The 71,795-nt window shown below is 40.8% G+C and overlaps 3 protein-coding genes across 9 annotated transcripts in view; 1 reads left to right on the top strand and 2 right to left on the bottom strand.

The window, feature by feature from the left end:
* LOC146692168 (brain-enriched guanylate kinase-associated protein) overlaps positions 1-27,981 on the bottom strand; it is a 39,464-nt gene extending 11,483 nt beyond the window's left edge. The window contains exons 1-5 of one of the 4 annotated variants that reach the window (XM_085432161.1): positions 24,326-24,422; positions 24,083-24,120; positions 9,917-10,114; positions 5,394-5,555; positions 1,441-1,507 (exon numbers count right to left, since the gene is read on the bottom strand). In XM_085432161.1, coding sequence (XP_085288287.1) covers positions 1,441-1,507; positions 5,394-5,555; positions 9,917-10,014 — 327 coding nt within the window. In that variant the 5' untranslated portion in view covers positions 10,015-10,114; positions 24,083-24,120; positions 24,326-24,422. Of the gene's footprint in view, positions 1-1,440; positions 1,508-5,393; positions 5,556-9,916; positions 10,115-23,638; positions 23,806-24,082; positions 24,121-24,325; positions 24,423-27,102 lie in introns of those variants that run through there. The other 3 variants (XM_085432159.1, XM_085432160.1, XM_085432162.1) reach the window with 3 other exon arrangements.
* A 15,114-nt stretch (positions 27,982-43,095) lies between these two features.
* Positions 43,096-50,172, bottom strand: nt5c1bb (5'-nucleotidase, cytosolic IB b). Its single transcript, XM_085432158.1, has 6 exons — positions 49,918-50,172; positions 49,616-49,783; positions 46,434-46,563; positions 46,189-46,311; positions 45,644-45,828; positions 43,096-44,360 (listed from the first exon to the last, which is right to left on the bottom strand). The coding sequence occupies exons 1-6, from the start codon at positions 50,029-50,031 to the stop codon at positions 43,995-43,997; spliced, it is 1,086 nt and encodes a 361-aa protein (XP_085288284.1). The 5' UTR covers positions 50,032-50,172; the 3' UTR covers positions 43,096-43,994.
* A 1,605-nt stretch (positions 50,173-51,777) lies between these two features.
* syt14b (synaptotagmin XIVb) lies at positions 51,778-70,838 on the top strand. Of its 4 annotated transcripts, XM_085432157.1 has the most exons (9): positions 51,778-51,830; positions 55,350-55,397; positions 60,629-60,775; positions 63,186-63,323; positions 65,746-66,005; positions 66,330-66,767; positions 67,203-67,383; positions 67,770-67,826; positions 69,636-70,838. In XM_085432157.1, the coding sequence occupies exons 1-9, from the start codon at positions 51,818-51,820 to the stop codon at positions 69,950-69,952; spliced, it is 1,599 nt and encodes a 532-aa protein (XP_085288283.1). In that variant the 5' UTR covers positions 51,778-51,817; the 3' UTR covers positions 69,953-70,838. The 4 variants fall into 4 exon arrangements, 3 of the variants coding, with proteins under 3 accessions (XP_085288283.1, XP_085288280.1, XP_085288281.1); XR_014915149.1 differs by lacking the exons at positions 51,778-51,830; positions 55,350-55,397; positions 60,629-60,775 and adding an exon at positions 60,827-62,970 and having other exon boundaries at positions 69,636-70,066; positions 70,174-70,838; XM_085432154.1 differs by lacking the exons at positions 51,778-51,830; positions 55,350-55,397; positions 60,629-60,775 and adding an exon at positions 60,827-62,970.
* Positions 70,839-71,795: the final 957 nt, after the last annotated feature.

Below are 71,795 nucleotides of genomic sequence, written 5' to 3'. Positions count from 1 at the left end.
TCTTTCTAATTTTCTTTTGAGATCTAGGTCGTCAGTACTGTTTATATTGGCAACTGTATATGTATATTTCACCTGACTCTTTTGGGTTTTGGTGCCCGTTGGAAGTGCTTTCTGTTCTGAGTGTTGCTGTTTTAATTCCCTTTTACTTTATCTTGTTTAGTTTTACTTTTCATGGTTGCCCTCTTGATTGTCTTCAGCTGTCTTTAGTTCCCCTTCTATTTCCACCTCACATGTATATATTCCCAGAGTGTTCCTTTGTCCTTTGTTGTGTTGTCCATGTAACTCAGTAGCTTTTCTTTGTGTTTCTGGATATTTTCATTTGGACTTTTTAGATTAAATGCTTGCTTTGGTTTCTACTTCTCTCCTGCGTCCTATTTTTGGGCTGTCACACCTAATCCATATTGCTTACAGCTGAATATGACAGCAGCCTATTACATACGTATTTCTTAGCTACTGTTGATGAATGGGAAACTTTAATGTCAGTAAACTGAGCTTCCATATAGTTAAATAATTTTTTATTGCATTTTTTTAAAAGCAAAGTTTCTGTTAGCTTCATCACCTGTCAGTAAAATGTATTTTGGCCAAGAGCTTTGGGTTTGTGGAAGCTGTAATTAAAATGCCTGAGCGTACAGTAGTTCCGCCTCTTTGAAAAGTTTAACAGACTCAAACTATATCACAGTGTTTATCAGTCTTGTAATTACGTTCTCTGTAGTTGTGCAGGGCCAAGGGGTCAGATGGGTTTGCGGCACCTCAGGAGTAAACAAGCTTTACTATTACAGAGAGACTTACTCAGCACCTTTCTCACCCTTGTGGAGGGTGTACGTGAAATGAATCAATAACAGCTGATGAGAACACTTCAAAAAAAAAAGAAAAAAAGAGGCTACCAGCCTTTATTTTAAAAATCACCAATTTTCTTTACACAAAAAGCTGGGTGACCTTCAGCTCTTTATTACCTGTACTTGGTATCTCACATTGTCATCAAAATGATGGCGACAGCAATGATTATTATCTTGTGCTGTAACAAACCCATTCGACGAGCATTTTCAGCTGTCTATTCAACAGCGAAGACACCTGATGGTCATACAGTGTTCTCCGGCAGACTAGTTAATTGTATCTTTCCACCAGCAAAAAAAAAGCAATGTCTGACAAATGAAGTGAGGTGCAGAGCACTGAGGAACAATGGGTTTGCTATCACTCTGCTGTTGGAAGGAGGACAGCCAATTGTAATAAGCCATAATTAACGTCAGTGGTACCAACAGAAGGGCATTCATATTCAAACAAGCTCACCAAGTGCTCTGTATCATCTCTAAACCTCAAGGCTTTCCTACTTGCTTCTTTTCTGTCTACAAATACTGCAAATAGTTGACCGCAAACCTGAGAGCTTATTGTACAGCATGTACACAGGGTTTAAAACACACAGACACCTGTTAAGATACTCACATTTCTGTGGATCTTCTCCTCCAGATCCTGGTTGATCCTCTGCAGTGCTGAGTAGCTACTTTGTATTCTAAGTGACACAATAAACAACAGCGCTCACTTGCAGGTAATAGATTGAACATAAATAGTAGCAGCCGAAGACTTCTGCAACTGGAAATAAGCAGATTGGCAGGCTCAGCAGTGCACTGCACAATTCAAAGCTGAATAACACGTCATATGTCTCGTAATAGAGGGATTTTTCCCCCCACAAGGCATGGTAACATATATGGAAAGATTTTGGGCACCAGTAATAAATATTGAGCCGCAGCTCCACTATGGCTGACAGAGGACCCCAGCCTGAGGATGTCAACGTAATTAAAATGAAGGGGAAAAGGTGACGTTTTGATTATATTTTATAATTACACCTCTCGGGGTTTCTAAAAAGTACCTCAAATATAAAAATGCAACTCCTTTTTTCATTTTAATACTAGTAAATGCAAGGTTTATGTCATGAAACGAATTATTATTATCTTTGTTTTAAATCTGTCTAATCACCACCAAAGCAGATACTGTGATTAGTTTTGGGAATTGGTTTTGAGTCAGCGCCATAATTGCTTTTTGTTGTTTTTGTTTTTTACTGAGTGACATCAGCACCGTCACCGATCTGATGGTTCTTGGTGGAAATCTAAAAGGACAGATGTACCGAGATGAGGTGCTCTAACCTGTACACTGCACAGAGTATCAGTAGTATATCCAGACACTTCGTTGGCCAGCATTTAGTCCCAGTATGGCTCCTGTTGAGGATGCCTGAGACATGCCGTGTTGACGTGATCATCAGAAACAGCTACAACCAATGACCACTGCACAACGGCAGCCTTCACCCATCCAGGAATTGGACAGCAATTCCTCAACAGCAGACTCAGACACTTGTGTGGCCTTTCACAGAGGAAACCATGCACTCTATCTTGTATATGCACATTCTAAAGTGTCAGACTATAAAATCTATGAAATCTATTTAAAACACAAACTGGTATTTGTTTTTGATACCACAAGTAAAAACTTGTGTAAACAGCAGGTGAAGATAACAGAAAAAATTACTTTCCAGGAGGTAATTTAAAATGATACAGTATTGTGAGTTACCCAGATAAGAAACACTGCACTGCAGCACTGCATAATTTGCTGATCTCTCAAACACTTGTGGTACAATTGACTTGTGCAATTAAATTCTTAGATCTTAATTGAAGGATGATCTCTAATATAATGACTTAAAGACTCCCTCAATACGTGCTTTACGATATTGAAAAGAGATTAATAATAGCTTCAGCCCGCTTTGGTTCTCACATAAAATCTAGAACGCTCGTGGTAGACATATAATCTTTATTATTTCACTATGTTTGAGCCTCCAGGTATTTTCTGCTAACATCACATTGGTATACCTTCTGTAGTGGATCATAAGGGGTTTCAGAAAATCACCTCATATGTCTACTCCTTAAACAGTGATGCAGTATTAAACATTTTTCCTTAGGCACATGAATGAAGTGCTATATTTAGAGCAGTCAAGATGAGACGAATCCTGCACATGCTTTAGATAAAACAAAAGCAGAATTCAGATTGTTTTTTAGTAGTTTTAGACAAGTGTAAAGAGGAATTTTGTCAATCTTTGTATTCAATCATTTTCAGCTTTTTACGTTAAAAGCCTTTTGTAGCTATTTCTGGAAATATCCTCACTTTCTTAGATTTTTGAGAAATTTATAGCACCATCTATACAGGTCATCTTGCCTGGAAGTCTTTCTGTCTCGTAGCCTCGTATTAGTACCCTCCCACTTCTCTTTCTCGTGATCTGCACTGTGTGCAGTCACTGGTCTTGGCCGGGTCCACACCAAACAATCCGGACCCCGTCTGATCCAAACAAATTTATTTTGGTCTCTTTTGACCAAAGAATGTGCTGCCAATATTCATCAGGCTTCTTTTCATGTTCTTTGGCAACGTATATTATTATCCTGGCGCCAAGTTGGAAACGGCGAAGCGCAAGTGGCACCATTTTCTGAGGGTGGCCACTGCACCTTCTGTTATTCATAGGGTGGCTCTTCCAATTACTCCTAACACCTGGTACAGCTGTGTTTCAGCATAGAAGTCTGATGCTGAACATAGGCTCATCCACCCATCCATATTTTTGTATAAGCAATCACCCTGAAGTGGAATTTTAAAGTAATATTGTAGACTTCTGACATGTAGTTTGATTGTTCATCATCATGTACAGTAAATGTCAAACCTCCAAGCAAAACACATTTGAGCTGAGCAGTACTTAAAGGCACACTGCAGTGTGCCATTCTTGGGCCCTGACTATTTCAATATGACTAATCTTCAAAAGTAACATTGTTTTGTGTAGCACTGTGTTACAGCACCAATGATGCGGCGTTAAATGCATCTGTCAAATGCTGACATAAGCTCAAAATGTTTAAGAACCCAAATTTCTCTTCTTGAAAGAGAAATAAAACTGAATTTGGAAAGGAAGCAGTGAGTTTGGTGACACTTTTCTGGAAAGGGTTTAATAATCTGCTGCCAGCGTCTAATTTGATCTCTTTATTTTGTTATTTTGTTATTTCCCTTTAGGTGACAGAATAACCATGCTCTGCTTAAAACTGATATATTATTTGTTTAGCATTCAGTTTATCATTGTGTCCGTGTCCTGTATTATGCTTTATATCAGGGGTGTCAAACATAAGGCCCGGGGGCCAGAATCGACCCGCCAAAGACAACAATCCAGCTCACTACATGTCTTTGGAAAATGTGGATGAGTGCATAGATTTTGGACTTCTAACTGTATTTTCACATTTTACAAGTTGTCCTACTGATAAAGACTTCCCCCACAGCAATTCACATACAACAGTGTAATAAAGTAATAATTACACAATTGAACAACAGAAAAAAATCCCAGTTTTTTTACTACCTACTAGTCAGTTTCAATTTCAGTTTTTTACAATGTTTCCACAATAAAAAGAATAAATTAAAAAACAGGGAATTTTCTGGGAATTAATAACAACTTTCCTCTTTATTACTACAGGACAGTCTAGACCATGAGCATCCAGAGCTTCTTCTGAAATGTAATATTTATCTTTCACAGTTTAAACCCAAAGAGTCATGCTGATAGATTTCTTTAAATAAATAGAGCAGCATTTATTATCATGTAGTATAACTAAGATGTGTTATAGAAATTATGCTTCTTTTTCTTGTATTGAGATTTTACAGGGATTAAACAGATTACAGTTCAACTTTCCTACACTGACAAAAAAGGGAGGCCAGCTTAAGATCAAAGTGGGCCACCGATGTAAAATGAGTTTGACATCCTTGATTTATACAGACTTATAAACAGTATTTGATTGAAGAATACATTTGTATATTATTATTATCATTCCTATTATTGTTCTGCAGAACAGAAACCTGTGCTAACCCTGTTTTAGTCAGGCCAGTTTAATGTCAACAGGCCTGCTCAATAAATAAAATTAAAAGTTTTATCTCAGACTTCATAAAAAGTCCACTAAAACAACTGCTACGTACTTCTTGTGTTGTTTGGGCTGTAATGGGCTTCTCCTACAGCTCCCTCAGTATATTTTATCTTTCCTCAGTTTTAAGCTTGTGTTCAGTGGACCAGAACTGCAGATACCCATGGGTAAGTGCTGAATGTGGAAAGTCCAGTGCAAGCACTATCCACCACAGAACATTTGTGAAAAAGATGGGATATAAAACATTTGCTGTTGCTGTTTACATTCCTGTGACAGAGCTGTGTTGTTATTGTCTTTTACTCTCTCTGCTCATGTTTGCTCTCACGAGTGGAGAAAAAAAGAGAATCTTAATTTTCTGAAACTGAGAAATGTTGACTGCAAACAGAGTCCACAAACAATTTGTGAAATCTTCTGTGCCACACTGCCACCATCTTCGCCCCCTGGGTGTTGTAAAGTTTATACTGAGGGGCCTACCTGCGCAGCTTATCAGTAAACTTGTCCAACTCCTCCTGTGCTCTGCGCAGCTCCGTCTCCAGGTACTGCCGTGTGGAGTCAAATTCGCTCTGCAGTAGCTCCAGCTTGTGTGTTGTGTAGTTAAGTCTTTTCCGTAAGTCCTCCTTCTGCTCCAGCAATGAGCTACACACACACACACACACACACACACACACACACACACACACACACACACACACACACACACACACACACACACACACACACAGGTTCAGAGCACATGATGGAGGAAACAGGCTCCTAACTTGAGTGCATGCTTATCTAAGTAGTCTACAGATCTTTTTAATGCACCCCTGAATGGCTGTGCAGTTATGATGGGAGCATCATGAGAGGGTGATAAAAGTAGAAAACTTGTTTGCAAAAGTGCATGGTGCGAGCAAAACATGGGATCAAAACACAGATCTCTAATTAAGAATCCAGGCTGGGGTAAGTAAGGATACAGAGCTTTTAAGACTTTAGAGCATTAGTCAATCTTTTTCAGTATCAAAGCTTTGCAGCACATCACAGAAACCTCATCAGAAAGTAATACAGGCCCAATGGAGAAAAAAAGAGGTTTTAATCAGTGATGAAACATGAGACAATGAAATCTAATATGTCATGCGAATAGACCCCGAAGGCTCAGATTTACAAAACGACGATATTCCCCACATGTAATATGGGAAGACAGCACAATGATGAGTATTTTTAGAGTATGTGCATTACCTGAGCTTCAATCTAATAAAAGGGCAAGTGTGAGTGGGAAAGGAGGAAATGTCTGTTGCCTTGATGGATCTGAGTGTGCACGGTGGGGCTTAATGGACCTCATATTGACGGACAGATGGAGGAAGGAGGGTAATGACTCTATCTGAGACGGATAACAGATAGCAGATTGGATGGAGATGTGGTCACGACGTTCTTGTCACTTCCTCTCTTTGTCTCTTTTTCTCACTGTTTAACGAAATCATAGATTCAGGGAGTCGAGGGCTGAGGGACATCGAAAAAAAAGAACAGGGACAGGTTCCTTTGAGGGATTTTGTTTTTTCAGGACACTAAAATGAGGTATCACCCAGTTTAATCTAATTAGCATGCATGATAATCTTTCTGCAATCGATAAGATGAAAAGTAGAACGGGTCAAACCAGACTTCATACAGAACCTCATTGGGTATAAATGAATATTTCTGCTCGATTATTTCTCAGTAGTTTTGTCCAAATGTCTCTTTTAATTTCCCCATTAAAGGCAAATTACAACACAGATGCACCAGATATGTGCAGGAGACATGGACACAGAGGACGACTTTGGTTCAAGTAGCTATGTTTGGTATATCCACACTAAGCTTAGAAAACAAAATTGAGCTGAACTAAAAAAAGGTGACTCATGAGCACTATTATAGGCCACTATAGACCACTATTATTACACCTGTTATTATGGACCACTATTTGTGTACTGAAAAGTGTTTTTTATGGTTAAAGACCATTATTTGTGCATTAGTGTCATTTTTTTTAGAAGCTATCTCATTTCAAAGGGTTGAATGACCATATTGTGTTCCTATCCTCTGACCTAGATAGAAGTGTTACAACAGCTGTTCAGTTTAGGGGAATAAGGATAAGGATGCTAAATAAGAACCCAGACACACAGTACAGGGTGGGCCATTTATATGGATACACCGTAATAAAATGGGAATGGTTGGTGATATTAAAGTCCTGTTTGTGGCACATTAGTATATGTGAGGGGGCAAACTCCTCAAGATGGGTGGTGACCATGGTGGCCATTTAGAAGTCGGCCATCTTGGATACAACTTTTGTTTTTTCAATAGGAAGAGGGCCATGTGACACATCAAATTTATTGGTAATGTCACAAGAAAAACAATGGTGTGCTTGGTTTCAACGTAACTTTATTCTTTCACGAGTTATTTACAAGTTTCTCTTTGTTCACAGCCATTGACATGTCGAAGAGGTTAACACGTGAGGAGCGGATCGAAATTGTGTTGATATCTGGTCAACGCAGTAACCGGGTCATTGCAGCAGATTTCAATGCAAGACACCCTACAAGACCACCCATCTCCCAGGCTACAGTTAGCAAACTGCTTGCTAAGTTTCGTGAAACTGGTTCAGTGTTGGATTTGCCAAAGTGTGGACGCAAGAAAACTGTCACTAATGAAGAATGGTCTGACACTAACCCACATTGGATGGATCCCTCCAAGACTGTTGGACCAACAAAAGTGATGGTTTGGTGTGGTATATGGGGTACAATGATAGTGGGTCCATTCTTCATCAATGGAAACCTCAAGGCCACTGGATATTTGAAATTGCTACATGATGATGTGTTTCCCTCTTTATGCACTGAAGCTGGCACGTTCCCTGAGTTTTTCCAGCAAGATGGTGCACCACCACATTATGGGTGCCAGGTCCGAGCATTCTTAGATGAACAGTTTCCTGGAAAGTGGATTGGTCATCGTGGGCTAGTTGAATGGCCCCCAAGGTCTCCCGATCTGACCCCCTTAGACTTTTATCTTTGGGGTCATCTGAAGGCAATTGTCTATGCTGTGAAGATACGAGATGTGCAGCACCTGAAACTACGGATACTGGACGCCTGTGCTGGCATTTCTCATGCGGTGTTGCTATCAGTGTGGGAAGAGTGGGAGAAGAGGGTTGCACTGACAATCCAACACAATGGGCAGCACATTGAACACATTTTATAACTGGTCAGAAACTTGTAAGTAACTCATGAAAGAATAAAATTACGCTGAAACCAAGCACACCATTGTTTTTGTTGTGACATTACCAATAAGTTTGATGTGTCACATGGCCCTCTTCCTATTGAAAAAACAAAAGTTGTATCCAAGACGGCCGACTTCTAAATGGCCACCATGGTCACCACCCATCTTGAGGAGTTTGCCCCCTCACATATACTAATGTGCCACAAACAGGACTTTAATATCACCAACCATTCCCATTTTATTACGGTGTATCCATATAAATGGCCCATCCTGTACTATAGACCAGTTGGTAACCCCTGGCAACTACAGGTCGCTAGAGAAAAATGTGTAATTCTTAGCCAGCTGTACCAAAAACCTCCTTGCATTTGCTTACAAAAGCTGCTCAAAGTTGCACTTTTTGAAATGTGTTGGTTGGAGCAGTAAGGCGGTGGTTTTATTTTGATGGGGAATGGTGTCTTTTTCTGGTTTGTGTATCATGTTTTTAGCTTCACTACCACTTGCCGAGTATTCGGAGGGTGTTTGCAGACAAGTCAGCATGTTACATGTGGTCAACACAGCAATCACAGCAAGGTTTGTGGAGCAGCGCTCTCTTTGGTGCAGCTTTCATCTGGTCAACACGCACTCAGCAACTGGCTGGAGAATATTAATTTTGCCCTAGTAACCAGAGGTTGCCAGGAGCTCAAGGCCTGTGTCAGTGAAGCATTGGTGGATTAAAACTGAATTCCACCACTGTCCAATGTTACAATAATAAAAGCTGAATACAGTTTACTGTCCTAAAGTCCAGTGTTTTGTCAACCCATCCACCCACCCCATCTTCTCCGCATGTAGACTTTGTGGCTCTATAAATATCACCTCACGTCTACCTTTTCTTGTCTTCTCTGCCACACATAAATGCAGCTAGATCCTTGCACAAACTCACAATGTTTTGTTTTTCTTAAAGAATAACAAAAAGATACATAATGCAGTGCTCATATTCTCTCAGGTTGATTCCTCTGTATTAGATATGGATTGCTTCTATTTTTAAACCAATTAAGTTTTATTTTATGAAAAACTGAGCATCTGAATTTTTCATTTCCACTTTTTTTTTTTTTTAGCAAAGCAACATAATATCTTATCAAATTTAGAACTTATTTTTTCTCATGTTAGGTAAGTTGTGCTTCTGTAAAAGTAGTTTACGTTCTCTTTTTAAGCCTTTTTTTATGCACTCAGATTGAGTATCCTGCCTCAAGCACAGCTCTAGTCTCCATTTACTCGACTGTAAATACAAAAATGCTAAATACTAAATAACTTCTAGCTTCAGTCTAACTTCAGACTGAAAGTGGGATAGTGTTTATGTTTTATGGAACTGTGTCAGTGAGTAGAGAAAACCTGCCCACAGAGTGATTCAATGAATGTCTCAAATGACTGAGTGACATTTGAGTGCCGCATTATCCAAGCAGCCCCCACCTCCTCGCCTCATGCCTCTCTGTGATTGGTTGGAATCATCAGGGGAAAACAGGTGTTTGTTGTTTGGTAGAGGATGAGTTAACGTGAAGTAGCTCCAGGGATGTTAAATCCCCCATTAGTGACCTCCCCGGTGAACAGGAGCTGAGTCAGACATAATGAGTGTTTTCATTCCAGCGAGATGAGATGACGAGGCAGCGTGACTTCTGGGCTTGGAGAGGCGGGATGAGGCTGCTTTAGCACCTCTGGATGGCGAGAGGAGACACCTCGTGGGCGGATGAACGGACAAACAGATAAAAAACGAGGATGGATGGAAAGATGGCGTCTGAGACGTTCACTCTTACCTCTTTTTCGGATGTTTGCCGCCATTTCGGGGGACTTTTAAGGCGGTTTTGCCAATGTATATCTTTTTCATGGTTTGTCTGTGTTCCTTCCCTCTCATGTGTTTAAAGGGCTTGACCACAGGGAGACAGCATTTATGTTAGTTTTCCAAAGGAGACCAGCTAAGTCTGGAATTAGTGAGTGATCTATCTGTGTTGACCCTGCCAAACAAAGCAAACAGACAGGATGGCAACTTTTAGTAAGGACAAGTCAAGCAGGACAAAACTGATGTTAAGATCCATGGACAGATTCTGTTGGTCATATTCATATGAAAGAACCCATATTATTTTTTAAAGGGCCTGTAGTTGTATGTAGGGGATCTGCTACTAAAAATAACAAATAAAATAAATGCTTTTCTCATAATTTTTCTCACATGCTGCACCTCTTCTCACCTTCTGTCTGAAATGCTCTTTAGCTCCAGTCTATTTAAGGCCTCTCCCCCTGAAAACCCGAATTTGCTATGATCCAACTCTCATTCTACATAAAATCCCTTTTGAGCACAGAGCACACATAGCAACGTTTGCAACTTACCCCTCCGGATATTGCATCAAACTGAAAATAATTCACTGGGTCTTCAGATGCCGTGAAGATTCATGCGCTTACTCTTAGTACCCGACACCAGAACATTTGGTGTGCTTTGCTCATGGCTGAGATATTTTGGAGAATATGTGCCAAAACTAGCCACTCTTATACCACTGTTATGTAGATGAGTAACAGAAAGTCTGGAAAAGTCTGGACTACAAATGAGGCATAAGAAGGACTTCAATAGCTTTTCTTTGTGGGTGAGAATTACTCTATTTGGTGTTGACTTTGTCTTTTTAACTGTGCAAACCCCTGTGTAGAAGACTAAATGACATGGAAATCCCATTAAGCATAATGTGGACAGTTTAATGGCAAATATCCCACGAGTTTTGTCCCGTTTCCTTAAATTCAAGGCACTAAATTCAAAGTAAAGACCATTTTTGTCTTACTTCTTCCACTGACGGTGCACAACGTTTCCTGCAAAGAAACAGCGGAAGCGAAAATGAGAAGTAAAACTGTCTGAGACATCAGCTGTAAATGTCAAGCTTTGGACTCAGTCCTTCAGACATAAAGAGCAAGGGATTCCTTTCAGCTTTCTAGCAAAGTTCAGCTACTATATGAGGGGAATCCATTAAAGGAGAGGGAATATATACGCTCACGGTTTGAACACTCATTAACTCAAATATCCAATCAATCACATGGCAGCAGATTATTGTAGTTACGCATGTAGATACAGTCAAGATGACCTGCTGATGTTCAAATTGAGCATCAGAATGAGGACGAAAGGTAATTTAAGGGCCTGAACATGAGATAGTTGTTGTCGTGGCAGGGTTTTCTGAGTCATCAACCCAATATCACAGCAAAGCATGTAATAGACCTGCAGGACCATCCTATGGATGCCACGCTTTGCCTCTCCTAGGTGTGAAATGGAATTAAATTGTAGTACCAGTAGAGGGCGATAGTTTATTTAAAGCCAACAAGTTAAACTGACCAAAGTAGGAATGAAGTACAATCCAGGCTCCTTCTATTCCACGTAATATTAAGCTACGTGGCTGATATGTGTTTACGTGTTTCATTAAAAGTTCGTCCATGACTGTTTTTATGTTGCTTTTAAATACATTATCGCCCTCTGCTGGCACTGAAAGGTACTGCAACTTAAGCATGCCTGTCCATTTCATGCGTAGGAGAAGCAAAGCATGACATTCACGGGATGGACCAGTGGGTTTATTACACACTTTGTCAGTATACTGGGTTAAAGTACTTCAGAAACTGCTGATCTGCTGGGATTTTCCCACAAACCCATCTCTAGGGTTTAAAGAGAAAGCATTTGACAACATCTGTTGACTGTGATACAAAAGCAACAATCACTCATGAAACAAAGGTATGCAGAAGAGCATCTCTAAACAAGCTACTGATCAAACCTTTGCACAGATGTGCTACAGTAGCAGAAGACCATACTGGGTGCCACTCCTGTCAACTAAGAACAGGAAACTGAAGCTACAATTCATACATGCTCATTAAAACTGGACAACAGAACCTTGGAAAAACATTCCCTGGTCTATGAATCTCAATTACTAAAGTGACATTCAGATGGTAGGATCAGATTTTGGCATACAGCATGGATCCATCCCGCCTTGCATGATGGTGTAATGGTGTAGACAATGTTTTCTTGGCACACTTTGGGCCCCTTAGTACCAGTGAAGGAATGTTTCCAGCACCTTGTTAAATCTGTGCCTCAAAGATTTAAGAGCGTCCAACCAATTAATATTAAGATGTACCTAATAAAGCGCCCGGTGAATACATTCTGTGTATATTTTTATTTCTTAAATTAAAGGCTCCCACAAACAGCTTGTCTGCATCTTCTTCTAAAATCTAAGTTCCCCCCACTCAGTTTAGGGAACATTTGGGGAACTGAAAACCTGATTTTGAATGAGAAGTATTCTTTTGTGACCACAAATGCTGTATATTAAAAGAAAAAATGCTAATTGTTTGACATGGAAAAACACGCAAAGAAGCACTAAGCTGCCTAATCACTGACACGCTGTGAGTGTGGTTTGATGAAATTTTGAAAGCACTCTGGAACATAAGCAAACAACCCCCACAACTGCCTTCATACAAAAAATGAAATGTTTGAAACATTTGTCTATATCTTTTTAAAAAAAACATAAATGTTCACAAAACTTTTCTACGTTCTTAAATATTGTGTTTAATGCTGAATTGTTTGCTTGTGGTCAGGAGCCATTAGACAAAATCTGTTGGAGGTTAAAAAAAACTGCTTCTGGGTCCTGGCAGGACATAGACTTGTTTCATGTCACTAGTGGTGGGGGAAAGTCTCCTGTGACAGGCGGATATCAGACTTATCAGTAAAAACAAACATCCCTTGCAGACTCAGTGTCTTCATCTCGTATATGTCCAAACACAAAGAAGAGGAGCTGACACATCCAGGCAGTGTGAATGAAGGAGTTTGACAAGCCTGAAAGACTGAAAGTCTTTTGTATAAATATTTCCTCCATCCCTCCAGTCCTCTGCGTCTTGGTGGCGTCCGCAGCACAGGTGCAGCCTTCAGCACACAGACAAATGGCGCATGTTATTGAATGAGACAGGCTGTCAAAGCTTGATCAAAGCTCCTCTGATCCGAGCAGCGGGCTGACCATCCGGGAAGGAAGCAATGACCGACTGTGGATGGGACTGCAGCGAGTTACAGCTCATGTTTGGGGTGTTGTACCCACTGATATTGTGTACACACACGCACGTATTATGAAATAAAGAAACATGTTGATCTACTAATGCCCAGTTGTTGGGAGGTGACTTCTGCTACTGGCTGAGAAGGCAGGGAGACATGTACTCCTCCAGATGGTGACAGCTCACTACCGCCACTGGAGCCTTCACTCCAGCTGCTCCCCTCTGAGTCATACCAGCTTCGAATATGTGTGTGCGCGCGCGTGTGTGTTTAAGATTTGGCAGGTGCGAGCATGTATTTGAGAGCATTAAAGTGGCAGAAATGTGTGAGTTTATCCATGCAGGTGTACGCTTGATTGTCCGTATGCATATGTACACATTTGTTTGTATCTATAAGTCTAGGTGTGTTCCTGCTTGTGCGTTCGTGTGTGTGTGTGCCTGTGTTTACTCTGCGGCACAAGCTCTGCCTATTCAACCTCCTTCTCCCAGGCTTGAATTAAAGTAACGCTGTCTGCCATAAAAGTGAAAAAGGACAGCTGTTAGCGACACGTCTCAGGCCCCATCAGGCGTCCGCTGTCAAAACGCCAACGCACAACCGTGCACGCAACACCCTCGCTCATTCACTCGCTTGCTTGCTTCTTCGTCTTCCTTGTGCCCATCCTCACACTGCAGCAAAACCTTACAAGGGGCTCGTTCGGATGGCGGTGCCTGCCACCCACTCGTGCCACGCTGACATTCGAGAGCATTGAAAAGAAGAGGAAGAGGGAGGTGGTAAAAGAGGAGGAGGGCATTAAAGTTGTGGAATGAGGGAGATGGAAAAGTAGAGGGGTGTGTGTGTGTTTGTGAGGGGGGGGGGGGGGTTGCTAGCCAGAGTATTTACAATAAAGCCAAAGACATTAAAGAGGAAGCGAGCTTTGCCAAATTACAAAGGAAAAGCAAATAGAGCGGGTGTGAAGTCTCTGCTGAAAAGTCATCATTTCTTTACCTCCTTCCTCTCCTTTTCCTCGCCTCTTCCGTCAATCTCTTTCTTCCTTCCTGGCTTCCTGATTGCATCTACCTTTCAGCAAGATTGGCTCTCAGGAAAAACCCTTATCACAGGCCCAGACCTCAGCATTAGAGCGGGGGAACCCGAGTGGCTGACTCATCCAGCAGCAGGGAAAGAAGGCAGAGATGATGCTCTTTCTGGCCCCTGTGCCTTCGGATTAACAACCTGCAGTAGTCACTCAGTCCAATGGCATGTACAGTATGACTCAACCACCTCACAGACAAAAATCAGCTTTCAAATTAGGGTGCTATTCTGTCAGTCTGTGTGGGTTTATGTCTTAGCTGTTTCTCGGTCCTGCATTGATTAACTCGGGAGCAGACACCTAAGTAGTTTCACAGCAACTACCAACATCATTAGCGGCAGCAGGGGATAATGACCCGCTGAACGGATTTCACGTGCTGCTGATGGCACCCGGCACTGGGGAGTGTGAAATCACGACAACATCCCGAGAGGATTTTAGAATGAGCGGAAGAGGTGATGGAGGCTCGCCGATCCCAAATACAAACAGTTCTGTTCTGCCAAAACTGAAGGAGTGAACACAGAGAACAGAGTCCAACATCAACCACAGAATAAGCTGCAGGCAGACATTTAGACGTAGAAAATGGCACCGCGTTAAAAAGAGGGTTTGATACAGGCACCGGTATAATGATGAAATGCAAAGCTAGAGAACTGGTTTGAATGTTATCTGTTTATTTATCTTCCAAGAGTGTCTCTACCACTTAATACATTAACACTTTCCCTACCAGAGTATTGTTTTCAGCATACCACTCATTTGTGATTCCCTAATTATTCAAGCCTCCTCACGGCATTTTTGTTCAGGGAATATATAAACACATAATACCCTCGCCTGTCACTTCATTATGTATACCTGTTCAGCTGCTTGTTAATGCAAGTATCTTGTCGGCCACTCAATGCATGTATTCATGTAGACATGGCCATTAGAAGATTAGGAATTGTTGTATGATGGTAGGGTCAGAATTAGTTGTAAACACCATGAAAGCATGGATTCATCCTCACTTGTATCAACGGTTTAGGCTGCTGGTGGTGTAATGGTGATTGCGTTTCTCATTTTTGGACCATTCTCAGTAGATCCTAGTAGATCAGCAGCTTCTGAAATACTAAGTCCAGCTGATACGAACAACCATGTCACATTGAAACCCTCTTTCTTCCCCTTTCTGATTCTCTGTTTGAACTTCAGCTTCACCCCATTCCTGCAAACGTAAAAATGCTTTGAGCTGCTGCCATGTGATTGGCTGTTAATGAGCAGTTGAATGGTGTACCTAATGAAATGGTCAGGTAGGTATGTTGGGTTTATGGAGGCTTATTGTGCTTTTGACTGAGTGCATTTGGGCAGTCCCTGGAAGAAATTTGTTTTCCATGTCCGAATCAAAAATTTGATATTTGAATGCCAAAAATTAAAAAAAAAAAAATCAGAAGCCACATCCTTGGCCACGGCCATTTTTCTACTTTGCCATTTTAAAGAGCGTGATCAAATCCACTCCAGAACTGAACTGCTTCTATTCTTGCCCATGCTTCAAGTCTTGATCACGTTTTATTTAATGGCTTTGCAGTTTTTACAGAATCCTGCTGGAAAACAACACAATACATGACACAGATCATTTAAATGACTCTGCAAATACTTCTTTCACCTTGAGGAACTACAGAAATAGCTTTCAAATTTGCAAATAGACTCTGTATATTTTTATATATTTTATTTATTGACTCTATTTAATTTGTAAAATATGTGTATACACACACACACACACACACACACACACACACACACACACACACACGTAGAAAAACATTTAGTATACACATCCAGAATTTTTTATTTTTTAATTTATTTATTATTATTATTATTATTATTATTATTATTATTATTATTTTGCATATACTATTATATATTGTACATATATTTATTAGTTTCAGATTTAGCCATTCGTATATTTTGCCTGTTTATGTTATTGTATTTTGCACAACTCTGTTGCTTGTGAAGCTCGCACACAAGAATTTCACTCGCATGTGCTGTACCAATGTACCTGCACATGTGATGTGACAATAAAAAGTGATTTGATTTAATAAAAAAAACAAAGATAAAATTCAAGCTAGGAGCCTCAGAGTGGCAAAAACAATGACCTATGCGTTCCTAAAAGAACAAACCCGCACACTGAGCGCATTAAAAACATAAAAACATGCTGCTCTACAAAAAAAAAAGAGCTCATCCTTCAGACAAGATACTCATAGTGCCAGCGAAGCCTTCCGAGAGCTGTCCTAGCAAAGACGCTGAGATCACGTCTTTCTCGACCCAGAATACACCCTCTCACAATAACCCCAACTTTTAAACTCTTTCACAAGTTGAAACCAAAGTTTTCCCACTGATTACTTTGTTCCATCTCAGTGGTTCTGAATTACTTTCACAATTTAAATTTTCCCAGAAAGGATGAGAGCAGAAAATAAATAAATAAATAAATAAAAGCATTTCTGTCCACAGTCTTTTCATTTTTATCCATTTATTTATTTATTTTGCTGGTTGGAAAGAGGAAAAAGAAATACAGCTGTGAAAATGCTGTTGTGGTGCAAAAAAACAAGGCCAGTGTTTGCCACGTTTGCAACCACAACCAAAAGCAGACGGGATGGAAAAACACAAGCGGCTTTCAAACGGGTTCAGCTCATTAAAAATAGAACAGACACAAACACACATGGATGCACGTGCACACATGTGTATACACACATACACGCACACACGCATGCACAGCACGCCACCCACCATCGCAGCATGCTGTTTACGAGTGGAGCTCGAATGGACAGGTAGTGATTAGATGCAACAAAGGAACAACCTCTGCATATCTAGCCTGCAGTGTAGTGCTCTGTGTTTCTGTGCGTGTATGTGTGTGTGTGAGTTTCCTCAGCATTTACCTCGTGCACTTATACACAGATGTACTTACTGGTCCATCCATAACTCTCAAGAGGCTGCCTAAAAAGCCTCAACTCAGGGATGCATGAAAGGATCTTTAAAAAAACACAGAGAGGCACTATATTGGGAAGACGCAATATAGCACTAATAACTTTCCAGCATAGCCCCATTAATGTAGCGGCTTGGAAAGAAAACAAGGGTAATCTGTGACCTCCGGCTTGACCGAGGCAAACAAGCTGCAGACATTTGCTTGAAAAGCTTTAATTTATCTGTTTAATTTTCTTCTAAACTCTCACAGGTTGATACTCTTTATTACAAAGGTCCCTGCAGTTTGGCTTTTAAATGCTTTATGGCTTGGTTAAAAAAGAAGGTTTTGAATAACAGTTCAACATTTTAAGAAATGCATTTATTTGATTTGAGAAGATGGGTTCTACAATTGTATCTGTCCAACAGCAATGTAACCTCTTGTGCAGGCATGAGTTTGTGTCAGACTTTTAACAGATTGGGATTTTACATGGCGTCTGCTATTTTCACAGGCATGCTAACTAGAGATTTAGCCCACAGCCACTGAACTGACATCTCATCTGGAGCTGCGTATCTTAAAATCTTGCATGATTCCTACGATTAGTACAAAAACATGTTTTTTATATGTTGCGTTCATTTTATATGATGCCCGGCATGACGGAAAACCCCTACAGGTCTCAGAGTGGTGTCTCGTATTCATGTAGTGTAAAGTACGCTTGCCCTATTTTTATGGAAAGGGTAAAAAACAAAAAAAGGGATTTATAATTTGTTTTGCCTCAGCGTCTTGATGACTTGTGCTCACTGCCGGGTTTTACATCTTACATCTAGTTGTAAGAAAAGTAAGCTTGCACGTATCTCTGTGATGCCAGAAACATCTGACAGAACAAGCCAAAGAGCCCAAAATCACAACCCAGAGGAACCAAAATATCCAGTGCAATGTCCCGATGACTGGTGTCATTTTTAGCCTGGCGATTCATCTTACATGCACCTTTTTTTAGAAATCCTTCAAATTACCCTTGATATTAAGCTTCAGAGCTGCTTGTGTTGTTGGATTTTGTTATAGTAAGAGCAGAAACCTTGTACTTATCTATGTGACACCAGCAACTTCTGTGTGAAGGACCAAAAAGCTCTCCAGAGAGTGATCCGTACAGCAGAACGCTGCTGCAGGATTGCTCTCCCCCCGCTTCAGGACACCTACACCAGGAGATGCCGGACTAGAGCAGCGCAGATACTGAAGGACCCGTCCCATCCTGGCAACAAACTGTTCCAACTTCTGCAATCTGGTAGAAGGTTCCGCATCTTCCGGGCAAGGACAGAGAGACTCAAGAGGAGCTTCTATCCCCAAGCCATCCGTGCCCTAAACACACACACCCGCCCGCTCACATCATCTATAATTGACTGAGACAGGACTCTCTTCCAGACACTCTAAACCAAGGCACAATGTACATTTCAATTCCTTTAACTTTAAATATGTTTATATTGTCTATCCTGTAAAATAGTCAGATGTCTATTCATATTAATGTACAGAATTCACCTGCTAGCTGCTACTACGGCACATTCACCCAGTGTATATACTATATGTATGTATATATATATATATATATATATATATATAATGTTCTTCCTCTACACCCCCCCCCCAATTTTTGCACATGTCGAGGAGCGGGTCAGACTACATTTCACTGTGTGTTATACTTGTATAACTATGCATGTGACAAATAAAGAACCTTGAACCTTGAACCTTGAACCTTCTAAAACACATGTTTGAGAATTTTATCCAAACCACTCTTATGCAGGGGTTATGCAAAGGTTAGCAACCATTTAGTGAATACTGCTGTATTTTTATAGACTGTATACAAAAGACGGATTTCTGGGTCTGAAAATTAACAAGTTTAGCATTATAGTTCTGTGCTAAACACTATTTTAGCTCACTTACCAGCTATATTTTAGCATTACCATTCTTCGTCATTGGCTTTCACAGCGGCTTCTGTTCAGAAAAAAATCTAACTCTCACTTTAAAATTCATTAAAATGGTGTCACTTCCATTGACCACAAACTGACCTACAATGCTGATTACTATGTAAATGTCCAACTCAAGTCAAATTACAAAAAAATTGAGTTATAGCCGCTGTCATATTAGGCAGGCTTCATCACAATGAGGAATAAATCTGGACCAGCACAACCTGACCGCTGGTGCTGAAGAAGGCAAAGGGGAGGAGAAATAATGGGGTTAAGATAATAAGATAGGCTTAATGGCCCCTGGGGGAGCTCTCAGAGCTTCAGGATAGAGAGACCTACAGACAGTGTGGGAGAGAGAGGCTGACTGGTCAGACCACAGAGGACAGTGGAGAGCATCAGTCTGTCAGAGCAACACTGTCCACTTCAGCAGGTCAAAACTAAGTTCTCGCCTCTTCAGAGCAGCCTCTCTCCCACGCCGCTTTCAAACACGTCCTCTCTGTTGCTCTAACATCTCTCTATCTATAATGATCAGCCAAAACTCCCCTTTCAGAACAGCTCAGGGAATCTGAAGGTGCCCTGAGGTCTTCGTAGTTCTCATCATTCTGACTTAGGGGACACTCCATAGAATTGCAACAAAAGTCTGTTAATTTTCCAGCTGTTTCAAGCCACAAATAGTCATTTCTCAGAAGGAGAAAAACAAAGTTATGTAAATATACTGCAAGTTTTATGTATCTGCAATCGATAAACAGCACCCACCACAGTGAGGTCCCAGCCAGAGCTTCATTTTGGCAGCATTTTACACGTGTTTATTGTGGAGAATTCCTCAGACTGCCAACAGGATGGAATTGCACAAAAGTACAGACAGTTCTGTTTATTTTGGAGCTGGATGGGTCAATAATGTTGCTGTTTGGAGGGGGAAGGAGGAACACTATATGGAAAAAAGTGCACATATACAATAAACCTAAAGGAGCTACCTAAGGAGTTTGATAATGATCGTGGTCTACTGCTTTGTGGTTCAACTTTGCATTAACAGTAGATCAACTGAGAGTTGATCATGGAATATGCCACAATGGTGGTGGCATCCTACTACAGTACTACGCTTGAATTCAGTGAGCTCTTTCACAAATTAAACCCATTCATTCACAAATGGCTGTAAAGGCAGACTACGTGACCACATGGTTGATTTTATAAACATGAGACTGAAAACCTGAATTCAACGATTAAAAGATGTTGCTCCTATATGGACAAGAGATTGTATCCATCTCATGCTGATCCAGTTTATGGGTATTAGTAGTAATATTTTTGAACAGCTTGAGGTTTGTCTCATAATTGTGAGTTTAAATGACTCACTCTGAATGCCATTGATGTCTTGCATATAGTAGGCTATATTTTTTGTTATCTACCTTGGGACTAAAAATATAAACTAGCCATTTTGCTAAAATCTGTAATGTTTCTGTCTCATGCAGTATTTTGAGACTAATGTCCATTAACGGGCGACATCTCTATGAAATAAACCAGTTTAAAAGAAACCAGAGTTGCTATGGAAAAGGATGGATTGGTACAAAATGGCCAAAGAAACTGGACTGAGGGACTTCCAAGTGCATCCAAGTTAACAGCTGGCAGAACAAACGGGGAAAGCCCCTGTTTGTCCTCTAGGTAGGCGTTCCTATAGCGATGTAATATTGCGTGAAAACTATGAATACACGTATGAATATGATCACAAGCAGCAGATCTTTTTGTCAATCCTCTGACTCCCACAACCTGCCATCACTGTTCTGGAAATGTTTCAACGCAAACAATCTTGCCCTTGTCGGAGTCACTCTGGTGTCCACCTTGCCCCATTTCGGCACCATTTATCCACCATGTTGACTTTGAAAACTGTTCACTAACCTGCGACAACATCCCAGACGCTGACAGGTGCCTTTGCTATAACATAAACATGGCCGTTTGACTCATTTATAATAGAGCAGCTGCCCAGTGTTCTATATGTATTATTAGCATCAAATAGAAACAATAATAACTGAAACACAGCACAAACAGCGACTACCACACGAACGAGCAGAGAAAAACCTTCCAGTTGGCAAATTTAAGTTCAAATTAAACGGCACTGGAAGACTTCAGGAGAGCCTTTTATTTGTGTTCTTGCCAAGAATTAGATGAGAAAACTGATATCACTCTCATACCACTGGCAGCCAGTCTGGATTAGGAAACAGGCAGCGTGGCTCTGTCGCAAGGAACAAAGTCCACAAAGCAGCACGAATGAAACTCAATAATTGACATGTATCGTGTTCATTTGAGCTGTGGAATAACCAAGCTATAAAAACTACAAGCTGCTTTTGTGCAGATTAAATGAAGAAGACAGGACATGTTAATTAGTGAGCTTCAGAGGAGTAGGAAGATTCGGTTTACCTTCAGATCGAGGCCGAGACATTATCGCGGACTAACTGAGCTTTTTTAAAAGAAAACAAAAAACAAAAGTGCAGAAACATAATGAATACAGATCCCTCCCTTTAGGGCACAAAGGGTCACTGAATGACTTAATGACTAAAAGAAAAAGATCTGTGGTCTTCAAAGTCACCAGAGTTCAAGCCAAGTGAACACCTGGCAGGTCACGTGTTGGATAACTCTCTCCACCACCATCATTAACACATCAAATGAGTGAGTGCCTATTTATAGCTCATATCCCAGTGAGCATTTAAGCTCATATCTGGCCTCTTCATGACACTTTATGTTGTTCTTTCTTTAATCTGTATATATCTAAAAAGATCTACTTAAAAACAGGCTTAAAAAGACCAAGATATAAAGTGCAGGATACATTCTGAAACTTAACAGTATGAAGCACCTTTTAATCGCCTTCTCTTCCTGTATAATGAGGGTTCTTAATGTGCATATATTATTCTGAAATTATATCCAGTCGCAGTGGGTTTGATGGAAGAAAAAAAATGTCATCAATCATCCTAAAAATCTAAAAACTAACCCAGACTTTTGTTTTACTGCCTCTCAAGGACGTCACTTCCATCACCGCTCACCGAGACAGCGGCATAATAATTTTGCTCAATCTTTGGCTGTCAATCATGCTTTTTAAAAAGCGGTATCAATCTTATATTTAAAATAAAACCCTTCACACTGTTATTCATCCGCTAGAGTATTCTGACAACGATTTTTTTTAAACTCCTTGAAACTTTAAATCTGTTTAATCCACCCGAGGTCTCCTCTGCGTTGGAGCTCCAATGTGTCGCTATGCAAAATTTACATCTCCATCTCCAGGGCCCTGACACATGAGCCCGGACAAGAGAGGGACAGGGATTGCGAAAGAGGAAGAGAGAGTGAGCGAGAGAGCAGGAGCAACGGAGTGTGAGAGATTTCAGGACATTTCATCATTTAGACTCGAAGGCATCTCGCAGATATGGTGGGGTGGGGGGGATGAAGAGGTAGGGTCAGACTCTCAGGTGGGTCCTGATTTCTCTTTAACCCCATCACAGCTTGCTTATAGGCTACAGGTGACCTGGTTTCCTATGCAAAAAGCGAGCAGAATAGACACGGGGCTACCCCCCTCTTATTTCGGCACAGCTGCTATAATTCAATTAAAGCTGTGACACAGAGGTGAGGACAATTGATGCCTCCTATTAAAGAAACACCCCGTCAAGATTAATTACCCCTCGTCGACTGGTTAAATGGCTTTTAAACTGTAATCTTCCTGAAATCGTAATAACACCATCGGTAATCTAACACAAAAGGAAAAGCTTGGGATCTGTTTTCATCTGAGCCGGATTAATAATGGTTCATTAGTACTGGTATTAATTAAAACATGTCTACTGTAGGCCAGTGAGGTGCAAAACAGAGAGTGGGAGGTAGAGGGAGGGGGGGTGGCCCCTGCATCTCGTCATGTTTCCGCTGCTGCTCTATTTCTCTGAAATACTTAAATCAGAAAAGTGGGCGAGCACCTGCAATTTTGTAATGAGCTCATTAAAATCCGTCTACACCAGCACGCGCTCACGTTTGTGTTTTTTTGACTGTCATGTTGAAAAACATACAGATCAGAGCTGCTCTTGCTTAAGTATTCGTGGTGGAAAAACAGCGTTATCATGCAGAGTAATTAATCAGTGTTACAGGTGCATTCCGACAGGTGACAGTCCAAAAATCACACAGAAACCAATGTGTAACAGTCGTGAATGGACATTTTGGGAACCTGAAAAGATTCAAGATTATTTCAAATTAAAAAAATAAATTAAAAAAAAACTCCTGATTGATCTGTTTGGAAAAAAGCTTTTACAGTAACGCCATAGTCACTGCAGCGGATTTCCAGCCAAGAGGTTCCCCGCATGGAACCGTGTCAGCCTTCTTCTGCAAAATACACCCTTTTATCTTTGACAAAGTATCAGAGAAGAGGCATCATTCCTAACAGCGCTGCATCAGTAAACAGAGAGCACGGCAAGTGCAGCCACATCACGTACAGATGAGCACATAAACACACATATTCACACGCAACCAAAAGCAGCTTTGTAATCCAAATCAAAGATGCAAACAGTGAAGCAGTACCTTCCGCTCGCGCAGAGCTTCATCCTGAAGACCGAGAGATAAAAATCCTGCTGCCGGAGCCTCGCCGGGGATGGAGAAAACCCCCTCTCTATATGCTATCTGGATTGGTTTACCCAGCTTTCCCTTAAAGCTCGGAGAAAACCCCCAACACATGCACCCACCCCACCACCTCCTCCTCCACCACTAAAACTGTCGCTGCCACTAGCACCACGCCACTCCAGCAGTAGCAGCAGCAGCGGCAGCAGCTGAGCCAGGAGGAAAGACAAGAGGGAGTGAGGGAGAGACTGTGCAAGAGTAGAAAGACAGAGAGAGAGAGACAGGAAGAGTGGGAGGGAAGGAGCTTAAAGGAAGAAGACAGGGAGAACGTGGGGGCGTGATGATGGAGTGCTGAAAGATATGTGCAGAAAAGGAGGGAGAGTGAGAGAGGGAGAGGGTGAAGCTTACCTGATGGTGTCTATGTTGTTCATCACTTCGTCAGGCATCTAAAGGAAATGACAGCATGTTAGTGGAGCGGACCCATCAAACTGGCCCAGAAGCTGCCAAGTGGAGCACCGTTGCAGCACAAACACCCTCCACAAAAAAAAGAAAAGAAAAAGAAAGAACGAGAAAAGAAACATACATATTCAGCAAGCACACTCTGTGTTTCCCTATGTGTTTGTTTATGTCCCCACACTCCCCCCCACTCACATCCGTGCTCCCTCATCTGCTCCTCTTCCCTTTTTCCCTTACTAGTGAGAAATCCCATGCAACGCTCATCAGACTGCGGCCGGATGTGTACATCTGCGCTCACTTGAGGTGAGAAGAGAACAATCGTACCATACCGGGAGTGCGAGGGGAGAGAGTGAGAAAGCGAGGCAAAGGAAAGGGGGAAGAAAGGGAGGGAGGGAGAGTGAAAACCTCCATTGCAGCCAGACTGCAGATACATGGCAAGCCCCCCCATGAGGGATACTGGCAGCGACTCAGTATCTCTGTCGAGGTGCTGAATCAGAGAGAAGGAGCACAGAGGGAAAGAGAGGGAGGAGGATGTGGAGAGAGACATAGAAAGAAGGGGAAACAAGGGGGAGGTGGGGGGGGGGGGGGGTGGAGAGTGGGGAGAACAGGTGGTTCAATCTGTTGAATCTTACATCTCAAGTCCTTGGCTGTTAAGGAGAATAGGTTTTATATGAATCTGCTGCTTTTTTTCCATTTTTCTTTTTTTCAGAAAGCGATGAATTATGCATCGATTTGAGAATATTCCCCCATCTCCGTTCAAATTTAGGCCCGATCGAGGGTGGTATCCACGCTGTTATGTTATCATGTTTCATAATTTGACGAATGCTAGAAAGCAGATTTTACCATCTGCACTTAGGGGAGACGTTCATCCATATTTATCTCCTGTAATTAATGAAGGAAGCAGTCGTTGCGAAGAGATTATTTGAGTCAGATTACCAACAAAACACACCTTAAAGCGGGGGGTGGGGGGAATGCGTGTTCAGTGTGTGTGTGTGTGTGTGTGTGTGTGTGTGTGTGTGTGTGTGCACAGCAGAAGGTCAAGTGCAAAGAATGTTTCATTACAAGTACAAGGACTTGTGTGAGGAGATGAAACTTTGCAGCGACACACAGACACTCACACTGAGATGAACGCCAACAGGCTCACATGCCTGCCTCTCAGCCCCCACACACCACCCACCTTTTTTCAAGCAGTTGCTAAGGTGACGGCAAAGGCTGAATTTTAATCAGACAATAAATTAAGGCAATGTGATCTTCTCCTTTATTATTAAATGGGAGCGACACAGAGTTTGAAGATCTGTCAAGTATGTTTTGTTTTTTGGGGGGTGAGAAATGCTAAAAAAAACAGACCCCAAACCCGGAGATGTAAAACAATAAGCTTGCACGCTTTCTAGTCAGCAAAGCGGTGCACATTTAGCAACTAGGTAACCTCAGCCAAGTGCTTCATCATCCTCATCATCCACCACTGACATGGATGTCATGCTGAGACTGCAAAAATACCCTCGCTGGTTGTAGTAATTGCTGATTGAGCCCTCAGGCTTGTCCTCCCGTGTAATGCACTCTAGTGGTGTAAGCCAGTGGAAACACTGGTTGCTACTCGAGAAGGAAACAGTTGTGCAACAAGGTTCGCTGCTTTCACAGCCATTTTAGCAAGGTTATGTTTCAAACTGAGTAAATGATGGATGTCAAAAAATAAATGCGAGTGGGCTGAGTCAGTAAATGACAGCATTGTTCAGTTCAAATTGTTTGTGTGGAGGAGTTGCTAATGGGTAGAATGCTAATGAGGAGTCCCATAAAAGTCTGCTTATTGGTCAGCATGAAGCAGCGCTCCTGTGCAAACTTACAGACACATCAGTATACCCAGTCTATTGAATCAGCTGAGGATGTCTATGTGGGTCAGCAGGAGAAATCGTACACCCACAGCTCATTCTTGCTCCAAATGATTTACTATTAATTGGAAGCTTTAGCACAGCAGAACTTGCATGGAACACTCATAATGTCATCACCAGGATGACATGCTTTGTCTGCTCTCTGACTACATATTCTAGGTTCAATAATCACCAGTGAGGTGACAACTTTAAAGAGCTTGACTTGGGCGAACCCAAGTCAATTGCAAGCCATATTTTTATAATTAGCAGTAAACTGAATGACTCTGTGTAAGACTCTGAGAGACTCATCGCCCCAAAGCTCGAACTTCTTCTAGACCTAGAGGCGTTTCAGTGGTCATAACTTTAAATGTTTTGCTTTTATCCCAGTGTTCTTTTCAGCAAAATAATAAAAAGCCTGAAAAACAACTGCATATGAGTCAAATCAACACACTGAATAACTAACAGATGGTGGAGAGCAAATCAGAGCTAAAATTAGCGCATAGGTTGGAGGTCAGAAACTCAATTACATTTAAGGTGTCTGTGTGGTGTTTGCAGTTCATTTCTACTGCCCTCAAGTGGGCAAAATGCTGGAATGACTATTATGTTTTGTATCTTTCGTTTTGTCTTATATGTGTATGCAAGTAGGCCTCTATATAACATACAGACTGTAAAATGGGATAAAGGCAGGAATGTCAAGTATATGAATGTTTTTCTGGTTCAGATAGCGATAACAAAGTTCTGTAGTGGGGCTATAAAAGTTTCTTTTTAAATTTTCTCCCTATAACTCTTGCTTTAATAATTTATTGTTTTATTTATTTTTATCGCATTCATTTTATATGCAACTGCTTCTTGGATTATTCAAACAAAACTCCACAGACTGCACTAGACAAAGACATTGTAACTCTGTGACATGCCCATGCTTACTTGAGCTCTTTACGCTCTTAATAATAGAGCAGAAAAATCAGGAATGGCTCACTCAAATCATACAAAGGCTTGATTTACTCAGACGTCTCTTCAAAAACTGAGAGGAACAATTTCCGTTCCAATCACAACATATGTTCAGAGGCCTGGCCTTGATTAAAGACTGGGAAGACTTTCATCACTCACCATGTTGATGCCCCTGGGCAGAGAGATAGATCTGTAGGGGTATCTGGGGAAGTCATAGTGAAACTCAGGAAAGTGACTCTTCATCTTAAATCCTTGACTGAACTCTGGAGGAGGTGGAATCACATATTTCTCATCTATTTGTTCTGGTGTGTCTGCTTTTATCTCCAGGTCATGCAGCTCATCGCCCTTCCTTACAGTGTCGATGTCCGTCTCCAGATACTTTTTTTCTACCAGGTCAGGAGAAGTCCGCTCTTCTGGAGTCTTCTGCTTGGCTAAAGGGCCTTGCTGCTGGGCCATTGAGCAGGGTAGCCTGGGGCTCACCACGTGGATCTCTGCTTGAGGCTGATCAGCATTTGTATTGGTGAAGCCAGAGGGAGATGCTGGTTTTCCAAATGCCTGCAGGCTGTTTGGGTCAAGCACATTAGATGTCACCTCATCCAGGAACTGGGAAAACTTCAGTTTGGCTTCAATCTTTTCCTCCAGTACACACTGTGGTTTGCCGCTTTTAGAGCTGGTGTGTGAAAGTACAGAGCCCCTCCCTTGATGCAGATTTCTGCTGTGGCTGTCTCCTCCCTGCTCTGCCTGTGGATGTCCTCTGCCATGAGGCCTGCTAGAAGGAACTGGTCCAAGCTTTTCAGACTCTCTGTCTCCTCTGAGTCGAGTCTGAAAAGCTTCCTGGCTCTGCTTCTTGATAGACTTGTGCAGGATGCAGGTCACCCCAGAGTTCCAGCTGTGCAGGCTGTCAGTGCCGTCACTGCTACTCCTGCTGCCTCCTGGACTGCTGCTTGGATCGCTGGGGCTAGATGGCTGACTGGGAGAGGACTGGTTAGAAGCAGGGTCTATCAGCTCCTCCAGCCAGACTTGATCACCATTGAACATGGGGGTAGCCGGACTCAAGGGGGCCCATGACTTTGAGAAATGCTGGCCCTTATTTGCTGTGCCTCTCTGAGAGAGGGAGCAGGCTTTGCTGCCTGTCCCATCCATCGGCTTAAGTCCAGTCTACACAGATGTGTCCTCTCTCTAATTGTTTTAAATGGCAGATGATCCATGGTCCAATGGATAGCTCCAATTTTAAAGAGTTCTAACCCAATCCTGTCTCGCTATTGTGTAAGCAACCTCACAGCGATCCAATACATTTCACTCTAGGCTGAACAGATGGCCTCCTTCAGTGCCAGGCGAACTCCCTGCTATCACAGGCAAGGGCATCCATAGTATGAGGCCACAGTCAAATACACTGAGAGTCACAGTTAATCTGCAGAAGCTCCAGGTTTAGGTTTACTGACAGGGAATTTTCATAAAATCCTAGCCAGTGTCGTTACTATTTGAGCAGACAGTGCTGGTCTTAATTAGACTGTCTATTGATAGCAGAGCAGGCAAAGCTTTTTCAGCTTTTTCCAGGTCAGTGGTTGTAGAAGAGAATTGATCCAACTGAGCACATGGCAGCTGACACACACACACACACAGACTAGATGGGCTTGCCGAGTAATTGATTGCTGGGATCTCATTAATATCTCATTAAAAGAATAGTCGTAATCATTAAGAAATTCTAAGAGAAATAATAGTAAGTTGGAATTTGAGTTGTCTGTTACAGAATAATGCCAAAAGTAAAAAAGTGAATTTTAGAAATTGTTTTGCAGTGTGCAATTACACTGCTTTATTCAATCTATTCCTCTCAAATGTCTCTGTGTTATGTGTATATCCCATAGTGTATGTTAGAAGAAGGACCTGCATTCCAAAGTCCTGATTTTAGCTTTATGGCTTTTACCATCAATTAACATTAGCAAAGCATCCATATAACATAGATTCAAATGCCTGCTAGTTACTGGTAACTAACAGGAAATAACATGCAAGACTTTCCATCATCAAAACTGCAGCAGGCTTTTACTAAAGATAAATGAAGAGGAATCTAACTATAATAAAAATGCACCAAAGAACACACGAGAATCGGTTTAGTTAGCTGTTGGCTCCTACAGCTTTACTGCATCTGTATGGGTTCAAATTGTGGTCATAAATATTTTGTACTTGTAAATCAGGATTTGTATGTGTAAAAAGAATTTGTGTGTGCCTAAAAAAGATTTGTATGTGTAAACAGAATTTGTGTGTGCGTAAAAAAGATTTGTGTGTGGCCAAAAAATAAGTGTGAAACTCTGCACTCAAGTTTCAAGTTACAAGTACGAATTTTGACCCTATTTTTCTTCCTTTCATGTGATTGGTCAATGTCATGTCAATCACAAATTTAACTATCCAATCAGAGCACAGATGGGTTTGGCTGTTGGAGGGGTGCTTTATGGAGCTTCAGGTCCTTGAAGGGAATAAATGCCCTTTTACATGCCAGCCCAGCATTTTCCTTCATCACCAGGAAGGAAAACAGTCTGTGGTGGTTCGAGTTTGGTGATTTTTGTTTCCACAGGTTTACGTGCTTAATACAGGGACCTCCAGAGCCTTTTCAACAGCGCTGCGGACCTCGGGAGGGGGGGGCAGTGTTGTGGAAATGACACAGTCTTCACTAGTGGGTAGGGTTGCCAACTCCCTGAAAAATAAATAAGGGACACCTCGTGGCCAGGGCCGGGCAACCCAGTTGTCTTCACCCTTCCCAGTGTGGTAGCTCTTTTTTTGTGTGTGTGAAATTATTTTTTAACCATTTGACTTGAATTTGATTTAAGCAGATGCATATTCTTTGTGATATGACCATATGGGAAACAAATGATCATTTAGCCATTTATTTTTAGCTCAAAATGACAACATTAACACAGTAAAACAGGTCTCTTTCTTAAACAGAAGCCTGTCATGCTTAACTTTTGAGAATATAAGTAAATCTTTCTTTAAAAGAACTCTGTCCTGCTTAACTTAAAATTATATAAATTAATAGAAAGCAATAGAACGAAAAATATTCTTGTAACAGTGCACATTTAGTGCATTTAGTACAATTGGCTTCAGTTGAGGTATTATTTCAGCTTTTCTAATGCTAATCAGCTGCTCCTGTTTGTAAACCCGCTTGTTCCCATGATTACGCATCTTAACTCATCATCATTATTCATCTATGTATTACTTTTATGTATTATTCATCTATTTGTTGTAATCATCCATCCTTGCAGTTGTTTATTACACAAAATAAGTTATATTATCACACTTCTGGCCACATAGCGCTGATATTCACCGCACATGCCCATATTAACCTTAACCAGAGGGTTTAAACAACAAACCAGTGTTTACATACCATATCTGCTTCTGCCGTGGCCTGGTGGACAAAAAATTGGTTAAGGGTTCCCCGAGCTTTCACGCCCCTCATGTTCTTCTTGTGCCCACCACTAGAAGCATGCCTATGGAAAAAGTGCGCCGGCACACAGTGCAGTGCGCTTTATAGGTGTTATCGTGCACTTTCCCAGCCAGGTGTTTTCCTTTTCCCAGTCCTCCCTGTACTTTTGCAGCCTTTTTTCTTTTCTTTCTCTGAGGGGAACAAACATTGCTGCTCTAACGCTGGGCTCACACTGTGCGATTTTTGGCCCATTTTGAGCCGATTTTTGAGTCGTGCGACCGATTTGGTGATCGGCCCGATTTTGGCCTTCATCGTGCATCGTGTAGTATACGTGGGGTAACGAGAAGCGATTAACACCTCACGACCAGCTCCCGATCATCAATCGCTCGTGAGGGTGTCGCCACAGCCGCTCACACGCAAACACGTAAACATCGGTGAAAAAGACGGCGCAGCACGGCTGTGCAGCGTGTGATCTGGACACAAGTGATGGAGGCACTTGTAGAACTTTGGAAAGCTCATCCGAGCCTTTTCGATGTGGCATCACAAAATTATCACGACCACAACAACCGTGAAAATAGTTGGATTTACACTGCTGCTCAATCACAGCTGCCTGATCATGTTTTTCATTAGCAATTTAGCAAAGTTGATGGTGGTGGTGTGTCTGTGTGAGTGAAAGACAGAGAGAGCGAGCGACAGATTTTCTGTTATAACCTTCATGTTATGTTGGCACAGTGTGAGCACTCAGGTCGCATCAGAGCATCGGGCCGTATAGTGTGAGACCCTGCATCGTGACCTGCAAACTTCTAATCCCTGCGAGTCAATCGTGCAGTTTGAGCAAGAGCTGAATAACGTGACTGAAAAAAATCGCAGTGTCTGCCCAGCTTTAGGTTTACTGTCATCCGAGACGTGCACCGCAGTGTCGGCGTTTGTTTCCCTGTTGGCCATGCTTGTTGTTGTGGTCATCTGTTGTCTTCCGGTATTTTCTCCGCAAGCGACCTTTCCTCGACCAATGAGATAATCTGAATTGTCATACTCGAATTGTCATAAGTGTGCTGTCAGCTCATTGGTCACAAAGCAGGAGAGGGGCTGGGAATTATGTTTTCAAACAAAGCGTTAATTCCATTAACATTTATAGACTACTTTTGATTCTCACTGTATTACGGGACAAAGTGCGTCCCTTATTAGCTCAACACGGGACGTGTACTTTTGTTTCTAAATACGGGACGATTCCGTTTTTTAAGGGACGGTTGGCAACCCTACTAGTGGGGATAGTTACAAAGCTTTCTTCGTTATGAATTAGCGATACATGTTTTTATTGAACATTTAAAGAACCAGCAACAAAAACAGAAATTCTTGTAGAGGACATAAAGTCAGTGATAGAAACGGCAAGAAGCAGGTGCATCTAGTACAGGTAGAGCTACTGCAAAAACCCACAGAGCTCAGCTGCCAGCGCGACAAATTCTGGATCTTTGGCTTTTAGTTAGCAGTTAGCATTAGCAGCACATCCTGCGTCCGATGTGAAAGGACCTTTATGCTGCGTACTGGGACTCACAGCCATGGTCCTGGGTCAGCCCTGACTTTGTGTTAAACTAATCCTAAAGTAATAATGGTATTTCTAACCACTGATATACCACAACTTTATCCTTTCAACAACTGTACTGTAAGTTAGGTGACCTAGCTTCTATCGGATAGTTATATAGAGATCCTCCAGCTTCAAACTGTATTACCCTTCAAGGACCTGCAGTTCAAAAAAGCCCCCTCCGACAGCCAAACCCATCTGTTCTCTGATTGGATAGTTAAATTTGTGATTTACATGACATTGACCAATCACATGAAAGGAAGAAAAATGGGGTCAAAATTCGTACTTGAGTGCAGAGTTTCACACTTATTTTTTGGCTAAGTCCACACACAAATCTTTTTTACGCACACACACATTCTTTTTACACATACAAATCCTGATTTACAAGTACAAAATATTTATGACCACAATTTGAGCCCATACCATACCCATACCCATACCTGCCTGTGGTCCCTGAAAATAGTAATGATGCAAATTTTAAGTGTTAATAAAAGTTGCTAGCAGAGTGGAGTGGAGTATAAAGTCTTACAAAGGGATGAAGTAGCTACAAAGACAGAAACCAAAACTAAGGAATTAGCTTACCTTATTAGCGTAACAAGCTTTAGCTTAATAAACATACTAATTTGTTGTTTTACAGGCGTTTCTTGTCTTCTCTACTTCTCAGTGGCCAGATGTAGCCTGTTAATTATCCAATTGAGCCAAGCCAAATGCTCTGAGATATTCATAGTGTTAAACTGTAAACAGAGCTAGATGCTGTCTTTATGCTAAGCTAACCTAAACTCCAGTTTACCAGCTGTCATAGTGAGAAAGGCAGGGTATATCATGGACGCAGTTTCCACAGTCATTAATAAAAATGTAGTTACAGGCACAGTAATAGACAGTATCCAAGTCTTTTCTCAACTGTAGAGGGGAAAAAAGTTTTATTTCTAAAAAAGAAATTTAAATGTCAATACTTTTAATGTCAGTTTTAAATGAGAAATTCTGATCTACGATCCCTAAATACTTAACTATTTCAGTTTTAAACCCTTAAACGATTTTAATCTTAGGAACTTTTTGACAACAACTTTTGGTTATTTAAGAAAATCATTAACTTGGATTTGCCTGTATTTAATATCAACTCAAGTCATGTTAAATAGAACTCTACTACATCAAAAGCAGACTGCAGAAATTTGAGGGTTTGTACTCTGGTGTAAAACTCTGCAGAATCAAATATGTGACAAAGGAGCAGCTGAAAGTCCTTTCTATTACAAAGATTATTTGGAGTGGGGGAAATAGTTATTTGATACCCTGTTGAATTTTTATGTTTGCTCGCATCGAAAGAAATAAGCAATGTCTAATATTTATGGTAATTTTCATTTAATGGAGAGAGACAGAAGATCAACCAAAGTACATCAAATAAAAGTTACTCAAATCAAAATTATATCCAATATTCTGTGGTACCTGGGCCCGATCATTGACCCCCTCAGTGCAGTGGAGTTGTTCTGTACCCTCAGCATAAAACAGGCCCCCTGATATGCTCATTTCCCATCCTGTCCAAATCTTAGCATCTTCGACTCTTTCACCTCAAGTTCCACCCCCTTTTTTTTGTTAGTGCCCCCATCTCTAAATCATTCCTCACAGCAGGTCTCACTACCCTCTTGTAAACCCTCCCTTACACTCTTTCTTGTATCTTGAGTCACAAATCTCCCCTAACACTCATCTCAACCCTGCCTGCACCCTCTTCCTCACCTGTACTTGTACTGAATAAATCCAAAAAGGGAGATTCTTTTTTTTTTTTATTACCAAATGCGATTTTAAAATTGTCCGCACATGTATATACAGTAAAATATGCACATTCGTGTGCTGTCACACTGCTGCTGTCAGAATTCCTCTTTAAACTTCTTCACATTTTGTTGTTGCACTTCATTGTCTTCTAACTCTCAGGTTAATCATTTTCTGATATGCATGCAATCTATGTCATGAGGACAGCTTCCCAATATTGGAGCATGTATTCTTATGGGTATACTGTAGCTGTAATGTTCATCAATATTCAGGTGGTTATATAACTACATCAATAACACCTCTATTAGTCTGTGCATGGGTGGAGTGTAAAGACTGGCAAGTGAGTGTTTGACAGATATAAAACACTGCATTAAAGTGTACAAAGTTGTTCTGAAAATTAGTCTTACAATACATGTTCAAAGCTAGGACCCAGGGCAGGACACGGCATTTTTAACATGCGGTTGTCTTCTTGGCTGGAATAGTCAAAGGCATTATGGTGTAAATTAATGTCTGCGCTTACAACAACAGCAGACCTTCAGCTTGTCCAGCTTGCAAAGTCTTTCTCCAAGATTTCAACTTGGGTCAGACAGAAATAATACACTGTGCTGTAGCCAGATTGTTATGGAGCATCTTGTTGTGCTGTAGCCAGACTGTTACGGTCTCAAGGGGTGTCATTAGTGCTGCATCCGATATGTAGGGTTTTAGCCATGACTGGGTGGCCTGCTGTTCACATGTTTTCCCTCAGACTTGGGCCCCACACCCCGTCTACTGCTGCATCCCATTGGATTTACCCATGGGACCACCCTGTCTCCTAGGAGCACCAAGCCTTCAGCAAAGACATACCTCCTCATCATTTTCTTCCTGCTCCATCCCTCTTTTCCCCTCTTTCTTCAGGCCTTCTCCATTGTGCTGCCATTTCTCACCATTTTCAGACTTTCCAGACAGGCTCAGGCTTCTTCTATGATAAATGTCTTTAATAATCTCTTTTCAATCTCTGGAGGAGGAGAGGGGTGGGAGCCAATTTAGAACTATCGCCCTGATGGGAGAGACTGTCAGCCCATGGCTGCCCAGAGGTAATGGTGCTGAAATGGATTCCTGCTACAAGCGCAGAGGTGGAGATAATTGGTGATGCTTTCTTCCTCACTAGTTGCACTCTGCTTTCCCTTGCCGGCTAGTTGTGTTGCTGCCTGGCTGGGTTGAGCCCCTGCCGGGACCACACTCTGTGTCCTCTACTAAGCCCGGAGAGCAGTCTAAATGCCACAGCTGATCAGCACTGACCATGAAGTACTATGACTGTACGGCGTTCATCTGTTACTATGGCTGATCTAATACTGCTCTCCCTTCTGCCCACGCAACCTCACGCTAAACACTGGTTGGACGAGAAGCGAGTGTGATGCTTCTCAAGATGACAAAAGCCAGTTTAACTCGTAACTCAATTACATGAAAAAGAAATGCAGGGTACATGCATCAAAGATGTCAGTGACGAAGAGCGGGCCATTCACTCGGGCCAGATAAATCTAAAATACTAGAAGAAAAACAAATCTTTTATTTCCACTCTGCACTATTTAATGTTTTTACCCTACAAAATGATATAATGTGCCAATGAATTAATAGCTCCTGAGAAAAGGACCAGCAACATGCTATCACCAAGCTCACTCCCTCTCTTTCCCCCTTGGATTTTCAGAGCAAAAGTGATGAGTGATTGATTTCAAATCATTCAAATCATTTTCAGAGAACCGTTTAAACTCTTCCCATCATTAGATATGTGTATTAGATGCTCAGGCCTAGAGCTTCCTAACTGTGTTTTGTATCTTAGGTGAGCCTGTCGATAATATCTAACAGGTGCACTCATGAAAGGCCAAAAGGAGGAAACAGTGTGCCGATGTGGCTTCAGTTATCCATCTCATGCAGAGACACTTGTCAATGCCTCCGGACCTGTGGGGTCGCTTTTAGAGAACCACACTGTGCAATCAAATGAGAATAGGCTAAATTGAATAAGAGCCAGCTCATTCTGGAGGTGTAGAAATAGGTTTCCTGGGATCCCTGCAGAACACACAGTTAGGTCTGCAATAACACTAGTCAGGCAGCAATTACAGAAACACATAATGCATATCACAAGGGTGATGAGCATCTGTTTCAAACAGGCAGTGTGTTAGCATAGACAACAGCAATCTTTAAAAGGTACCTACCAAAAGTTCTGCACCTGATCAAAGTTTGTTCAGCAAAGCTACATTCCTCATGTGAATACTGTAGATTAACAATAGTCCTCTTTCAACAAATAATGCCACAAAACTTAATGTGTTCCACAAACTCAGTCACACAGCAAATGGTGAGCATGGCATCGTGCAGCAGATTCACTGAGCTGTTATCGCAAGTGCTGACCATCTTCACGGGTGAACAGACGAAGAAGTGAGCGCCACCTGCAGAAATCCAAACTTCATCACCACAAACTCACACTATAATTGTATTTACAGAAAAAGTGGTGAAAGTACATTCACAGTACTCCACTTGAGTACCATTTTTAACTACTTTAGTTTCATGGCACAATACTTTTGTCTAAGTACATTTTAGCAGATAACACTATATGTTTCGGCCTGTTACAATGATATGACAGCTTTGAAAAGTAAATGAAAACAAAAAGGCTCTGCTTTGCCAGTAGTTACCTAACAATGAGCGTGAGTAAAGCCGAAAGGAGTGCGCACAATTGTTGAGTCATTTTTCATGTAAAAATGTCAAACATTCCATAATTGCATTTCTCAAATGTGAAGATAAGCTGCTTTTTCCTTTTAACAATTTTACCATTTTGCAGATTCACAGAATATTAAGGAATTACTGTGATCACATTTCTCACCGTTTTTGCAACTTTTGCTAGCCAAATGGTTGAAAGAATCACTGAAAAAAATCAGTAAAATAATATATCTGCTAATAGCTACTTTTGTTGCAGATTTCTTTTACACTTTCTGAATGCTTATATCACTGAAAAGAACCTACTTAACACCTCCTATGATGCACCTGATGTGCAAGTTTACTGACCCCCTATGTGCACCCTTTGCTCTTTAAAGGCCTCTGACATTTTTATTGATATGGTGTGGGATTTCCTGCCTTTGCCATATTTCTGGTTAGAAGAAGCTCTAAAATTATCCAAACTCTTATGTGTAGCACATCCTACGACCATATCTGCTTTTCTTTTAAATGGCTTATCTATGCATAGCATCTTTAAACACCAAGGGGATTTTTTTTTAGCTTTCTTGTAATGGCTGTTAAAAAAATTGATTCCTGCAGTTTGAAAGTGTCCTCACTCTAGTACCAAAATATACAGGATTTGTTTGGACATAATATATTTGTAGCTCATTACTGCACAAGGAAATTATATCACACAGTGTTTTACAACAAGTCACTTCAGTGCTTGCTATATAAGTCTCTCTTGTTTAGACTATTAATTTGACTTTTTTCTTCAATTAAAATAGTAGGGACAACTCACTGCTGTCATTTCTGTTTATTCATCTGCTTATTCGGTTGAAGATTGTAGAAATAAGTCACAGGAAAGACCAAAAGCCTCAAAAAACAGTAATAGGAAAGGTCAAAAAGGGAATATATAATATATGGCTAAAATCACCAGCTAAGGTTTAGCTAATAGTAAAAAAAACAAAAAACAAAACTATTAGCTAATAGTATAAATAAACAAACGGAATTGATAACTAAACTTGATAAATCATACACTGCATACAATCATTGGGGTAAACACTTTAAGAAGCTACAGAAGCTATAAAATATGGCTAGGAGTTAAACTGCTTTCTAAAACTGCAAGATAACAGCATAGGTAAATCACTGAAATAGTTATATAATAGGGTTATATATAATTAATTATATAATTAATAAATTTGTGAAATTGTGGACTGTTGGCTAATATATTAACTACTGAAACTGCAAGAAAAAAGGGTCAAACGGTTTTACGTATAAGCTAAACATAACAAATAAATTAAGTAAAGTGCTCAAAAATGGAAAATGGAAAAGTAGCTAGGATGGGTAAGCCAGTGGTTTCATGGAGACTTTTACTGAAATGCTGGAGACAACTGAAGACTTTGAAATTTCACTGAAAAATGAAAGTGTTGCATTAGCAAAACCATTGGTTGAACTTATGACAGTCAGTTAACCAAGTGATTTCTCATAGTTTTTGAACGTGCTGTGCAACCTGCACCTGTTTTATTAAAACTAAAGTATGAAATGTGTTGAATCTCAAGAAGCACTAGTCCAGTGGTATATATGATAGGGAAAATCATGGCCACTCCAAGCCGTAACTTTAGACACACTCCTGTGGTCTGTAAATCTTTTATATTAAATAAGCCTATCTAAAAAGAAAAGACATGATTAGGATATTAGGATGACTGTAGTTTCTGAAAAATGCAATTAAAAACGCTGCAGCCAACACAACAGAAAAATTACAGATTAACAAATTCTTTCTTTCTTTCTTTGCACATCCAGTATCCATTGATTCATATTGTTATAAAGCCTTTTGCCTTCATTAAGTCTGTACATTACTCCTTGTAAACATGTTCCATATTTAAGATTCTGCACAGCGACGTGAAAGCCACGGTATCATAAAAACATATCAATTATCTAATTATGTCTAATAAATGTTCCCAAGATCTCCAGGATATGCATCAATGGGCCAATCACGGTAATGCAGGTACAAATAAATTACTTTCCAAAAAACATTCTGAAACTCAAACCAAGGGAACATATTTAGAGCAAATTGCTTGTCAAGAAGATAAATGCGACAGCAGAGACTGAGGGTGCTACTGTTTTTGTTTTTTTCAAGAACTTTTGTTGCGGTGTCCACGCAATTACACGGACAGACACACACACACACGGAAAGAGTGCCAATTATAGAAACTGTGTGATGAGGTTTCTCATACTGAGCCCCATGCTACCTTTGCCTCTAATCCTTTGTTATTAATTATATCTTCAACAAACCTACACAGTTCTTGTGGTGTCAGCACCAAGTATCCATGGCAACAGCCAGTTGGTCCCAGCTCTCAGGGATGCACACACTTCTTCTGCCTGACAAAACCTTGCTTCGTTGCAAAGCTACTCCCCTGACAAGATGAATAACTCAACTATATGATCAAATTAAAAAAATATCTTCTGCCGAGTGAGCATCCCCCCCCCAAAAAAACCTCACATTGGCAGCGATGCTGGCAGTAATTCAAGCTCTACAAAAACAGAAAGAGGGACACAAAAAATCTGTAAAAATCTGCTAAGTGTACTTAGTGAAATTTATTTTACTCATATAAGTCACTTTATATTTAATCTTCACTATCTTTCATAGCCACATTTTTCACTTTTCCTGTTATAGTAACTCTAAAAATCCTTTACTCCACCTTAGCCTTGGCTTAATACAACATGACATGCTACTTACATTTTGTTCCATAAATGTAAATCGTTTTCTGTTTTTCAATGTTATCTTTATTCATTTATTTTAACATCTTTACTGGTTTCAAGGTCTCAGTGAGTAAGAGTGCACAGGTGGAAAAAGCTGTGTAAAGACTCATTTGGGTGATGAAGGCCTCAAATGATGCACGAGTTGAGGTTGAAGTTTAGAGCTACAAAGAATCATGTTCAGACATCTGTAACCATTTTCTTAAATCTACTTCTGACAAACAACCTGAGATTGCATTAAGTGATATTTGCATTACGCACCATAATCTTCGAGCCACCTGTTGCCATTCTGGGTTATATAAGAACCAGGTTTTGATAAAAGCACCAAATTTTGATATAAGAACTAGGTTTTGAGAAGAAGAAAAAGAAGAAAAATCGTGTGGAATCAGCTACAACGTATATATCATATATGTTTGCATGTACCTCCAAATCTAGTTATATCAGTCCATACACGGTATAGATTAAATTTATGTCCGCTCTTCTGTCTTCATTCATCATCATCATCATCATCAACTCACATCATCTAGCGGACTTAAACCTTGAAAATCATCTTTCCTTTTCCGTGTCGTCATTTTTCGCTGCAACCAATTTCAGAATTAATTACACCTTCCCACCACAGACGACCTTTTTTTAATGGCCTGACTGGCTTTTCGGCAGCGAGAGGGTTCACTGTCAGTGTGTATAAAATGTGTTCTTATTTCATATACCACATATTATGTCTGCGATCTCAGTCCAAGAATGGTAAACCTCAGATATTCTAATATATCTGAAGCTGCAGGATATAGTTCATTAACTTCTAATTAGATTTAATGTTCAGTGCGAACACGGTGATTTGCATTTCGCTGTTCTTTCTGTGCTTGGCAGTGATATTTTGATACCTGGAAATGTGCTGAAAGGGAACTTGGTATTCTAAAAGGAGGACTTATTGTAGGTTTGTACGGTTCAGCATTCTTATGATGGCATTGGTAGGATGATTTTAAGGCTTTTAATGGGCTTCTCTAAACTATGCGTGTGTTACTATATTTTTTCTCTATACAGCTGAGTCTATATGCAGGAAATGTAACGGCTAACCTAATCTAGTTAAGCTGGAGCGCCCCCTAGTGGTTCCCTCCGTCATGCACATCTAAGACGATTGAACATGGAAGGCAGAAATATTCTGTAGCGGCCCTTAACATATTTATTTTTGCAAGAAAGTGACTCCTTATGAAAAATTTTAAGGCTGTAAGTCAAACAGGTAACTGAAGATGTGCATTCAAGTGCTGTCGTAATAATCATGGATCAAGGATCAAGTCTGGGAAGAAAATGCCATAGCTTGCCTTAAAAATGATTTACCAAGATGGTAAAATAGAAAAATAGAAAAAAAATGGTAAAAGAATAATAGGGTTATAGTCATCAATAAGAAGTCCTTATCTAAATCAGACTGGTATGATAGCGGTGTATGTTTTGTTGTTGATCTGCTTGATAAAAACGGAAACTTGCTATCTTATGAATAATTTAATGATAAGTGTAAAATAGACGTTTCATTTAATAATTATAATAAGGTTTGTAAAGCAGTACCCACACTATTGTTAAATCTTATCGTAAATACTTTAAAGTATTTACTAATAAGAACATGCTTACTATACAAAAGCCAACAAGCTTACGCTGGTTTTACTACAATGGACCACCAAAACCCAGAGCCAAATTCTGTGGAAACACATTTCCAGCTTCCACTCAAGAGGAAGCGCGGCCTGAATTATGTTGCACAGAATTGCAGAAGTGACGACAGCTGCTCTCCACCAAGGAAAAAAGGCCAGGACAAGCACCAGTGACACAGAACATCCAAAAAAGTTCTTTGTCAAGGTCTATCCAAGACCAAGTTGAGAAAATGGATGTTACGACCTCGAGCGATACCAAAAGCTCTGAAATCACACTGAAATACAACAAGAGGCCAGGACAAGCACCAGTGACACAGAGCAGCCAAAAAAGTTGTTCGCCAAGCACTATCCGACTCCTAGTTAAGAAAATGAACAATATGACCTTGAGTGGAACCTCTGAAAACACACCAAAAGACAACAAGAGGCCAGAAACAGTAGTGACACAGGGCGTCCAAAAAAGTCCCTGAGCCAGGACTATCCAACTCCCAGGTCAGAAAACAAACGACACGGCCTTCGGCTAAGGAAAATAAAGAAAAAAAATAAAATAAAAAAAACATCTCTTACTGCTCTGTTTATTTCTTTAAATGAACACTTGTACTTTTTTGTCATAGAAGAATAAGAATATTAATATGAATATGAACACCAAGGCGTTTCCAGGCCAGCCAAGAGATATAATCTCTCCAGCCTGACTTGGGTCTACCCCGGGGCCAAATGCCTCCATGGGCACCTTAACTCATCACTTTTGACGCAGAGAATGTATTTTATTGACTAATATTAGTAGGCTGAAGCCTTTTACTTCTACTTATTTCTGATTGGCTTTTACTATATATTAATATGCTTTTTTAAGGATCAAGACGTGGGTGTGTTTTTCCAGCTTCATTAACAGTTGTTTTTTCAGAGATCAGATGTCCTCACATCTTCAGCAGTAACGTTAATCCATATTACACAGAGTGCATGTTTTGTATGATAAATTTTACCCATACCCTGCAGAATGAGAGACAGAGCAGCCGGGCTATGTAAAAAGTGTAAGGGGGCGTGTTCACGGTCACGTCCAGTGGGTGTGTGGGCAGAGACGCTCCACCACGAGTTACTACTGAGCAGACTGGCTCCAAAAGTGGAACATGGCAGCTCCCACAAGCTGGATATTTTGGCTTCATTTTTGCACAATGGGAGGAAGTGCTGTCGTGTCGTTCATCTTTTATACAGTAATTGGTTAGGACCAATCAGCAATCTTCTCCTTAAGAAATTTCAAAAATATACAAAACAATATATATAACTTCATAAGTCGACAAAAATAAAATCCAGAAAAATCATGTAGCTTTTCAGATTCATGATTCTTTCGGTTGCATCATAAAGATGATTCAAGTTCAAGTTTATACACTTAACCCTAAGTTGAGGTCTTTCATGTCTCTTTAACAAAAAACAGAAACAAAATCCCTATTCAGAAATCTCTCTTCTATATGATGGTTTGTGTGTGTAAACGTGTATGCGTGTCTGTGTGTCCACACACAGCAAGCATTTGTTTGGCCTGCTGATATGGCACCTCGAGCAAAAATCCTGGCCACGCCCCATCCCTTAAGATCCCGCTCCAAAGTCCTATTAACCTACAGATTTAGAAAGAAGACGCTGCATTGTTAACTCTGAGGGAGATGGAGAATGAGCCTATTTCCAAAAAAAGTGGAGTGTGTTCCTTTAAATACTATATATTGTTAAAAACTAAAGTGCACACGCACACACACCTTTTGAAATGTTTCCTTGACTTGTTTTGTATATGAAAATTTCTTTCAATTAAACAAAAAAGAAAAAAAAAAAAAAGAAAGACTATCCCAGAGGCCCTGAATGTAAAGAGGAGCACTTACAGGTAAATAGCACCACCTAGCGGTGGACAAAAATACCTTTAAATGTAAAAGCTCTGCAACCAAAATCCTATTAAACTATAAATACCGAGGTATTATATACATAATGTGTCATTTTTTAAAGCAAATAACCTGTGTGCCAAAAATATGAAATATTAGTATAAACTGCAGTATTACACTAAGTGCCATTAATCTGTTTGTGTGTGAGTCAGTCAGGCCTTCTCAAAAGGCCTTGAGATAAATCAGAAGCATCCTGACATAAGGAAAGAAAAGAAAAAAGCAGCTCTGTAGCTCTTTTATAAAAAGATGTTGCTCTCACTAGGCAAACTCTGCCTAAACACAACAATCTGAGAGAATCTTTAGTATATTTTTATGTCAAATGAAGAAAAAAGCAGGATAAAGTGCCTCCAAATAATTACAGTACGTGCAGTTAGGTACTACCCAACACTGTCAAAACACAACAACTGGGGTTTCATCGCATTCCTTTATTTATCTAACTACTCGCTGGTAGAAAAGTCAAATGGTGTAGACAAGCTATCATTGTGTTACCACAATGTGAGTACAAAAATGAAAAAGATTAAATATACCAGCATATAAAAACATGCGAGTGTATCTGTGCAACTTCTTCCTGACATTTAGTTATGCAGACCATTAAGGTACATATTTATGCAATATAAATTTCATAAATATCTGCAAACATATACAAAGGCATACGTAGATGTAGTCAGTCCATCCTAGAAAGTCTGGTTACAGCTTGTTGGCTGACACACAGACTCAGCGTAAACAGCCTACAGAACAAGATCAAGTTTTGTGGCACTTCAAAAATAAATGAGTACAGTAACACACAGAAACAGCATCAGCGCTCCTTGTAAGCTGAGGTTATTCTACCTCCTAAAATCCCTTTCAAAATATGAAATGGGTGAGGATTTTGCCAAACACCGAAAATAATGGAATTGGTGATCTGTACCAGTACTTTTATATGTATATATTTATATATGTATTTGCCAAAAACCTCACAGATAAAAGGGATAAACCTTTTTTATGAACATAATAAAAAAAAACAGCAAAAAACTTATTCTGCAGATCTTTCAAGTGGTAAGCACAAACGTTAAAACCAACCAAAAGGTTGCTTTTCCTCGACAGCAGTAAGTGAAAGTAAATCACCTAGTGTAACTCTGGTGTGAAAATACATTCTCCTGTTCAGCAGTTATTCCCTCTCATGAGGAAAATGCTTATTGCCAATTCATGAGCAAAATCCTTTAAAAATTAGGATTCCTTTAATGGACATTTTTTTATGAATATAAATATTTAATCTGGAGCAAAAGTAGTGCGAGTGTAATATTATTTTTTTAACCTTTCTTAGGTTATTCCTTTTTTTTAGGCTGCTCGATGAGTTTTCCCTTGTGGTACTTTTGTCCGATTCCATAGGGGACGTGTGCGGATATGGTTCCCAGTTCCGTGGCCCCTTCAATATGGAACATCTGGTCGTCAAAGAAGATGTGCGGCCTGATCTTCTGAAGCAGGGGCCCTTTCGGAGCCCCCGCCAGGAAGAGAGCCTCGTCGATCTCCAGGCCCCAGCTGCGGAGGGTCTTCAAGACACGAGCTCCAGAGCTGGCAGCGCTGCGGGCCGTGACCAGGAAGGTTCGGATGGGGCAGTTCAAACGCTCGTTCTTGGCATAGAATTTTCTCTGGAGCTTTCCCAGGGCCTCCAGGAAACACTTTAATGGTCCCTGAAAGAGTCAAAGAGTAAAAGTAAATTGAATTTAAAATGAGGACTGTGAAGATAAAAAGCTGTGTGTGATAGGTTAGATTTGAAGAAATCCACTGCAATGTGTTTGCTTTTATTTACATAGAGCCTCTCTTTTAAATCATCTTTCCATTCGATGGATGGTTGCACTGGGTGGAGAACATCACAGTTACTGAAAAACTGCTACTACTTGTAATCTGGACGGATAATACAGATAGTATATACACAACCACAAGCACACACAAGGAAAATAAATGCTTCAGATGATGTGAAACATATTTACAAACTCACAAGGGGGTGCGTAAACCCCACAGATAATTCTCAGAGCGTAATATGCTCATATCAGCAGCTTGCACTGTAATTAATGAGGAATCTAGTGGGGTGCATTAGTATGCGGTGACAGCCAGTACTGTCTACTGATACCGAGTCAGCTTCTGAAACAACAGTTCACCATGACTGCACAGTGAAACTATCTACAAAAACAAAGAGCAAAACACTTGTTAAAAAGTGTGAATGGCTACACTTATAGTATTTGACTAGTGGCTCAGTCATGCAACAGTAAATACAGGACAACATCCTAATAACATAAGGATCATCAGCAGTTGCCCCGGTGATAGCATTGCTTTTTTGGGGGGATATGGCGTTCAATTACAAGTAGCATGGAACACTCTCAGCCTCTGGGTGACCACTTTTGATTGCAAGGTAATTGCACAGGTTGCAACCTGTCTCCAACATGTTGCAATGGATCTGAGTCAGTCTGCACAGATGGACAGAATATATATATCTGCAATAGGGGACGTAGCCATATTCCAACTTGTTGTATTTTGATTATGTTGCCACATCCTGCACCAACTAGGTCAGTATTTCTGGAGGGATTTTTGTTCTGTGAGGTTCTATCTAGACTCTAGATAGAACCTCACAGAACAAAAATCTAGAATCTAGATTCTAAATGTAAGCAGTTAATGTAAATTTCTGTGTATGTTGTTACACCACTATTGTCTTTGCAGTGGCAGTGCAAAGTCTTCAGGTGTCGCCTGGGCTGAAATGATCCCACATGGTGAGGTGTGGGTAAAGGCATGCCTGAGACAGGTTTGGAGGGGCATGGGCAAAGCCCATCTTCTATTTTATGTAAGCTATAACTATGCACTCTATGTGTGTCCTTAAACTTTTTGAAAATGCTCACTTCTTGTTTCCTGAAGAACAAAATAAAAAGGAAGAAAAAAATCATCAGCGATGTAGGAGAAGATGGAAACAACCATATGTTACCTGAGCGAGAGGTTTGTTCTCAAAATGTTTCTCGTGCTCAAAGAAAGTGTCCAGGCCATGCTGCTTCACGATGATCTCTGACTCGTCGGAGAAGAGAACAGCGTCACCATCAAACGCCACTCTCAACTGAGTGTTGCTTAGCTCCTGCTCTGTGTCCGGCGTGAACATTGTGGCAGCAGCAATTCCTGATGAAAGGTAAGCGAAGCAAGGATTAAAACCTCTAAACAGTATATAGTATGTACACAATAAATTGAGCCTATCAAGAGCCCTTAATTCACCTTGTTTTAAATAAATATCATGGTTAACACACAAGCTTATTCTGTGTTCATTTGAATGGTGGGCGGGCTGTAAATCTCATGCTGCCTTCAACCAGCTATTTCTTGCAGTTTAGTATGAAGTCGAGATTTCCCTCTGAAGCGTGAATGAGTCACAAAGTCAACATTGAGGCTTGTAAATATAAGAAGTACTTAAACATCTAGAAGGTGGTGAAGGAAGTCCAAGACTCTGCAAAGTACTGATTAAAATATTAGACCAACATCACTTACCTTCATCTATGGCCTGTATGACTTTGTCTGCACTTTTGGAGAGGTAAAGATTTGTCAGGTAGGCCTTCAGGTAACCAATAGGACTCTTCCCTCCTGTCATGCAGAATCTCTCTATGGTCAAATCTGAAGCAAGGAGAAAAAACAAGTAAGATGTGCAGAAAAAGAAAGACTTCCTCATTTTAGACGCGCAATTGCTAGACTTGATCCAACATCACACTCCACGCTCAGACCTCGGCGCAGCATACCATAGTGATTAATGCTGTTAATGAGGCGCACTCCCACTTGGGCATGGTTGTTGGTCATTAAGACGATATCAAACAGCTCCTCGTTGTCTGGATAGAGCTCCCTCAGTTGAGTGTTGACGTTCATCAGCGCCTTAAGAAGGCACAAGAAAACAAACCATGTTATACACCCAAAGCAAGGATATTGCATGAGTGCTCAACAGAAGTAACCACTATTCTTTTGGTTAAATCATACTTTTAAAGCAATGCATCATCCTTCAGCTGCTCCCTTTAGGCGTTGGCACAGTGGATCATTCACCTTCGTCTCACCCTATCCCTAGCCACCTCCTCTTTCACGCCAGCTCTTTCACACTGCATCCAGGAACCTTCTCTGAGGTCCTCCTCCTACCATTTTATTAGTGCCATCATCTCCAAATCATAGCAGGTATTACTACTAGAGCAGGGCGATATGGCCAAAAATATTTATCACGATATATATTTGAAAATTTGCGATAACGATATAACCGACGATATAATTGATGCGAGACAAAATACAACTCCACAACATTACTAGCGCAAAAAGACAACCTTCCATTTATTTTCACTTAAACAAGAAGCTGGTTTTTATGTACATTAAAGCTTTATAAAAATGTAACAGTGCAAATGCAAATTCCTTGCTGAAAGTTTAACCAAAAGGCATTTCCAGTAGAAATGGGCTGACATATCCTGAGCATAACCATGTATAATATCCACTGAAGTTAAAAAGAGGTGCTTTGCAACATTAAACTGCAGTGTGCAGTACGTATTTTTCGGACCATAAGGTGCACGGGATTATAAGGCACATTAAGCGAAACAAAGCAGTCAGATAAATCAAACTTTATTAAACTCATTCTTCTTGCTTCCTCCACTTCTGTACCATTGATTCATTAATGTTGAATTCTCTGGCAGCGGCTCTATTCCCATGTTGTTGCAGTATATTAATGACTAACCTCGTATTGTGGATGGATTATCTCAGTTGTTCTCCTGACTGAAGTTTGGTCCGTTTACAGCATCCTGCCATGCGATTGCATTTGTCTCTAACCATGAAGAACCTTCACGTTAACTTTTATAAGTGGAAAAGTGTTAGTGTTCGTCCTCCAGCTTCACTGTTTATGTTATGCTAACATAGCTGTGTCGCTAGCGATCACGTAGCACATCATTATATACCAGCTAGTCCAACTTCAGTAACCCTACAAACGTCACTGCTGTTTAGTTTCCTGTCTTCATTTATGTTGGAAGTGATAGCAGAGCTGTACGTTTGATTTTTTTCAGAAATCTCTCCGTCAGAACATGCTATATCATGCTTAGGTAACTAGCGAAACTAGCAAGCTAACTTCCGCTAGCTTCCTGCTAACTTCTAACTCCGTTAAATGTAATAACTTTTGTTTTCATGGATGCCTGGAAGTTAAACTTTATAGTTACACCTGGTAAAGCAGCAATGCTGATCGTTTTATTAAAGATGAAAGAATTTAGACAGTTTTTAACTCTAAGTGATGCTGCAGTGTTGTTTGACCTGAAGTATACGGAGTTTAGGACCCAGATTACTCCCAGATTTAAGAGCATCTTAGTCCGACAAATATGACAATAACAACGGCCGCTTGCATGTTCTGCAAAAAAATGTGCTTTGTTGTGTATCTGACGGACAAACACCAAACCAGTTCCACATCACTGAAGTTGCACCATTTTTACAAACCAATTCTGGTTCACCTGTTTCACTCAACAATCGGCCATGTGCGTATGAAAACAAAGGCACTGCGCATGCGCGTTTTACTCCCATTCTATCGCGATATTTCATTTTCCTATCGTTGCCTAACATTATACCGGTATTACCGTGAACGGTATAATATGGCCCAGCCCTAATTACTACCATCTTGTAAACCCTCCCTTTCATTCTTGCTGCGATCCTTCTGTCTCAAATCACCCCTGACACTCGTCTCCACTCACTCCACCCTGCCTGCACTCTCCTGCACCTCTCTTGTGAACTGTCTGTTGATTTGGATGGTTCAGACACATCTACCTTCACTAACTCTCCTCCTTACAGCTTCACTCTTACACTTATTCACACACAGGTATTCTGTCTTGCTTCTACATACTTTCATTCCTCTTCTCTCCAGTGCATAACTCCGCCTCTCCAGACTCTCCTTGACTTGCTCCCTACTCCCACTACATCACAATGTCTGCAAACATCATAGTCCATGGAGACTCCTGGCTGACCTCTTCTGTCAACTTATCCATCACCAGCAGATCTCTAATGTAGTCCCACCCCCACCTTGAACCCATCTGACACCTACATCTAAAATACCCTCTAGGTAGAGTAGACTTTCGGGGCTGCATGCATATGAGAAATTACTATTAAAAAAGTCACATTTATTATTCCATGCTGTGGGCACTACCAGTATATTTTCATCCATGTGTTATTATCCGACAGTCAACTGTTGGAATAGAAAGTATATATGTATTAATGATGATAGGGCCCTTTGTATATTATTGCACAAAAACACACTGTGCTGATAATTTATTATGTAAAATGACTTCAACCTAATACATTAACCTTGCATTTAGTACCAAATTCATTAATGTTGTAATGCTCTGTGTTTGGACAGTTTGGCTGTTATGAATGGCAGGAGTGGCTATGGTACCAGCTGTGCCAGCAAAGTTGAAGCACTCATTATGAACCACAGGGACAGTGACTGTCAAACGAGAAAACCAGAAGTGTTTTAAAATAACTCTCTGTGAGACAATGAACCTGATAAACATGTGCAAACATCAGCTCTCAGCACCTATCAGGCTTTACAGGAATAACTTCTCAGTCTTCTTTGTTGAAAATGATTTGATTTCCTAGCTTGTACCATGTCATTGTAACAAGTAGTAAAACCGGTTTTAAAGCAATGAAGAAGTTAAATATTAAGCAATTGGTGCGGTGTTAGGTATTTCTCTTATTTTAGCCATGTTTGCTCTAGCAGTGACAACAGCCAAACACTTGCATTTACACCACCTCCTCTTAGGTGTAGGGATAGACATGCAGCCCCTTGTTAGCTATTACTGTTTATCAATAAGTATTCCCTGGCTTTAACTATGTGATCACAGACAGTTGTAATAGTGAATGAACACTTCTGAGGGGACACGCCCTGCACAGCAGGTTTGACAGTACAGGGGCCCAGGCCTACCTTGACGAAGGGAAAAGCAGGTCCTGGTTTTAGGGGCTCGTTTTCATGTTCCTGCTGGAAAGCGACATACTTCTCTAAGCCCTCTTCCTCAAAGATCTTCCTCTCGGCCTTCATGTTGAAGAGAGTGCGAGAGGAGACGGCGATGGTGACTGCATTCTTGGGTTTGGGCTGGGGGTGCATGAACAATGAGAAAAAAGAAATGCAAGACATGTTCAGGGGTTTGTTACCCAAACAACTCTTCGTGAAAGTATATAACACAGCAAACATGCTAACGAAAAGGAAAATAGCATTAAAACACTCACAGGTCTGGGTTTGTTAGATTTGAGGTTGTCGAAAGCAGCCTTAGCCGCTGCCCAGTCTTGTTCCTCGGCGCTCTCTTCACTCGACCCTTTATCATTGGGCTTAATTTCACTCATCTTTTCTTTTAGCTTATAAATGTCTATAAACAAAACTGTAATAAACCCGATTAAGGGAAGCCTGCCACAACTCCAAAACTTTGCGGAAAAGTAAAGTAAGGGGAAGTCTAATGGGCGTGACTTCCCGTAGTGACGTCAGCAGTGTGGGGTAACGCTTGATTGTTTGTTAACGACGAGGAGAAACTGATCTGGCGTTGTTTTCCTGCTATATTTTATTTTATTGATCTCACAGGCAATATTAGATCCAGTTGCTGGACTCTTTTATTGCTTTCGTAACTGTCTTAATCATTCATGTCACAGATTCAACACAGTGCTAGAAACATTCTTCAGACATGTTCATACTGGCATGAAAGCCTTATGCGGTTGCTGCAAATTTGTCAGCTGCACATTCATGATGTGAATCTACGGGTCCAAAACACCCCGAAGGTGCACTGTTGGATTGAGATGTGGTGCGTGTGAAGGCCATTTGAGCGCAGTGAGACAGCATGCTGTCCTGCTGGAAGCAGCCATGAGAAGATGGGTACACTGTGGTCGTAAAGGGAAGGACATAGTCAGCAACAATACTTGGACAGGGTGTGGTGTATAGAGTTACATTTATCAACATGGAAAGTTTTAAGCTTAGTCGTGAAGGCAGAGAAAGCCGAAGGCTCTGGCTTCCATTCCACTTTTAAATATTCTCGGAACCACTAGTAACCCACGTTACTTAACTTCACTCTCAGACGTATCACAACAGATACTGCTAAAATGTAAAACATATGTGTGCCGGTCCATCAACACACACATCACACATTTGTTGTTTTTATTCTTAAGATGAATTTTTCTTGAATGAAGACATTGATTTGGCACAAGTAAAAATATGGTTGATTATATTTATTGTTAGTTAAGAATAAGTTAAGCGAGGGTGAAAAAAGAAAAGAAAAAGGATGAAGAAGGGAGGGGAGAAAGAAAAAAATGGAGAGTGATGGAGAGGTGGAAGGAGAGGGGGAGGTAGAGGTTTGAGGAGATAAAAAGCGGTGGAGGAAGATGGGCTACGCCTTCTCATGATCAACTGAGGAAGCAGGAGGGTCCCTCCTCCAGAAGAAACAGAAGCATTTATCATTATCTTATCAATATCGGGTCTTAGGTATTTTTTATTCAACAATTACAATTTTTTGGAAAGAGAGTGCAATTGGACTGCAGTTAAACGCACAATATTTGCCCCAGAAATGAGGTGGAATAACTGGAATAATGTAGCATAACAGCAGACTTCTAAAGTGTAGGTTACTACAACTGGACAAATGAATGAAATCCAAATGAATGTTACCACGGAGAACAAAAATAACCAACCTACATCAATAATACAGTTATACTGCACATATTATTATTTGTAGCCTGTTTTATATAATTAAATATATACACATATATATATTGGGGCAGGGATAGCTCAGTAGGTAAAGTGGTCGCCCCATGATCGGAAGGTCGGCGGTTCGAACGGCTACCCTGAGGTACCCCTGAGCAAGGTACCGTCCCTACACACTGCTCCCCGGGCGCCTGCTTAGTGGGCTGCCCACTGCTTCACTGAGTGAATGGGTCAAATGCAGAGAAAAACAAGTAATTTCCCCATGGGGATCAATAAAGTATCCATTATTATTATTATTATTATTATTATTATATACATATAGAACTGTTACACAACCTCTCTCGCTCTCTCTGTGACACACACACACACACACACAAATGAATGACCGGCCGCCTCCATCACACCCCCACACCCCCCTACAGTTGGTAGAGTCCGGGACGGAGCATCATGGCGATTGACGGTAGGTACTCGCTCTCAGGTGTCCTGCGGGACTCGTGGGAAACTTTGCACGGGGCTGAAGGAGGACGTCTTTCCATAATCTCACGCGGTATTCACCGAGTGTGTAATTTCTGGTCCAGTTTCTCTGTAACTCACGCGGCGAGTATACCGCAGTGCTCCGGGGGCGCGGGGCTGATGCTGAAGTGCGGACACCCGCACTGATGCAGGACCGCTGAGGTCTCATTATCTTCTCGGGATGTGCACGTGAAGTGATTCGCGAGTAAACCGAGACAAGCAGGCAGTCCCGGTGCTTTGATTTTAAACTAGGGATGTTTTTAGACGGCAGAAAAAGCGTCAGTTATGGGACACCTGTGAGCACGTAGCGATTAATTTGAATATTTTAACACAAAGTCTTAGCATGCCGCTGCTTAGCGTCACATGACTTTTTGTTTTTCTTACGTTAAAGAACTATATAACTTGGCGGAAGAATAGGGTTGTAATATTTGAAGAACACTCCGCTGCTGTCAAACTTTATTTGATGGCTGCACGTGCTGTAGATACCTTCATAGCTAACATGTGCAGCGGATCTAACAGCCTTCATGCTGAGGGAAAAGTGTCTCCTACAGGCTTTAGTGAGAGTGACCGGGACACATCACCAGGCAGCGACAAAAAGTAGGCTCGTGCCTTGTCCCGTGCTGTCACGGATACGGGTCTTATTGTTTCACGGGCGCTTGTTCCTGCGCAGTGTCACTTGAGAGAGGTGGTGTGGTTTAATTAAAGATAGACAGCTCCAGAAGAATTTTAGTGTAATTTTTTAAAATTAGATGTTTTATTGCAAATTTTTAATGAAATTTGCAGCAGCTTGGCGTCACTGAGCAGGGGCGTGTACAGAAGGGTAGCAATGGGTGGCACTTGCCCCAAATTCCCATCCTGGGGACCTTTCCAGTAATGCCACTGGTCTAGAATAGCCATTCCTAAAGTCAAGAGTGCTGCGGCCCACTTAAAAACCAGCAAATCTGTGGAGCTCAACGAATCTTAAACCGTTACTCCATTCAAATATAAGAGAGGGTGATATGTTTCCTTGAAAATTTTATTCAAAATGCTGTTGTCTATAAATATTACCAGTTTTAATACTTTTCATATGAATAAATACATTTATATAAATTTGTAACTGTACATACTTGTGAGTAATTTCAAACTGAAGTTCTCTTATTACCACGGCCCACCTGCAGTACCTTCCCGGGGCACATTTTGGGAATCACTGGTCCAGAAGCTGGTCTTAAACCTTGATGTTAGAACATCATTGGATGAGGGTGTGGAGAGGTCCAGTGTTGAAATGTAAGGGCTTCACCACACCTACTATGCAGTGGCTGGCGAACAGAAGTTCAGAGATTCGCAGATTATACACAGGACTTGTTGAAACAGTTTGAAATACTGTGGAAAAAAACAATTTCTTTGCCTACTGTTTTGACTTCTTCTCCTTCTGTATCAGCACTGATGTGGAGGCATTGTTATATTAACTAATAGGTCGGTGTTAAGTGGCTTAACAAAAAAAGCAATTCTCTGGAAATGGTCAGATATGAGAACTGGACTAAAAATGAGTGGAAAAACAGGCAGTTTCCATAGAAAGTCTCTGTAGGACCTTCAGAAAATATGGAGAAATATAACCTAAAGTCTGGCTCAGTGAAAGCAGAATATGAGTCACAACTGTATACAGACAGACAGTGACAACATTTACTTCTATTATTGTAAAAATCCATCTCTTTTTGAGCTTTTAAGGCAAGTACTTGTTGTACACTAAGAATTACTAAAGTTTGGTGAGAATAGACAACAGAGAATTTCTGCTAATGAATTAATAGAATGAATTGAGTCGCTCAAGGTCTGTCTGCTACCTCAGTCACAGTTTTCTCTTTGCTCTGGCACTAAAGTCAAGACCTCATGCCACTTCTACTATCTTGTGCAGTCCTGGATGTGAAGAAACTAATACACCTTTTTTAACATTATGAAGGGATTCTTAATGCACTAAAATTTTGTTTCTTGGTTTGAGACAACTCAGCAACAAATTTCAGAATGTATAAAACACATTGCCGCTATTTTTAATTTAATAATAAACCTAAATTCAGAGCCAAGACGTGACCTTGCCAAACTCTTAAGTAGAGACACCTTAATTAATGGTGATACTGGAGCCTCAATACTGAACTGTTCAGCCAAAGAGAGATTATGTGTCACTGTAAAAACTTGGGGATGTGAAGGAGAGGAAGCACTGTTAACTTAAGCCTCATAGCGATTATGTAAAACAACCAGTTGACACATTATGAAATTGTATTCCAGTGAAAATACTAAATCCTAAAACTTATTTCTCCATAACCCAAACAGAGCAGCGTATTGCATTGCATTGCATTGCGTTACAAAATCATGTTGATAATTTTCCAGCAAAGCAACTCATGCCTGGGCTTTTGCATCTGTCGAGGAAATAGTTCATGTAATTTTATTTTTTAAATTTCTACGCTGTTGCTTATAGTTGTAGGAGCCGACCCAAATATAGCAATTTGACAGAGGAACTTTTAGTGACTTGTTGAAGGGTTGGGTTCACATCTGTCACTGTACATGGACTTTTTCCTCTATTTAACATACCGAAAAGGAAAGCCTTACAACCACAGAACTACAAGGCTAAAATAGATGTAAGAGCATTTATTTGAAAGATGAAATATTCTATTTTCTTGTTTAGCATAAGGCTAAAATGCGCCTATCAATGAACCCTACCTTTTTAATTGTTTGGGGTTTTTTTTGGTGACTAGGCGAGTAATAAGGGATTACACAGGAAGGCAGTTCAAAGCAAACAGTGCAGTAAATGTCTCCAGAAAAATCAAACTAGAATACAAAACCCACCCTGTGCTCAAAACTTACAGGAAAGGATACGGAGAAGCAATAATAAAAAATGCTCGACTGGGAACTGAAGGCCAGTGGCAAGAGCTTTACAGGAGATGCATAAACAAGGGACAATGACAGCTAATTAAAAAGAGGCGTTATTAAAAAAAATATCCGGAAAACAAACAGAGACACAGAGTAAAACTGACAAGGCATCATAGCTAAGTGGAATTACAAAATAAAACAGGAAATTACTTTGTAGAATCCATGCCAGTCATCACAGCAATGAGTTATTAGTTGCCTTATAAAAAATGCATGGAGCTATAATTACTGCCTTTAATATGCATGACTTCTTGACATCATTGAGCCTCAGAGTAGCTGTGGCAGAGTGCATTTTTAAAAGTGTTCCTTTGTAGTGGCCCGTGGTTATTACTGGTATAGAGATGATTAATGATAGCCTACACTGCTCTATAGGCTAATATACCCATCAATATATTAAAGACAGAGAAACAGAGACCACGAAAAGCAAACAAGGTCATTCAAGCCTATTGGTTTTATGTTTGCAGACATGTTCATCTGTCTCATTTAACCTGAGGACAGACCATATGTTTCTACATTGCATAAAGTCATATTTAAAACTCTGACTCCCAGCTTTACATCGTCTTTCTCACAGGAGGGGGGAGGAACTGTGGTGTTCATGAGCTCATCTGTGCCAGACGAGGTAAGACCACATTGCAACCACACATTTAAAACCGTGCGTGTGTGCATTTTCAAGAGTATATTTTGTTAAACAACAAGAAAAGAAATTAACCAGGGTATTTACAATAATATTGCATTTATATTTAATTAATTTAATATTCATAATATTAAAAGTCTTATGATTTCCTTTTTTAGACAATAAAACTTAAAGAATACAAATGGGTTTAACATGACATAATTAAATCCCACTTCCACTTCTTCCACTTTGACTAGCTGTGCCATTTAATATTTAATATGTAATAATGTGAAAATGCAACAGCACAAAATGCAGTTAGTTCAGAGAAATAATAAATATCCTATTGCAGTAAATTCCTGTTTAAACATCCTGCTTGGATGATGTACTGATGATTCTGATTTCTTGTGTAGTGTCATCTGCGGTGCGTTGGTCTCTTTCCCACATCTGCATCTCCAGACAGGAAGGGCGGCATCATGTTTTAGATCAACATTAAGATCAACAGCAGGCTTTGGAGTTTAAATATCAAGAAATATTTGAAAATGACTCAGCTAGGTAAAGTGTTCTACAGCATCTTGGACTGATTATGGACTTCTGAATGATGCAGTGAATAACGGTCAGGTCAGGGATGATCTTTCCACACAGGAGTGTAGCTGTTCCTGTCTATCAGCCCTCCCGACAGGGTTCCCTTCAAAAAAAGGAGTTCCTGAATGCTGAATGTCACAGACATCAGCCCTGATGAATAACTGCAAATCCAGAAACTGAAATAAGAAGTTGTAGAATTCACCTCTGTATTAAATTCTGATAATGAGGCAAGCGGTTGGCACGCAGTAGGATTGTCTCTAAGATTTTGTGATGCTCCGTTTTCATGTTGTAACCATAGACAGTATTAAAGATGGCTGTGGCTGCTAGGGCTGTGCGATATGACCAAAATCTCATATCCCGATATAAGACATCTATCGATATAAATCACAAAAAATTTACATTTTTTTTGTAAATTCTGTGAATCTCGGGCAGCTCGACTTGCGTGGACTGTTTCCAGCTGGGCGTCATGTACCTGGAGTCAAGGGTGCCGATGCATGAAACGATACATTTTTAGACATAAGTTTTAACGGCCGCCGTTTTCTTTGCGAGTATTTATTACACAGCGTGCTGCGGGGAAAAGCCTGTTCTAACGTTTGAGTCTAAGGTTTATTTTTTAGCACCTGGCGGCTCTTTTTTTGCTTCTCATCCGTAAATAATCTGCTCTTTCACGCGATTCAGTTTATTTTGAAAAGTCTCAACAGGATCTTGAGCTTTATTGTGAAAGGTTTATGTGCAACATAAACAAGCGGACACGTGACGCAATGGTTTTACCGTCGTTGTCGTATAAATACATGCGCTTTTCCGTCCGTAGTGTGGTTATATTAAATATAAGAGAAAGAGAGAACTTTAAGAAATTAATATAGCCACTACAGTGACCATCAAAACGATGAAAAAATATTGCCCTAAACAGTTTATTTTGCGACACCACGAAACAAACGATAGCGTAAAATTAAACGATAGACGTTTTTATATCGTCATCCGGTATATATCGTTATATCAAACAGCCCTAGTGGTTGCTGTGAAAATTTCATTGGTTTTTGAAGTTCCATTTTGAAACCTTTTCACTGTCACCATCTTGGTTGCAGAAAACGGATGTGATTTGAAAAGATGGGTCTGACTGAGAACCACTTGCTAACTTGCTAATGATTTGCGATTGGCAAGTTGTTAGTCATTGAATGAGTAGGCAATACCACGATTCAGCTTTAAGGCACTTATGCATTGGCTTCATTTTTCCAACATGGAAGCTATGACAGTGTTTTGTTTTTGTTAGTTTTATTGTTGTTTGCACAGTAGACGAGGGATTAGTAATTAATATTTACCAAGGGGCCACATGGGAAATTAGGACTGTTGTGGAGGGACGGACCAATAAGCTTATAAAATGAGCAAAAGTGAGTTGAGCTATAGGTAGAGGCCATCTACAGCAACCCCAATTTCTAATATGGACCCTTGGGGAAAAATTAATTACCCAGTCCTGTTTCAAGATGTAAAAGCTTTACCCTCATCAGGTATAAAATAATCATTTGACATGTAGATGTGTGAACTCTTTATCCCTCCTGGCAAAAAGATCAAGAAGAAATGAACGAAAAGGGCAAACATAACAGCAATTAAAACAAATACAGGGAATATAAGTATTCCTTTAGCGGCTGTGAATTTAGTGCATATATTTTTTATCTTACCAATTTACCACTTGGCAGGTGCTACATATGTGCGCATTAACCAGTTACGAGTTAATCTGACACGTGTATTCACCATCTGTTATGCATTACAGCACAAGCTGATTTTCAATCCTCTGCTAAGATTTAAGTTTCCAGATCTTTGTTTCAGCTTTATTTTGTGAGTTTTCTGATGTAAGCAGATTATAAAATTTTGATATAATGCCATTTCTTAAGCAGGCCTTTGTGCGTGCATTTTTAAGCCTTTCTGTTGCATGACTGGAGAAGACTGGCTCATCCCCCCACCCCCAGGCACTCTCTTTTGCTTGTGAATTTTTACTGAAATATGATGTATAGAATGCTTTTCTATAGCTTTCTCAGTAAGCACACGGTTCATGTGTGAATTATGCACAGCGTATCAAGTTTAGGTTCACTTCAGCAAAAGAAGGCAGCTGTGTGTTCATGATTTATTCAGAGTGGAGGTTTTGTTTCGTATCAGAGGTCCATGTGTAAGCAACAATTCCAGATTGCATAACGAGCATGTCCCAGAAACGCCACTGAGTTTTAAAGCTTTAAACAAAGTAAATTAATCAAGCACTCGCAATGTCGAAATTTTAGTCATTCTGTGTCTTAGCAGATTAGGAACATGAAAGAGTAATTTGCTTCCCTTGTTTTATTTGACACAGACACTTCATTCAAACTAGCTCACATTTCTCTCAGGCTGTTATTTATTTTCTCAATGAATGCTTCGGTGGCTGTGCTTTCATGTTTGTTTGTTAGCTTGCTGGAGTCATTACCTGGGGAAAAAAGGTAGATTGAATCCTGAGGCTCATTTCAGAATCCGGAGTTCAGCCTGAGTTCACATGCTGTGAGAAACAGATTTATTCTGTTATTTTTATCTTGTTTATTCAGTTTGCACACACAGATTGCACATGCACACACACTCAGGGAGGATAAGATGAGATGAAAGAGCGGAGTTTTTAAAAAATCCACCTTAATCTGCTCTGCTCTTAAGAGAGATATCACACTTTCCTAGGTATTATGTAAAAACAGGAGGGCGAACTGTTTCAAAGGCCTCTTTGCTGCTCCGCTCCACTTTCCAGTGTATATCGTTTTGGGGGGGGGGGCTCAGGTTACCTACCCCAGGTGTCTGAATTATTCAGCTGCTGTTGACATTTACAGAATATGGCCATGTATGAAGTGTCATCGCTTGCCGCAGCTCAGGACCATAAGCTGTTCGTTTTCGACAGATGGCTGCTGCTCTCGTAGCCTCAGAGGTCATTCTGCCTCAATCAACACTGCTGTCGGGAGTGAGAGTTGATACGTAAGCCTGGCGAGTGCTGGACCAGACTAAGTGTCAGGGATTTGTTACATGTAGGATTACTTTTGAGCTGGACAACTTTGTTATTTCCCTCCCTCTTCTTAGATCATTTACTATCAGTGCTTTAAGAAGCAGTGCTTTTTGGGAACAGCTGGCTTTAAAGAGGATATTCATTTAGAGGAGGTAAGCCTCTGTTGTCACATTGCTCTCTTATCTCCCTCCTACTTCTTTTGCCGTTCTTGGGAATTTAGCATTCACCATTTTGGCAGTCTGCAGCAGGCAGCAGCTAGTTGTCAGGCTATAGTCATCTCTGCCTGTTGCCATGGTGAGACAAGTCGGTCCATAATAAGTTCAGTAACAAGGTTTGCAAAAGTATACCTCTGTTTTTCCTCTCTCGTTTTCTCATCTGAGACCAGATTTTTACACCAATTTGATCAATGACGGGTGATTGGTCCTCAGGATGTGACCACCTGCTGCAATGCAGACGTGTAACAACTGTCAAGCTCCGTCAAGTTGTCCCAAATATACCTCAGGTTTATGTCTTTGTTTTGTTTTAATGTTGAAACAGTCATCTTCAATTTCACCAAACTCATACCACCAAATATAATGTGTCACAAATGAAAATGGAACAACACGGCAATATTGTGAATGAGGTTTCAGTAAGCAGTGTAAGATTTCACCTTAAAGGGACGTGAAGCAGCATCTTAAAGCTGCCTGTGGCCGTTTTTAGACAGTATTTAAATGAGTAACTGCAGTGTAAAGTTGGTTGTTTGCTGCTGTGAGATACGTGCGATCTAATTCTGCTATGTTACATTATAACACAACAACTCAACATAACCCTCGAAACTCTTTTATACTATTGCTCTGGTATTTTGCTTAGTTACAATCGATGAGCCGTGATTGGACAATTTGGATTAGGGGTATAAAACAACCTAATCCTTAAAAATGGAAATGCAGAGGGATTAATTCATGAATATGCCCATAGTTTTTTATTGGGATTAAATTTTGTTAAGGCAGTAATATGTGCCTATAACTCGCTCAGTTTCAGTGTCTCTTATTTAGCAATCTGCCCTTTCAAGTGATCTTTAGAAATGCAGTTCATGCTTCACTGTCCACCTTCTCTTCCCCGTTTCCTGGCTATTACACTGTGCTGTGTCTGTGTTGTAGCCTATTAAACCAAGGCCCGGTCAGTTTTTTTCCCTGGGTTTGCTGAGTCTAGGTTTCAGTTAGATACAGTCCCTTTGAGGCTCTTATAAAAATAGCACAGGGCTGCATGGTTACATGAAGTATGGTTGGCCTACATACAGTGCTGTAGATTTTATCTCGTGTGCCTTTGAAGTGGATCTGTTAAAATGAAAAATATCTAACTCTCCTCTGACAAGCCAAAATGGCAGGAGTTTTATTGCAACTTTAAGATATTATCACAAAACAAATTATTTGACTGGGGTTGTTTGCGGCTTTTCAGGAGTCCTGATCAAAAGACTTTTTTTTTTTTTTTTTTAGCTTGTAACCACCTTGTGTATTTTTATTAGAAAAACATGGGGCTCTTTTTTTCTTACTTAATCAAATACCTTGGTTTGGTATTACTTCTGTTTAAGTCTAACATTTGGATTTCTTTTTTTCTGTCAGTTCTTGCTTTGCTTGTTCCTCATGGCTCCTCCTCTTCTTCTTCTTCTCCTCAGTCTCTCCCGAGCTCCTGGGTGTCCTGTCTTCCATTGCAGCTTTCATGGCATTGATGGCTCTGTTTTTTCTTTACCTCAACAACAAATTGTCAATGGAGAGTCCTGACAATCTGTCACATCTCAGTGACTATAAGAACAACCAGCCAGGTACTGAACACACTCAAAGATTTATTACGCTATTAAATCTGTAGAAATTTATGCAGACGTTTGGATTGCTCTCGGCTTTATCGTGTGGGCATCACTGTAATGACAGCGCGTCCACATCTTTATGAGCCATGCTTAAACTGAACATTGTACCTGCTGCATTATGATATTAATGGCAGCTTTGCATCCTCTTAGCTGTGTTCTGTTAAAAAAAATACAACGGCATATGAACTGAGACAACATTTCTCCAAGTCAAAACGATGTCATTCTATTACCTCGGCTTACTGTTTTGTTTCTTAATTTGTACACTTGTACAGAATTTGCTCTCTGATTAAGAATTAAAACCTTCTCAACTTGTCTAAGTATACTTATGTCCTTCTTAGGTCTTCACCAAGGTTCCTTGGACTTTCCTGTTGTTCTCAGTATTGGTCAGTCCATTGAGTTCTGTCAAATAAATGATTTTTCTGTAGTCAATCATGATCACTAAGGAGAAGTAATTAGGCCTTGGCCTTGTCAAGTTAAGACATTGTAGAACCTTAAGCACCACTTATTAGAAGGCTTAAGTAAGCACATTTTAGCCTGCATGTATATTTTTTGAACCTGGGTTGAATAGGGAAAATCCAAACTAAATTCAAACTTGTGCATCCAACTCTTGTTATCCCTCAGCCATAAAAGGCTGATGGTGAATTGTGGTGATGTGTTGTTCAGTGTAGAATTGGTTGCATGTATTAGCGCTGATGCCAAAAAGCTTGACCCAACAATTACCACAGTTCATCCACCGTGGATTCAGGCTGTTATGATTATTGAATGTTCGGTTTGCAAACGAGTCATCATGTGTGCTGTTTGCAAAAAGCACCAAGACAAAACCAGCACAGTGTCAGAGTAGAGGAAGTAAGAGTTAGCACAGTTGGCTTAAACCATTAAATGTGTAACACTGCAGTTTTTGTATTTTCTTATTTTGAAGGCAGAATAATACACATTTTATTGCTTTTGCTGTGACACACATAGTCTTGTCTAAGTTTTGAACTGAAAGCTGTTTTTGTGGTCTTAATTGTATTTTTCTTTTAGTCTATGACTAGGCTTACTCTACATCCGTGACACTGACCGATAATGTCTAAGCATGAGACCTGTAACGAGTATAATTCTTATTACCACCATATTGGTGCGTATGTACATGTCAGCACTCACTGTAACACTGCCAGCACACCATGCTAACAAACACGTTGTGTCAGTGCCTCTGATGAGCTAATCTAGTGATCAGCACGGTGACAGGAGGAACCCCGGCTGAGAGATGGCCTTCTTCAAGAGTTTCCAGCAGAACCTCCCATCTGTCAACATTTCCTCCATCTTGGACTCAGTCACCAGTCGTGTGGACGATCTCGCCAATGCCGTCAGCGATGTCACCTATGCTGTCAGTGACCAGCTGACCGAACAGGTCACTACTATCATCGACAAGGTGCAGGAAAAGGAAGATGGAGAAAACGGCAGCCAGGAATCGGGTCAGAATTCCACCCTGCAAGAAGGCAAGTCCGGGAGTAAAAGCATGTGGCAAATGCCCAGAGACTCAGAGGGGGGGAACACAGGCTCAAAGAACAGCCAAACTAGTGATACAACCGAGGCAGAGAACACTCAGAGCCAGCTGGAGTGGGAATGGAGGGACGGATGTTGGCGAGTTAAAAAGACAGAAGCCGAGTTAGCAGAGGAAGAGAGGAGGAAGAAAGAGGAGAAGGACCTACAGGAGAGGAGAGAACAGAGGAGAAGAGAAAGGAGACAGAAGCAGCTGGAGAAAGAAGCCAAGTCTCCGAGAAATGAAGAAGACTCTCAAGAGGAGAAGGCTGATGATTTAGAAAACACAGAAAAGAAGTCAAATGACCAATCAGCTGTTCAGCAAAAAAGTGGTGACAATGATAAAACTCCTCATTCATCTGGTTGTGAGAGTGAAAGCAGGGTGTCAAAGCAGGAAGAGCAAAAAGATCATGAGGAGGAGGGAGAGAAGGTAGAGGATGGCACTGAGCGAGAGGGAGACGATGAGGAAGAATCTGAGCTTTATAGATCGTCTTCCAGAGTGAAAACGTCGGATAAGAAAAAGGGGAAAGTCGCAAAAGAGGGTTCGAAAAAAACTGAACAGGCTTCGGATGTGGAAAAAAAGAGGGACAAAGGCAAGAAGAGCAAAAAGGGGAAAAAGAAAGGAAACCAAGGTTAGAGAGTGTGCTGCTTCTCTCTCCTCACTGCCCTTTGGATCTTCTCTTCTGCTCATGTTTTCAAGTTCTTGCACTAAAATTCACAATTTTGACCTGTTGTGTGCCAGTTTCAGCAGCTGCATGTTTAACTGGTTGAGTTTCTTACTTCGTTAAATATTGCACACGTTATAATCTGTGGTTTACTAGAATTAATGCCCATGTGTGACGTGCAGAGGGAGTTTTATCAGACAGTGAGGAGGACAGAATTCCAGAGGGCGAGGCCCAGCAGAACACAACCTCTGCATGGAGCAGCACACGCAAACAGTCATCTGAGCACGGAGGATACAGCAGCGAGGCCTCCAGTGAACAGGGTGAGAGCACATGCAGTGGAAAAGTACGTACACGGTACATCGCTGAACATAAAACCCCACAAAATCAGATACAATATGATAAGAATCATAAAACACAATGCATACAAGAATCATCTAAGATTGCATAAATACTAAACTCGGAACATCAAATGCATAACATCTTTTTGTGTTTATTTATCTGTAATTGTAGTGTCTATTCTGTTTTTTTTTTTTTAATTAATAGAAATAGCTACATATTTTGGGTTTCGTTTCATTGAGCCCCAATGTCTCTTTGGTGGATCATATGGAGAGTTTCTGGCGAGTGTCCTTTTCTCTAAACATCTTGGGTTAGTGCTAAATGTCTGTTACTAGAAGGAAGTAAAATTTATTTGGTTTCTTTCCCAGACTTGGAATAGAAAATTGATAGCAGTCTAACACCCAAATACATGAATCTGGTTATAATTCAATAATGACACTACCCTCAGGACTAATGGGGAAAAACTCACCCAGATTGATCCAGAAGTAACAAATATTCTCATGCTACAATCTCTAAAAGCCACTATTTCTATCTTTATGCAGTGATATGTTTTGATTGTGTTGTGTTCACCTGCCAGGTTTCAGATGCCAGGCCAATCTAACCTAACTGGCTGTATCTTCATTTTTTACTGCACAAACATAATGTGGTGTTGATCTTTATTGTTGTAAAATGATCTTTTAAATGTTTTAATTAAAGCTGCTTTTGTCAAATATTGTGATGAGGAAAAAAATCACAGGATGCATATTTAATGAATAGATTTAATATGAATATGAATAAGGAGCCAGTATTGATCATGTGCCTCATCACACGAGCCAAAGTGTGAAAAAGGGTGTGGGTTATTATCAGCAGAGGTTTCATGTGAAACCATTGCAAGGTATTAATGGGAATTAAAGGCACCTGGAAAGGGATCTCAAAACTACATTATAGGTGGCAGACAGTTGGTGTTGTAAGCCACACCCTCTGTTCAAAGATGGCTTCTTTCATCCTCTTTCAAACCATCTGTCTTCTCTGTCCAAAATGTGGACATTGACATCCTCGAAAGAGTGACCTTTGTCCTTTAGATCCAGATGTACGGCTCAGTCTTGTCCTGTCGAGGTGGCTCTTCTATGTTGTGTTTATGAAGTGGCTTTTTGGTTTCTCCAATGTAGAGGTCTGAGCACTCCTCACTGCACTGCATACACTACGATGTTCAGTTCGTGTTTGGGAGTTTTGTCCTTGGGATGAACCAGTTTTTGTCTGAGTGTATGGCTGTGTGTGAAGTGCATTGGGATGTCGTGCTTGGAGAAGAGTTTCCTGAGTTTATCCCATAAACCTGCTACATAAGGGATGACAGCGTTGTTCTGTTTGTCATTTTGTTTCTCCCTTATTGTTGTCTGACCTTGTTTACTGTGCGTCTTTGCCAGTTGGGATAACTAACTAATGTTCTAAGAGCTTTCTTTACAATTCAGTCCAATTCAGTTTTATTTATACAGCACCAAACCACAACAACAGTCATCTTGAGGCGTTTTATATTGTAAGGTATACCGTAAAATAGTACATACAGAGAAAAACCCAACAATCATATGACCCCCTGTTAGCAAGCACTTTGGTGACAGTGGGAAGGAAAAACTCCCTTTTAACAGGAAGAAGCTTATAGCGGAACCAGGGTCAAGGAGGGGCGGCCGTCTGCCGCGACTGGTTGGGGTAGGAGGAGGAAAACAGGACAAAAGACATGCTGTGGAAGAGAGCCAAGTATGATTCAGTGCAGAGAGCTGTATAAACACATAATGAGTGAGAATGTGTTTCTTTACTTTCTCTTTTGGCTTACAGGGAATGTTTTCTTTGTATATTTTGGCCATAAGTGGGCCTGAACAGTTAAACTACATGATAAATGTATAAAATGACAAAAGTTCTGGTAGTTCATTTCCCAGACTACCCTGGAATTATAAAATTATAAAACTTAGTTTTCCATTTATTCCCTTAAAAAAAGTGGACTCACTGTTAAAAACAAAAACACATTTCTACATTAAATAGCACAAAAACAGGAGTAGTAGTATAAAGCACAGTGGTTGGGGGTGGGGGTGGCTTTATCAGTAGGAAAAGGTGTAAAATGTATGAAAATACAATAAAAGTCTAAATATATTTGCACGTCTTATAATTTTCCATCTAGTGGGCCAGACTAGAGTCTTTGCTAGGCCGATTATGGCCCCCAGACCTTATGGTTGACACCACTATATTAGTACATGAAATATTGTTTTTCCAAGATTTAACAAGAATTTAAAATGACAATATAGGTTTGCAAAGACTGAGGAGACACTGTATGTCGCTAGACTGTATGTTGCATACCTAGTGAGTTTCCATGCAGAGCACAGTACGACTCCAGTAACACTCCTTCTGCATCCCTCTTTGTCATTGTCGTGAGAGCAGCCAGCAGCATCCAGAGGATAAAGAAAGATTCCTCGCTCGGTGAACCTCAGCCTCCACCGTACCAAGACGAGGGCTCAGGGGCCTGCGTGGGTTCTCGATCCCGCTCAGAGCGAGGGGTCAGGAGGGCGCTGTCCACACAGCACTGTGACAGCCCCCACTGCTCCAGCGAGGCCAGCGGGGACCAGGACACAGAGAGTTACCTCAACAAAGCCTGTGATGAGGACATACCCAGTGACAGCACTGCTGTTCTAGGGCCAGAGGTGGGAGATCAGACCTACTGTTTGTTGTCTTTTCTGTGTGTAAGCAGTTTGTTTTGGATGCCCTGTAGTTTGATGGAATGATCAAAGTTGGGAGCAACACTTCATCAACACTTACAGGAAGGGCTGGGTGATACGTTCGCTGACAACAGTTTCATTTTTTTGTTGTGTATTTTCTGTAAAAATGTGGAAATACACTCTGAACTGACTTAATTATTTGAGTGTTCTAATACTATGTCAGAATGGGGAAAAATTAATAACATTCCAGAAATTAAAGTAAAATTCATAAAGGAGGGGGAAATTGTTTTTTCTTTTCTGTACATTCAGGATGGTTCTGGTCCTCCGCTTCCCACTGCCTACGAGCCAGAGCCCCTCGCCAAATACGGCACCCTGGATGTCGCCTTTGAGTACGATTCCAGTGAGCAGTGGCTGGCCGTCACTGTCACAGCTGCAACTGACATTCCTGCTCTCAAACAGACCGGCAACATCTCGTGGCAGGTCCACTTGGTCCTGCTGCCCACCAAGAAGCAACGTGCTAAGACCGGCGTTCAGAAGGGCCCGTGTCCCATCTTCACAGAAACATTCAAGTTTTCCAGGGTGGAGCAGGAGGCCCTGGGAGACTATGCTGTTCGCTTCCGCCTGTACAGCATCAGACGGATGAAAAAAGAGAAGGTCCTGGGAGAGAAGGTGTTCTACCTGACGAAGCTCAACCTGCAGGGCAAAATTGCTCTACCTGTCACCCTGGAGCCTGGCTCTGAACTTACAGTGAGAACACTTTTTAAATATACTTTACATCTCAAATATCAGCTGTACACCATTTCTACTTTATTTATCAGTATCTTCAGCATTCCTTCATCTACACATCCTTGTAGAAGCAGTTATTTTATTTTTTATTTGAGCAGTTATTAAGAAGCAACTGTGGGCATCTAGGACATAAAAACTGCATGTATAGTGTCACCATTTAAATTGGTTTAAAAAACATTTAAAAGTTTTGGTGAATAAGTTTTGATGCTTTTTTCCACTGAAAGTTACATTTCTACCATCATTCTCTACAGATTCAGAAATCTGTCTTTGTCACACTCTCAAACTGCCCCTCCTAACTCCTAGGTTGATTAATGAATTATTGGCTTCTTATTGTTTTAATTGATGATTAAGTGGTAATTGACTCAAATAAAGTGCCTCTGGGTTTTGCCTCGCCAGGGTTGTGGCTCTGTGGTGAGCGTGTCTCGCAGTGCGGGGGCTCTGTCCTATCGCTCCACTGAAGACTCATCCACACCCGAGATCCTCCTGGGTCTCATCTACAACTCTGCCACAGGGCAGCTCTCAGCTGAGGTAATCAAGGGAAATCACTTCAAAACGACAGCATCTGATAAACCCGTCAGTAAGTACATATATTTAACTTTGGGCTTTTGTGCCAGCGTGGGTTGAAGTGTGGAATGACGCTGTAAATTGTTCAGTTAAACTTCTCTTCCCCCAATGGGTGCTGATATGTCAGGCTATTGTTTGGGCCGAGCAGATGGGCAGGACTTCCAACAGCATGCAACAGAAGCAAATAGAGGATCATTACATTTGAACGTTTCCTGGCACGAACACCAGCTTTTTAATAACCTAAGCTATTAAAGCCAAAATGCTGAAGGACCTGCTGCTTGTCATGCTCGCCGTGCTTCCCGTGAAAGCTGACCTTCTGCTGTATATTGAAATCTTTAAACTGCTTCCCCTCTTTCTTCTTTCCAATGGTGTGTGTGCTATGGTGTGTGTCTGCCACAGATGGTCTGTTTTGTTGTGTAAAACACTTCGTAGGGGGACAGCTTTATATCATGAGAGGTAAGACAAAAGTAAACTAAATGTAAGCTTTCTGTACGTTTGTAGATTTGGTGAGGGTTGTACAGATGTGTAGAACTGTGTAAAAGTATTGCCCCATCTCCCATTCCTTTACATTTTTCTCTTTATATTGCCAGGCTGTATTGTAATTTTTAAAAGTGATCTTGAGCAATGTTCTCCAGGCGTTCTGAAGGACCTTCAGAGCTTTTTGTTGGGCATTGGAGGCTTTTTCACTCATTTTCAGTCCAGTCCTTGTACCTGACCATTTTCAGAGGAATGCTATGAGTCCCATCCTTGCAAACTAAGAAAAAATCTAGCACCGCGTTTGCAGGAGATGCATCTGAAACTTGAGTTGATTCATCTACTGTTCACTGAAGCCTCAGCAGAAGTGGTCTCAGTGGAAATGTTGCTGTCAAGAAACCACTCTTAAGGAAGGGAAACGAGGAGAAAAGGATGAGGTATGCCAACTTACGCAAGAACCGAACTGAAAATCAGTGCAAGCAGGTCTAATTTAATGGGGAATGGCCTCCCCAGTGTCCAGACCTCAACATTATTGAAGCAGTGTAGGATCATGTTGACAGAGAACAGAACAAAAGGCAGGCAACATCCAAAGAAGAGCTTTAAACGTCTGTTAAGAAGCCTGGAGAAGACTACTTGGAGAAATTACAAGAAAGCTTGGCTATGAGAGTTCAGACTTCGCTGAAGAACAAAGGTGGTCATACCAAGTTTGTTAGAATTTTACAAACTTTGTTTTATTTCCCTTATTTACTGCATGTTTCCATGTATTTATTTGCACATTTCATTCATTCTTTCTTGCAAAATATAAAGAAATGGGAGGTAGATCAAGACTTTTGTGCACTACATTACGCACCGTAGGTACCAGTTTGTAGCATTCTTAGGTTTGGTCCTCTGAGGCCAGACTTCAGCATTTTGCTTTCTTGTCAGACAGGGTGAATTCAGCTCTCACTTCTTTATGTTATATATATAAATCTAGAGCTGGGAGCTCAGCTAGTTGTGCATTAATGTGGTGAACGAATGTCAGTTACAAAAACATTTGTTGGATTAAAGATTTGATTGGTAGGAAACTTTTGGCTAATAGTGCAGATCCATGTAGTGCATTTCATTTAGGTTTTTTTTTATTAACGTTTAATGTGTTTTTAGTTTAACAGACACAGTTGTTTTTTTAGTAGTAACCTCAGTAAACCAAGTTTGCTGTTTCCAAATGTAAGCATCGAGGGAACAGCTTGCTAACATGAGAAGTGGCACAGTCAGAGGAGCATTAGACTGACTCTACAGAATTAGTTAAATTAGGTCAGCCCTTGGCTGGTTTGCTGTTTTCTCCTGTTGTTACTCTGAGATAATCCAACTTTCTCCAGGCTCTAACTCCATATTTACTAAGCTGATAGAGATCAGTATCTTGGCAAGAAAGTAGCTTCCCAGAAATGTCAGTCATGTCAGTCAGTAGTCCTTCGCAAGCCACAAAGTTTTTAGTTTTCTACCCTGCACTGACTTGCTTGCATGTTCTAAAGGTCACTTTCCTTTGGCATCATTTATAATTTATGTGCAGAATATTTCAGAAATCTGCTGCCAGCAAATATGAAATAGATTAATGGGACTTCATTTGCAGTTTTCAAAGAGTTCCACAGTTTAAAAAAAATCCACCAGCAGCATGAGTTTTAGGAGTGAGGCAATTATAGCGTTCTTGGTGTTGAGAGCTATTATTAAAAGACACTCCGTACCTCCTGCTGTAGTACACATGTCCGACCACTTGATGGCAATGTCTCACTTCTCTCCTCCAATGCTTCCTTTCAGACACCTATGTGAAGCTGACCATGCTGGACTCAAAGGGAAAGGAGATGTCCAAGTGTAAGACGGCCGTTTGCCGTGGCCAGCCCAATCCGATCTACAAGGAGACATTCGTGTTCCAGGTGGCGCTCTTCCAGCTGTCCGAGGTGTCACTAGTGGTGTCGGTGTTCTGCCGCCGGAGCAGCATGAGGCCCAGGGAGAGGCTGGGCTGGGTCTCCCTGGGCCTCAACAGCACCAGCGAGGAGCAGCAGGCCCACTGGACAGAGATGAAGGAGGCTGAGGGACAGCAGGTCTGCCACTGGCACACCCTCACCGACACATAGGATGACGATTTTCCAAGACCGAACTTCCAGAAAGAGCATTCCCTCTACATTTTCGGAACGCAAGAAAACTCCCTGTGGGATATGTGTTGTGTGTGTTGCATAGAGGTGTGAGAGGTGAGCATGGGTTCCTCGTCTTAACTGCCAGACTGCATGAATACCCTTTAATCTGCCACCTTTCTCTGAGACAGCTGGGCTGACTCCTGCTTCCGCCTTGTTTACAGGACCATGTTAAGACACTTCCAGACATTTTTCCGCCTCTGAATCTTGGACCAAAGAGCTCGGTCCAGTACTAGCAGGCTCCTTCCTTCTTTCCTTTTCTGGATTTCAGCTGCCACCAGCATACCAGACATTACTCAATCAGTCGTAGCCACCGACAAAAGACAATGAATGAAGAAGACTGTTACAAAGGGCCTATAACATGCTGCAGCTATACTTACAAGCTATGCTTTATACAGTTTGTTTACACGCACATGACATTATGCAAGATCCATTCATTGGTTTTTCCTTTTAGGTTCTTGGGTTATTCTTCCTAGTCTACCAGTTTTATGGTCGTTTCTGTGGGCTGTGCGTTAAACAAAGACAGATTTTCTTTTTTATCTCGTGGTCTTGCATAACTCAGTGCACTATGCATCTGACGCCACTTTAGACGAGAGGAATGCAATTCTTTCTTGTGCTTGCCGAGTCTCTTACAGAATTGGACACAGCTCTGCATGCCACCGGTATCAAAGAGCAGCTTCCTTTCCTGTGTAATGCAGATCGAGCCTGTTTCACTATTCAGCCTTCTAACAACTCAGCCATGTTCATTCATGTAGAAACATGGTGCTTCCCGCTGAGGAGGAATATGCAAAAGCCTGCACAGGCCAAGTAAAGCTGGCCGTTTCTGCCTCGACTGTGTACGCTGTAATTTGAGTTTGAGTGGCGAAACAAATCACAAGAAGGAGATGATCATATTTTCTCATTTTCATTATTAAATAAAGGCTAAAATAAAATGGGGAAAAAAATGTTCAGAACTGAGAAATCTTATTATCCAGGCGAGGGGTTCATCTGGAACAAAGGCCATTTTAAACTCCTCTGAAAGAGCAGCTATGAGTCAGAAAATCCCCCGATAAGAATGCTGAAGACTGCACAGCCACACCCTTGTATTAGTGAATGAAACCCTTTCCCCTGCTTCTGCTGGTTGAAACCGAGAGGTGTGGGGCGCATTCTTCTTTCTCTGTCCCAGTGATGTCAGATTTGAACCCTTCTTCTCACTTATGAATACTGCAACCACTCCTCGTCCCTTTAGAGCTTCTGTTGGGCCAATTTCAATTTCTAAGTTTTCAAAAGAGGTTTTTGCAGGTTTTAATAAAAAACAGATGTTATCTAGATTTTCTAATAGATGATCATTTTTTTCACAATCAGGAATAACAGAAAATTTTTAGTTTGGTGTGCACTTAAGTTTTAAAGTGCAGGTTGATAACCATTGACACAATATCGGGGAACAGGCCTGTTCGCATTCTTGGAGAGTTAGCTTTAATGGCAAATGTGCAGTCCGAGCCAGCTTAATGTAGACTAAAGACTGGAAATGGAGGAAAACATCCAGGGTTGCCAGGTCTGTGGTTTTCCTGCTTAAATGAGCTGCTTTCGAAGTGTGGGATGAAATATTCATGGGCTGGCTGGATAGATGGATCATTCTGCATTTCGCATAAAAATTACATTAAAAAAAATATTACTAAAGTACATTGTAAAAATATAGTTAAAATATTTACTTAGATCCAGACTCCAGATCAGCACATGGTGCTGTAATGCTCTCCTCCTTCAAACACCTGCCTCTCATTCCCAACTCTGGCCACTGAGTTAGTTT

Source organism: Copadichromis virginalis, linkage group LG15 (assembly GCF_057382275.1).
Source record: "Copadichromis virginalis isolate Kocher_CV1m ecotype Utaka linkage group LG15, C_Virginalis_male_GT1.1, whole genome shotgun sequence".
Lineage (NCBI taxonomy): Eukaryota > Metazoa > Chordata > Actinopteri > Cichliformes > Cichlidae > Copadichromis > Copadichromis virginalis.
Note: the sequence above shows the minus strand (reverse complement) of the source record. Positions and strands in the feature narration are given on the sequence as shown.

Excerpts from the sequence above, each read along its gene's own strand:
- syt14b (XM_085432154.1), top strand. The coding sequence starts at position 62,064 with ATGGCCTTCTTCAAGAGTTTCCAGCAGAACCTCCCATCTGTCAACATT. Across the intron at positions 66,768-67,202 it reads AGCCTGGCTCTGAACTTACA|GGTTGTGGCTCTGTGGTGAG; the intron begins GTGAGAACACTT and ends TTGCCTCGCCAG. Across the intron at positions 67,827-69,635 it reads ACAGCTTTATATCATGAGAG|ACACCTATGTGAAGCTGACC; the intron begins GTAAGACAAAAG and ends GCTTCCTTTCAG.
- nt5c1bb (XM_085432158.1), bottom strand. The coding sequence starts at position 50,031 with ATGAGTGAAATTAAGCCCAATGATAAAGGGTCGAGTGAAGAGAGCGCC. Across the intron at positions 46,312-46,433 it reads TAACAGCATTAATCACTATG|ATTTGACCATAGAGAGATTC; the intron begins GTATGCTGCGCC and ends TCCTTGCTTCAG. Across the intron at positions 45,829-46,188 it reads CATACAGGCCATAGATGAAG|GAATTGCTGCTGCCACAATG; the intron begins GTAAGTGATGTT and ends ACCTTTCATCAG.